This window comes from Hyaena hyaena, unplaced genomic scaffold, assembly GCF_003009895.1.
Source record: "Hyaena hyaena isolate Hyena2069 unplaced genomic scaffold, ASM300989v1 scaffold_213, whole genome shotgun sequence".
In the NCBI taxonomy this organism is placed as follows: Eukaryota; Metazoa; Chordata; class Mammalia; order Carnivora; family Hyaenidae; genus Hyaena; species Hyaena hyaena.
The window spans coordinates 1,682,918-1,755,006 of record NW_024080843.1 but is presented as its reverse complement, the minus strand read 5'-3'; the positions used below and the strand labels follow the sequence as shown (position 1 = coordinate 1,755,006).

At 38.4% G+C, this 72,089-nt stretch overlaps 2 protein-coding genes and 1 long non-coding RNA gene across 7 annotated transcripts in view; 2 read left to right on the top strand and 1 right to left on the bottom strand.

The window, feature by feature from the left end:
- MCCC1 (methylcrotonoyl-CoA carboxylase 1) overlaps positions 1-3,320 on the top strand; it is a 67,930-nt gene extending 64,610 nt beyond the window's left edge. For both annotated transcript variants that reach the window (XM_039242338.1, XM_039242337.1), the window contains 2 exons: positions 2,138-2,209; positions 2,988-3,320. In XM_039242338.1, the coding sequence (XP_039098269.1) occupies positions 2,138-2,209; positions 2,988-3,116 (201 nt within the window). In that variant the 3' untranslated portion in view covers positions 3,117-3,320. The remainder of the gene's footprint in view (positions 1-2,137; positions 2,210-2,987) is intronic.
- A 22,577-nt stretch (positions 3,321-25,897) lies between these two features.
- DCUN1D1 (defective in cullin neddylation 1 domain containing 1) lies at positions 25,898-60,558 on the top strand. 4 transcript variants are annotated; one of them, XM_039242321.1, is made up of 7 exons: positions 25,898-25,992; positions 42,057-42,273; positions 44,127-44,295; positions 46,486-46,616; positions 55,113-55,195; positions 55,654-55,750; positions 57,749-60,558. In XM_039242321.1, exons 1-7 carry the CDS (start codon positions 25,981-25,983, stop codon positions 57,826-57,828), a joined length of 789 nt encoding a protein of 262 aa, XP_039098252.1. In that variant the 5' UTR covers positions 25,898-25,980; the 3' UTR covers positions 57,829-60,558. The 4 variants fall into 4 exon arrangements, with proteins under 4 accessions (XP_039098252.1, XP_039098255.1, XP_039098256.1 ...); XM_039242324.1 differs by having other exon boundaries at positions 25,908-26,009; XM_039242325.1 differs by lacking the exon at positions 25,898-25,992 and adding an exon at positions 29,727-29,796.
- LOC120238542 lies at positions 28,865-29,740 on the bottom strand. The gene is made up of 2 exons (XR_005530248.1): positions 29,635-29,740; positions 28,865-29,535 (listed from the first exon to the last, which is right to left on the bottom strand). It is a non-coding gene; the product is annotated as an uncharacterized LOC120238542 (long non-coding RNA).
- Positions 60,559-72,089: the final 11,531 nt, after the last annotated feature.

Sequence of the window (72,089 nt, the reverse complement as noted above, 5' to 3'; positions counted from 1 at the left end):
CACCTGGCTGCCTTAGTCAGTAAAGCATGTGACTCTTGATCTTGGGGTTGTAAGTTCAAGCCCCATGTTGGAATCTTTAGGGGCATCTGGGTGGCTCAGTCTGTTAAGCCTTTGACTCTTGATTTCAGCTCAGGTCATGATCTCATGGTTCATGGGATCGAGCCTGGCATTGGGCTCTGCGCTGACAGCATCCAGCCTGCTTGGGATTCCCTCTCTCTCTCTCTCTCTCTCTCTCTCTCTCTCTGCTCCTTCTCTGTGTACACACTCTCTAAATAAGTAAATAAACTTTTTTTTAATAAAATAAAATCTTGCGGTGTCTGGATGGCTCAGTTGGTTAAGAATCTGACTCTATTTCACCTCAGATCATGATCTCACAATTGTGAGATTGAGCCCCACATCAGATCAGGCTCCATGCTGAGTGTGACCCTCTTCCTCTGCCCCTCCCCCGCTCGCTCACTCTATAAATAAAGGAAGGAAAGAAGGAAGCAAGGAAAAGAAAGAAAGGACGTCTTAAAAAAATAAGAGACTTTATGATAGATTGAAGTTCTGTGTTCAGTCTTCAGTGAAAATACCCATTTACCTACTTTACAATACTGTTGTTTTTGAAAGTGGAAATTTCCATCAAAGTACAAATAATTTGTACTAAATTTGTCTTTTTATGATTAAAATGGAGCATTCACCAAACATTACCCAAAGGCTTTTTTTAAATGTCAAATTTAACACAATTTATCATTAAATAACATTGTTTTCCAATATACATAACTACGTGTATGTTAAAAGAAAATTTGAAAGGCTGGCACCAGTGAAGAACAACGAAGCTTCTAAGGTGTTGAATGCTATATATATTCAGAATTAAGTTAATTCATGCTGAAATAACTTCAGATGGTGGTTTTCATACACTTGAATATAGTAGAGTTCCTGTAAATGCATCTAAGTCATAAAACTTCAACTCTGTATTGTTGGTACCCAAAAAGAAGAAGAAGAAGGAAATAACTATTTAAGAAGTGAACATGATTACACCCCCTGTTCCCCTCTGTACACGTTGGCCTCAGAGGGAGTATGATTTCAGAGACTTGGATCTGCCTTTAGCTCACTCAGTCTCAGTCCATAGTTCCCATGGACATTCCAAAATGTAGACGTCCCTGTGCATCTATAGGTGAAAAAAGCACATTTTCCCTGTAGCTGCCCCCTAGACCATTGATTTCATCAAGCACTGCTATAGCATCACCCAGCATTAGGTGATTTGGGGGCTTTCAGAAGTGTTTCTCATTTTTCACAATTTTTGCTCTACACACTGACTGTGGAACCTGACTCCACTTTGTGATGTTTCCAAAAACTCTTTGATAACCATGTTAACTAAGACAGTGAGACCATATGGGATATATGAGTTCACTTATACATGTAAAAAGGAAAATAGAGGGTTTTTTCCAAGGGTTGCCAATAATTTTAATTCTTTCACATGAAGATAGTCTATACATTTACCACACAGGGCACTCAAAACTTGGAGCACTATCCTAGACTACCTATAAAATCTAGAAAATCAGGCATGACCCACTACCCCGCCCAGGACATTAAGTGTATTGCTTCTTCCCTGTTGGTGGTATGTCTTGTCTGTACATTCATGAAAACACAAAAGGACCTCGAAATATATAAAGCATATTCGTCTGATTCAAGGAGAACTAGATGGTTTGGGGGTGGAGGAGAGGAGCTAAGTGGTGCTCCCCACTGACAGGAGGGCCAGCAATCCAAGATTGATCTGTAGTTCTCTGATTTGCGCCTGTACACCTGTGTTTGACAGATAAGACAACCAGATAGACCCATACTTCTACTGTGTACATTTAAACCCCAACTCTGGGGACTATGAGGGACCTTTGTTTTTAAATTTTCTTTTTAATGTTTATTTATTTTTGAGAGACAGAGACAGAGCACAAGCAAAGGCGGGACAGAGAGAGGTAGACACAGAATCCGAAGCAGGCTCCAGGCTCCAAGCTGTCACCACAGAGCCCAATGAGGGGTTCGAACTCAAAAACCACAAGATCATGACCTGAGCCCAAGTCGGATGCTTAACTGACTGAGCCACCAGGCGCCCCGGGACCTGTGTGTTTTTAAATATTAACCTGTCACTCTTAATCTCTAGGTATTTGTAAAAGTTGGAGACAAAGTAAAAGCTGGAGATACTCTAATGGTTATGATTGCCATGAAAATGGAGGTAATGAAGTCACAAGTTCACTTGCCAATTAAACTTTGGGAACTATCAGACCTAATTGTCCTTTTGCCTTATTTTGTTAATACCATTTTAAATATTAAGAGCCATGGATTTATGAAGCATTAGCTGCAGGAAACAAAACAAAAACCATCCTTCTCTTAAATATATTTTCATTTTCATTTTGTGAAACTGCACCTGTCAGTTCGGGTGCTGAAACCAAAGAAATTGTCACTAGCTTAAATTCAGGTGGTCAGCCAGTTGACTGTTAACTATTGGTATTTTCTAAGGCCAAACTTAGGATGCCAAGCATCAGTGTCAAAGTGAAAACCTCAATCAAACTAGTTAGCTATTTAGGTTTTTAGAAATTGTAGGCCAGTAGTTCTCAGCCTGACCACATGTTACAATCCCCCAAAGGGGAGAGCTTTGAAAAACTAATCCCCCAGACTGGTTGAACTGGGATCTCTTAGAGTGGGGCCCAAGGATCTGTAGTTTTTAACAGCTTCCCAAGTGAGACTCTATTGTGAAGCATGTTGAGCATTATCAGTTAGACTAGAGCTTCCCAGTTAGCAACCTTGAATGTGTTACAGGCATGTCAAAGTAGTGACTCCTCACAGCCGCAAAGCACACCATAAAAATGTTATTTTCTCTGAGTGCCATGCTATAAAAGAGCTTGAGAGACCTCAAAACAGTTGGCTTTATTTTTCACTTTTCATCTCGTGCCTTACTATGTGCTCAGCCTTCATTAGCATTATAGCCATGGTCGTGTCTTGTGTCTCTGCAGCTTACCATAAAGGCCCCAAAGGATGGCATGATCAAGAAAGTGTTCTACAAAGAAGGTTCTCAGGCCAACAGACACGCTCCTTTAATCGAATTTGAGGAAGAGGAATCTGACGAAAGAGATGCAGAATAAACATCAAAGAAATAACCAACTAAGCAGTATCTTAAATATAGTATCTCTGCACCAAAAAAAGAAAGTGCCTTCCTGCTTTCCTTGGAGTCTAACAAAGAGCAGTTTTACTAAGTGATTGTACAATTAGGCTAATATTTGAGAATCATGTACTTGGGTCACAAACACAATAAATTATCTCAAAATATTTCATACTAATAAATTGAATTATACTTTTTTATTGGAAGCTAATATAGTTTGTTTCTGCCTCAATTTTATACACTGTAATGTCTTTTAGGAAGGCAGTGGCAACTTGATCAAAAGAATGATTGGAAGAGAAAAGGTTGTTTAATTATTTCCCATTTACATTCATGATGAAAATGGACATATTTCAGAGACAGATGCCAGTTTGAAAATATTTGAAAGTAATATTTCTGGGGTACCTGGCTGGCTGGCTCAGTTGAAGGAGCATGCAACTCTTGATCTCAAGGTTGTGAGTTCAAGCCCCATGCTGGTCGTAGAGATTACTTAAATAAATAAAACCTAAGGGGCACCTGGGTGGCATAGTCAGTTAAGCATCTGACTTTTTAATAAATTTTTTTTCAATGTTTACTTATTTTTGAGAGAGAGAGACAGTGTGAGCAGGAGAGGGGCAGAGAGAAAGGGAGATAGAATCTGAAGCAGGTTCCAGGCTCTGAGCTCTCAGCACAGAGCCTGATGCAGGGCTTGAACTCATGAACCGAGAGATCATGACCTGAGCTGAAGTCAGACGCTTAACCAACTGAGCCACCCAGGTTCCCCAATTAAACGTCTGACTCTTGATATCGGCTCAGGTCATAATCTCATGGTTTGTGGGTTCGAGCCCCATGTTGGGCTCTGCATTGGTGGCGTGGAGTCTGCTTGGGATTGTGTCTCTCTTCTCTGCCCTTACCTGGCTTGTGTGCGCTTGCTTTCTCTCTCAAAATAAATAAACTTAAAAAATTTTTAAATAAATAAAGTCTAAAAAAAGTTATGTGGGAAAACATCAAATCCAAAATTAATCTGTCTCCTGGCTGCCAAGAAAACAATTCCATTGTCAAGGGAGTGGTGAGGAAGTCCCAAATCCTAAAATTGGAAATGCTGAGTTCTCAAATCTGATTAGTTTTTCCAACAAGGCAGCATGAAACAAGGCACCCATTTTAACAAGGCAGCATGAAACTCAATATCCTAAGATGTGTGCAGGGTTGAAGACCAATGTCAAGTGACTAGTGCAGAAAATAGGTATTTTAGGGGCTGGGATGAGAGAGCTCTGTGGGTAGGTGTAATTGGGCAGACTTCATAGAGGAAGGAAAAACCAGAGCAGTTGTGTGGAGGGGAACTGGTAGACTAGAAATGAAGAAGCAAGGCCTCACTATTGAACGTGAGCAAGGTACATTACACATCCAAAAACAGATCTGCCCAACTGGAATGGGATATCCTTGGGGGGCCATATGACAAAATGTGTGACATTAAGGTTGGGGCCAGACTAACTGGCATGGCAGAGTAGGTGTGGATTTTCTCTTGCAAGGAGCAGTTTTATGAGTTATTTTGAGTTATATGAGTTATTTTTTAACAGGGAAAATTTGATTTGGAGAAAATTTGGCTAGTAGAGCCCCTTTGAGAAACTTTGACATTATTTCACAAGGTTGAACATCTGCATACCCTATGACCTAACTCTAGAAGTGCACAAATGCACTTGTGCACCAAGAATGTTCACAGCCACATTACCCATAACACTGGAAACAATCCCGGCTGGTTGGCAGGAAAAGGGGTAAGCAACTCTGGTATGACACACAGTGGAATACTATGTAACAAAATAAACAGGGTAAGAATATCAACAGGGATGAATCTTGGAATCATGAAGTTAAACATAGAGTATTTAAAGTATTAGGTATTGGTCCAGGGGTTGAGACAGGTGAGGCATATAGAGGTAAATGCCAGCAACTGCTAGTGTTCTCGTGAGGCTGATGGTTATATTTATCATACAGTTATGTTTCATATGTAACATGTATAAACTTTTTATAATTCAAATATTTTTTAACTTTTTTTTACATTTATTTTTGAGAGACAGAGACAGAGCACTAGTGGGGGAGGGGCAGAAAGAGAAGGAGACACAGAATCCGAAGCAGGCCCCAGGCTCCGAGCGGTCAGCACAGAGCTGGATGCGGGGCTTGAACTCACACACTGTGAGATCATGACCTGAGCCAAAGTCGGATGCTTAACCAACTGAGCCACCCAGGCTCCTCTCAAATAGTATTTGTTTTAATTTCATCTGGCAGCAATATGCGAGTGGATGGAGGAGGAGAAGATTAGTCTGGAAAACCAGTTGGGAAGAAGTTCCTGCAGGTATTTAGGCATGGGGAATAAAGGAGAAGGCCATCTCAACCAGACCCCCCCTTTTTAAAAATTTTTTTTAATGTTTACTTATTTTTGAGACAGAGAGAGACAGAGCATGCACAGGAGAGGGGCAGAGAGAGAGGAAGACACAGAATCCAAAGCAGGCGCTAGGCTCTGAGCTGTCAGCACAGAGCCCGACGTGGGGCTCGAACCCACGAATCATGAGATGACCTGAGCTGAAGTTGGAGGCTTATCCAACTGAAGCATCCAGGTGCCCATCAACCGGCGCTTTTTGAAAACTATATTTTTTTGCAGCAGAGGCTTTGCCTCTATCCAAACAAAATTCTAAAAGGAAAAGCAAAGGTGCTCTGGTGGAAATTTTGGGTTGCTATTTGCCCCCTTTCATCCCTTTCAGTGGAACAAGATCGAGCTCTCAATTTCCCCATTACTTCACTGTGTTGTCAGAAGTAAGAATGTTCACGGAAGGGATTCAAAGCCAGTTTAACCTACATACTGGTGGAATTCTTGGAGATCATTGCCAACTGCGGTGCTGTGTAGACAGAGTTCCTCTGCACATGACTGCCTCTGTTCCTCCTAAAGACAGAGCATGTGCCATATATGCCAGGGCCTCTGGAAACTAAGATGGTAAGAAATGTTTTTTGTTTTTTTTTTTACCCCTGCCCTAGTTAGTGGGAAACAGGATCCAGCTGTGTAGAAGAATGTACTATAATTGATAATAGGATATACCTGTGTGCTAGGTGCCATGGGGGCCAGGTGAGTGGCGTCATAAATTCTACTTGAAGTTGGGAAGCTGAGGGAGAGGCAGTGACATCTGAACGGGGCTTTGGACTACGGCCATTTGCCAGCGGAGAAAGAAGGTAAGATAAGGCCATTGCAGGGAGAGGGACTAGCAAGGGCTAAGAATAACAGTAAGGCGTGCAAGTGTACACAGTGTTCAGGACACAGAGCGATCCGGCTTGGGCTGGAGCACAGGGGCACGGCAGCCAGGGGCCGGGGAAGTGGCTGCCCGGCAGGGAATGGGCTTGCTTTATTCTGGAGGCAGCTGGGAGCCCTGGAGATCTTCAAAGCCATTTCTGTCTACAGTCTGAAGCACAGATTGGAGAGAGGAGAGAGACTAGAGACAGGGAGTCCACATGAGGCACCAGATACAGATGCCTGAGCTGAACAGACCAGGTGGGGAAGACAGAGCTCGGTGCACATCTCCAGGACTTAAGAGTAGCTTTTCTTTTGGATAACTTCCATTTGTAAGCCTGGGTCAAAACCGGAGTTGAATGATTGGACGAGAGCAGTTTGCTACCTTATCTCCGACAATAGCATTCTGGATGCATTGTGTTCAGGTCTAGGATAACACAAGAATCAACAAAAGTTAAGAGCCCTCATGGCTGCTTTTGAATCACTGGGGAAGCCACAGAGCATTGTAGTCCAAACAGCCTTGGAAGTTAAAATTCTTGCACTCAGACCCTCCTCTCGCCGCTCGCTGTAGTGTCTCTGGCAAAGTAATGTACACTCTCTGAGCTTCATCTGTCAATGCGGGTGGCAGCGCTACCGCACCATGTTGTTTTGGGGATTAAATGAGAAAATGTAGAGGTTATCTTCAGCACTGTGCCTAGAACATCATCTACATGCAGCTGATAGTATTCATGTTTAACTGTTGTTACTGCTCCAGAGCAATTAAGGAACTGCTCTAAATCCAGCTCAGCTGCTTATCCTTGGGAGCAAAATTCCCAGGTCCTGGGATGGTGAAAACCCCTACCCGGACATGCATCACTCTAAGCCTTCCCTTCACTCCCTCCCCCGGCTCTAGCCCGCTCTAGTGTCACCCAGGTATGTGTCAACTGCAGGCAGACTGTGGTGCCACTGGGGAAACCTCTGTGGTCCCCTCCCTCTGTGGCAGTGGGCGGCCAGGCTGGCATGTCCTAGAGACCACGTGCTAATAAGACAGCAGCACACCCAGAAGCAGCCGGTTCTGTGCACGAAGGACAGACTGGACTAGCTCCATCTTTTACATCCGTTGTCACACGTGTGTGTAGATGACGCTGGAGGAGAGACCTTCATTGTCTGGTTTCAGCCTCCTTGTAAGTGGGTGTCACCACTTCCGTGGAGCGGTCGAGTAAGGAGGTCTCTTCCTTGGCTGAACTCACTGTTTTTCCTCTCCAACTGGCTTCTCTTCTCACCCTTGCATGCTTGCTGTTCTTAACCTTCAAATAGTTCTCTTGGGAATATTAGAAGTTGAAATGTGCATCTAGGTTCTGTATACATGTGACACTTGTGGTTAAACAGTGTTGATAGTAATACCTTGCATTTCTGTTGCACCTCTAATCGGAATCTCCAAAAGCACTCCTAGATAGTCACAACAAGCTTCAAGACACCCAGGAAGAGGAAAATGGGATTTTAAACTGGTGAGAGGGGAGGAGATGGATGTTCCCAAATGCTTTGCTCCAAGCCCAGAGCAGGGAGCCTTGGGTCATTAGTGCCTTCCTGCTAATGACACACTGCTCCCTGAGGGCTGGCCCCAGGGAGCTGCAGCTTAGGGTAGCGGTTCTACTCCACCAGACTCTAAGTATAGGGCATCCCAGGAGGCTCAGCCTACGCTCCATGGCTCTCAAAGTCGCAGGCTGGGTGGGAGCAGTCTTGCCTATCTATCTGCCCCCAACCCCTGTGAATAACCCTAGGTTCCTTCTAGATCAGGGGGTGCCTGGATCGTTAGCAGCTCATAGCTGATACCAATGATTACCCTGCCGCCCTCACATTTGTCCCCCACATGCTGGATCATGGGAATCAGAATGCCCTGTGCCTCTAACTGGCTCAGACTCCTGCAGTGAGCTGCAAGTGCAGTGTGAGCACTCACTCCTTAAGCCTCCAAGTCACAGCCCTGATGTTAACTCCCTCCCTCCTAAGATGGCTAAAATCATTCTTTGTACATACCACCCCTCATTAGCTTTGTGCTAAACCCTTTGTTTCGATTAGAAATAATTCTCCCTCCAAATCCACCACCCCCTCCCCAAAAACAAAGCAAAAGAAAAATCACTAAGAACAGCAACAAAAGATAACTTGGGGACTTCTCTCTCTTCTGAGTCACCGTTCCTCCTTTACCATTGCTACCTATGTCATTAAGGCATTATGGTTTATCTCCCATTACTGAAAGCAGGTGTCATGTTAATCACAGTGCAGACTGGCAACCCACCGACATTTGTTCTGTTGACCATTTGGACCCACTTAGAGCTTCCATTTTTGATGTGCCATTCTAAGTAGTCTGCCCCATCCACAATGTAACACTTGCCCTCAACCTCCCTTACTCCTCTGTAGGCCAGACCCATCACACACCTTAACCCTGGAGCCATTCCGCATTTACACAGTACATCAAACAATTACTGAAGATCTATATGCAAGACAGGTCGTAGGTCTTTAGTTCTTTGGCCATGTAAGTGCCATTAGTCTCTTCTCAGAGAAGTAGTAATGTTTGAATAGGTAATACATGCCCATGGTTCAAAATCTAAAAAATGTATTTTAAAAGGTATGTGGTGAAATCTTTCTATCCACAGCCCCCTCAACCCTGGCAAAATTTAGCTGCTATTATTTGTTGTGGATTCGTCCAGTGTTTCTTCATGTGCTTGAAACCAAATACAATTCTATTGTCTACTTTCCTACCTTCTACAGTAAAGATCAAGCTCTGCACTTTGCATTTGTTATTTAACCATATGTCTTAGAGATGCTTCCATAACAATATATAGGGAGTTTCCTTATTCTGTTTCAGAGCTTCATGGTTTTCCATTTGTTCCATTTGTCCCACTAAATGGACATAACTTATTATGTCTGGTTGAATTTCAACATCGGTGAGGAATTTGATAATTTCCCAGATGAAACTGTGGGGCTGGGGGGTAGATAGATGGGGGGCAGGCAATGTGGTCCAACATTCAGAGATTTGTACTTTTGTACTTTACAAAATGACTTTGGACATCTCTGATATTTGGGAAAACTTACTTAGCAGGCAGATTCAATGATAGTTTACGTCTTTTAATACAGAAGGGTAAAATTTTGCCCTTTTTGTGGACTATTGTGGAGACAGATTAAGAGAAGAGATATGATTCACCAAGGCCAATATTTCACCACAAAAACTGAATTTGTTAATTAATTTTTTCATGTTTATTTATTTTTGAGAGACCAAGAGTGTGAGCAGAGGAGGGGCAAACAGAGAGGATGACACAGAATCCGAAGCAGGCTCCAGGCTCTGTGCTGGCAGTTCGAACCCACAAACAGAGATATCATGACCTGAGCTGATGCTGACAGCTTTTAAACTTACTGAGCCACCTAGGCACCCCAGGAATTAGTTAATTTAAAGACACTTTCCAGGGACACCTGGGTGGCTCAGTCAGTTAAGCGTTTGACTCTTGATTTCGACTCCGGTCATGATAGAATGGTTTGTTTTTAGGCACTGCATTGGGCTCTGTGCTAACAGCATAGACCCTGCTTGGGATTCTCTCTCTCTCTCCCCCTCTCTCTCCCCCCTCTCTCTCCCCCCTCTCTCTCCCCCCTCTCTCTCCCCCCTCTCTCTCCCCCCTCTCTCTCCCCCCTCTCTCTCCCCCCCCTCTCTCTCCCCCCTCTCTCCCCGCTCTCTCTCCCCGCTCTCTCTCCCCCCTCTCTCCCCCCTCTCTCTCCCCCCTCTCTCTCCCCCCTCTCTCTCTCCCCCCTCTCTCCCCGCTCTCTCTCCCCGCTCTCTCTCCCCCCTCTCTCCTTCCCTCCCTCTCCCTCTCCCGCTTGTGTGTGCACACTCACACACATACACACACACACATTGTATAATGACAGATGGTAGCTATACTTGTGGTGAGCAGAGCATAACATATGAAGTTGTCCAATCACTATGCCATACACCTGAAGCTAATGCGTGTCAACTATACTTAAAATTTTTTTAAAAAGGCAATTTTCTCATTAACTCTGCCTTAGATATTTTATTATATTTTTTGCATACTTTTATTTGCTAATGTAATTCTTTCAAAAAATCTGACTTACTTGAATGTACAAAAAAAGTTAAACACTACACGGTAGAATCTACATAAGAAACCTTTATGGGCAAAAGAATTTGCCCCTTCGTCAATCACAATAACCTACACACATGCCCAGAAATTTGATTTTGTTTAAGTGGTTTGATCTCTTAGAGATCAAATAGATCTAAGAAAGCATACAGAAAAATATATCAACACCTTAATGATGAGTTCTTGATTCACAGTGAAAGATTACCTGGGAGTCAAATCAGAACACTCTGATTTGACTGGTGTGTTTCTCCTGGTGTGAAAAGCACAAGGAAGCCACATTATAATGACAAGGTTCTCAGTAGGCAGGGACCCAGATAAACGGAGTTTGGTGCATTGTATAGGATCTAACAATTTGATGCATCTGTCCCCACAAAAGGAATGCATACCAGTGGCTAAGGAGCCCCAATGGGTAAAATCATGCTTCCAGTTTTCTCTCCTGGGATTTCCTACTTTTGTGCATTTCACTTGCTCACCCCCATTTTATTAACATGTTCTTTCTTTAGATTTATTAACATCACCACTCACCTATTCATCCTAAGCTTTTCTAAGGATAGGAATCACCTGGAGTACTTGACAAAAATAGATTTCTGAATAAGAATTTCTAAAAGAAAGACCAGGCATTCTGTGTATTTAACAAACACCCAGATGATTTTTCCCAGGAGGGTTTGCGACCAGTTAGTTAGTTCAGTATGTCTCAAAATGTAATACTCTGGGATGCCTGGGTGGCTCAGTGGGTTGAGTGTCTGACTTCAGCTCAGGCTCAGGTCATGACCTCACGATCAGTGAGTTAGAGCCCTGCGTCAGGCTTGCTGCTCTCCGTACATAGCCCGCTTGGGATTTTGGTTCCCCTGTCTCTCTGACCCTCCCTCTCATGTTCTCTCTCTCAAAAATAAGTAAAACATTAAAAAAAAAGTACTGTTTAGGGGCACCTGGGTGGCTCAGTTGGCTATGTGTCCGACTTCAGCTCAGGTCATGATCTCACGGTTCATGGGTTTGAGCCCCATATTGGGCTCTGTGCTGACAGCCAGCTCAGAGCCTGGAGCTTGTTTTGGATTCTGTATCTCCCTCTCTCTCTGACCCTCCCCTGTTCACGTTGTCTCTCTTTCTCTCTCTCTCTCAGAAATAAATTAAAAAAAAAAAACATTTAAAAAATGTAATGTTCCAAACCACCTGCTCCTGATTCCATTGGTCTGGAAAGGGTCTGAGATTCTCCATTCCTAACAAGCTCCCAGGCCTCTAGCCAGGGGACCGACAGCATTTTGAGTAACAGGTGGTAATGGTTCTCAAAAAGCGTTCCTGCACCAGCAGCCTGGGCAATACCCCAAAACCTCTTAGAAATGCAAATTCCCAGCCCCGTTCTACCTACACCTAATGAATCAGAAATGCTGGGATGGGTCCCAGAAATCTGTTTTAACAGGTCTCCAGGTGAGATTTTGATGCATCCTGAAATTCAAGAACCACAGATCTATAGTTATGCTTAGCTGCCTCTTACTGCTTCTGATTCAGAAGTTATTTCATTTAAGATGAACTTTTGCACATTTCTGATTTTATTCATGTTGTATACCATTAGATAGTTTAACTGCATTTGGGGTGATACCTTACGAGCACCTTTGTAAAGTATTCAGGAAATACTGGTACAAGAAACTTATCTTGGAGTATGTTGGGGGAACTTATTCCTTTTTACCTTTAAATTTAATTTGTATTAATACAAGGTAATAGGCTAGAGCATGGTTCACAAATGCCTACAGGGAACAAACACTCAGAATATGTTAAGTGAGGGGTGCCTGGGTGGCTCAGTCAGTTGGGCGACTGACTTCAGCTCAGGTCATGATCTCACCGTTCGTGGGTTCGAGCCCGGTGTCGGGCTCTGTGCTGACAGCCAGCTTGGAGCCTGGAACCTGTTTCAGATTCTGTGTCTCCCTCTCTCTCTGACTCTCCCTTGCTCATGCTGTCTCTCTCTCAGAAATAAATTAAAAACCAATTAAAACAAAAAAAGAAGAGGAAGCCAGCTCTGGACAAAGCCAGCTCTGGAGGTCCGCTGCTGTGAAACTCAAACTGGTTACCGTGCTCCCATGATCCTTCTAGTGTCTCCTCAAAAACTTGTGGAACATTTTTAATTGGAAAATGGACCATGTCACATTGTGTGACCCGTCTGGAAGCAAAGAATGTCTAAGAGTCAGGATTACTCTGCCTAGAGGAGATCTAGATTTTATGAGTCCTCAGGCTTCTACAGTTTGGAGGGAGCCTATTGAAAAACGAGTCAAATTATGAATACAAAATTATTTGTGAAAGTACAAAGAAATCTCAACCAAATGTAGGAAATATTTACTTACGCAAATTTTTAAGTTTATTTTTTTATTTTGAGAGGAAGAGAGACCGCGCAAGTTGGGGGAAGGGCAGAGAAAGAGGGAGAATCCCAAGCAGGCTCCACACCATCAACACAGAGCCCAACACGGGGCTTGACGCACAGGCCGGAACTCATGGGACCTGAGTCGAAACCAAGAGTCAGACACTAACTGAGCGAACCACCCAGGCACCCCTACTTTTGCAAGTTTAAAAAGAGTAAATGCCCACTGCCTTGAAGGGCCTATACAAACAGGGGTCTTGGAGCATCCTGAGTGTCCTTAGACATCTGCCTCTGTCCTGGTGACCACTTAGGATGAGGCTGGCGGGGTCTGCGTTCTGGGTGCTGATGATGTCCTATTTCTTGACCTCAGTGGGAAGGTGGATACCGGGAGGTTTATTTTACAATGTGTTAAGCTGTTCGCTTACATTTCTTATAGTCTTATGTATATTTCATAATTTGAAAAATCATTTGGCCTTTTTCTAAGCCAGCAAAAATACTCATTTCATTGGGTAAAGTAGTTCTTCAATAAACACTTATTGAATGAATGAAAACCTTGAATGATTTTAAATCTATACAGCTAATATATATCAAGGGCTTAAATGTATAAGGATCCCTTCCAGGTACTGTGTTATTAAATACATTATAGCATTTACTATTTAAGTAACAGGAGAAGTACAATCTAATGGAAGAAATAAAATAGGGGTGCCTGGCTGGCTCAGGACGGACCACATGATTCTTGATTTCAGGGATGGAGAATTCAAGCCCCACATTGGGGTAGATCTTATTTTTAAAAAAGAAAGAAAATTATTTGTATCACATTTTTAAAGTATATTTATTTATTTTCAGTAATCTCAATACCCAATGTGGGACTCAAACTCATGACCTTGAGATCAAGAGTTGCATGCTCTTCTGATGGAGCCAGCCAGGCACACCTATTTCATCATTTTTAAAAGCTAATCTTATTCTTTTACTATGTAAAAGTTTCCTATATAAAACTAAAAATATATTGATTTTTATATATAAGCTGAATACAGACTTTAAAAAGAAAACATCTAAATTTAATGCTGTTAACCAAAGTTTTATTATTTTCAGCTTAAAAAAAATCTTAATTTATAATCATACAATTTTTTTAAAGTGTAATTATTTTGAGAGAGAGAGAGACAGCTTGAGTGGGGGAGGGGCAGAAACTACACCTATTTTTTTTTAAAAATTTTTAACGTTTATTTATTTTTGAGAGACCGAGAGAGACAGAGCATGAGCAGGGAAGGAGCAGAGAGAGAGGGAGACACAGAATCCAAAGCAGGCTCCAGGCTCTGAGCTGTCAGCATAGAGCCCAATGCTGGGCTTGAACCCACGGACTGTGAGATCATGAACTGAGCTGAAGTCAGATGCTTGACTGACTGAGCCACCCAGGCATCCCATCATACAATTTTTTAAAATGTTAGGTAGAGGGACCAGAAAAACAACATAAATTGGTATTTATTCAACATATTCTAAAGGCCAGATGAATAATATTTTTAAAAACATGTATGGGGTGCCTGGGTGGTTCAGTTGGTTACATGTCTGATTCTCAATTTCAGCTCAGGTCATGATTTCCTGGTTGGTGAGAGGGAGCCCTGTGTTGGGCTCCATGCTGCCTTTGCGGAGCCAGCTTGGGATTCTGTCTGCCTCTCTCTCTGTCCCTCCCCCACTAGTGCTCTCTCTGTCTCTGTCTCTCTCTCTCAAACAAACAAAAAAATCAGGGGCGCCTGGGTGGCTTAGTGGGTTAAGCGTCAGACTTCAGCTCAGGTCACGATCTCAGGGTTCCTGGGTTTGAGCCCCCCACATCAGGTTCTGTGCTGACAGCTCAGAGTCTGGAGGCTGCTTCGAATTCTGTGTCTTCCTCTTTCTCTGCCCCTTCCCTGCTCATCCTCTGTCTCTCAAAAATAAATAAACATTAAAAATTTTTTTTAAAAAGATGTGTTAAGTAAAAACAGGGTTGAAATTTTATGGACACTATGATTTTAATAAGTGTACCTATAAATACAAGATGGAAGGAAACAAAATAATAGTGGTTATGTTAGTGTGGTGGAATTGTACATGATTTTTTTCTTAATGTTTATTTATTTTTGAAACAGAGACAGAGCATGAGTGGGGAAGGGGCAGAGAAAGAGAGAGGGAGACACAGAATTCAGAGTAGGCTCCAGGTTCTGAGCTGTCAGCACAGAGCCAGAAGCAGGGCTCAAACCCACAAACCCTGAGATCAACCTGAGCTGATATCAGAAACTTAACCAGCTGAGCGACCCAAGTCCCCCTACCTAACATATCTTAAGCATCTTCTATGTTGCTACCTGGTCTTTGTAATTCTAATTTTTAAAACTGCATAATTATTCCTTACTTATTCCCTGTAAATGGATGGAATATAATTTATATAACCATGCTTCTAATCTTAGACATGCAGATTATTTTTAGTTTTTGCTATTATAAAATAATGCAGCTCTTTGCATTTTGATGTACATAGCTGCTTTTTTCATATTAGGGTCATATGCCTATGGATACATATCCCTCCATTTTTTTCCCCCTATAAACTCATCTATTTCATTTGTGCAGTTTAAGAGGAACCAGAGGATAGTGAGAGAGGGAAATAGGTGGGGAGATGGTACAAGGCGGAACATCCCTGTGCAGAGATATGCAACATTATTTACCTTGATTGCATATAAGACAGAACTTCAATTTTTTGCCTAAAAATTCATACAACACATTTTTCTCCTATCAGAGGTGTTCTATTTCTTTGGTCACTGTGGATATTGTGCCAAAACCAACAGAGTGGGTCACTCTCTGGAACATCTATCTCTCTGGCTGTCAGAAATTATGACAGCTATGAAGAGAGAGCTTTAATAGCCAAATGTTGCAGATTTGCAATTGCCCAATTATGCTACATATGACATTTCATTCCAATTTAACTGAAGAAATTGAGCATCTATATTGCTGTTTTCTGTACCAAAAATCTGGACAGGTAGCGTGGCGATTTTTTTTTTTTCTGATTTGTGAATGTAATTACATGAAGAGTCATAAAAATCTCTTTTATTACACATGTACTTAATTACATTTTGTGTGAAATCTGCGCATAAGTCTGGGCAAAGCACTCAAAGGCAAGCATAAACAAAACATAGCCCCCCTACTCAAACAGTTTATAATTTATTAGGAAATCAAGAATATAAACCCGAGTCAATTTACCTTCTAAGTAAAGCTTATGTTCTTAAAAATATGTATAAGACGCCCCAGGGAAATATAAGCACAAACTGGATACTTGAAGATATTAAGGAATATTGTTAGTTTTTCAGATGAGCTAATGGTATTGTATTTTGTTTTTTCTAAAGTCCTCTTTTTTAAAAATATGGAAATACATGTGAATAAAATATTATAATATCAGAGATTTGCATCAAAATTCTATAGGCCATGGGAATGGATGGATTATAAATGAGACAAGGCTGACCTTGAATTGATAATTGTAGAAGTTGGGTGATGGATACATTTGGGTAATTTGGTCTACTTTTGCATATATTTGAAAACTTTTATAATAAATTATTACACTTTACTTAGTTTTCCTTTGATTGTAAAATCAAAATACTAAGTATGACTGGAGCTTCAGTGATCCACCACACACCATAATGTACTTTCTCCACCTTTCTAACTAGCCAGCCAGCCTGGCCTTACCTCCCAGGCCTCCATCCGACTAAAATGGTCAACTCTCAGTATCTGCCCTGCATTGCTTAGAGGCCCCTACCTGAAAAAGAGATGTTGGTAAAAAAGCTCGTTTAGTGAGAAATGTGCTTACTTGACCCCTGCTTGAACTTGAAAATCTATGTTTATTTGGGAATAAAACAGAAGTGATTCATCTTATGAATTTCCTCAGGGCCAGTGGAATCCTGAATTTTCTTGGATGAGTTTGTTCATTCTAAGCTCTAATTGAAACCACAATATGGAAACCGGTTGGCTCTTCTCTTATATATTCTATCTGTTAGAAGCAGCAACATCTGCCAGCATTTCAATTCCTGCTTCCTTGGCATCGGGTTGAATTAATCAATAGACTATATAACCAACACCAAAAAAGGCAAATAAAAAATCTTTCAGTAAAGCAAATGGAAAATTACAAAATAAAAGCTTAATTTTCTGTGGTTTTTCAGGTGAGGTAAAAGTGGCTCATTTTTCTTTTGATTTGTTTTGAATGAAAATTGAAATTAATAGCATAAACCTGGGGTATGCTCAGGAGCCATTTCCTTTGTTGTATTCCCTCTTTGTTGAAGTTGTTCCCCCTTAATTCATTGAATTGTATATATCACTGTAATTATCTCAGTCACTGTTATTAAATAAAAAATCTGATGCCACCATTTTCATAGTATGCAGGATGTTCCCATCAACAAGAAGGGAGTAAATGTTTAATATTTTGAAAGCTCAGTTTCTAATAACTATTCTAATGTAAAGATCCAGTTTTATGGTTCTCAACCTCTTTACCCTTTCAGATTCTCCTTATTTTTATCAACAGGGATTTTTGGTTTTAAAACAATTTTTTCCCTAACAAACTATGTGTATTTATTAACAAATCATCAAGTAATTTCTCCATCTTTTAAAGTAATCAAAGAATGCATATAATTCATAATGAGCTTGGAATAATACATATTACCACCTTGAACTAAAATAGTCCCAGCTAAAAGGAAAGAATTTAAATTTGTTAGCAGTAGAAAGCTTTTATTTTTTCTTTAGCCAAGCCATTTCTGTTAGACTTTTTTACATACCGAAAATGGTCTGTGATCTATATTCCTACCTTTGCAAACTATAGTTGGGATAATAGCTCTACTCATTAAATTATATCATTCAGAGCTCCTATAAAAGAGCCTTGGTAGCAAAATAATAATAATAATGGGTTTTCTTTTTTTTTTTTAATGTTTTATTTATTTCTAGGAGAGAGAGACAGCGTGAGCAGGGGAGGGTCAGAGAGAGATGGAGTCACAGACTGAAACAGGCTCCAGGCTCCGAGCTGGCAGTCAGCACAGAGCCCGACGCGGGGCTCGAACCCACAAACCGCGAGATCATGACCTAAGCGAAAGTCGGAAAGTCAGACGCTTAACCGACTAAGCCACCCAGGCGCCCCAATAATGGGTTTTCTTAAAGATGATTTCCCGCCTACTCATTGATAGGTATTATTACACATAAAATTGCATGAACTAGTAAATAATCTTTTGGGTATATGCTTTCTTCCATTCTTTCTGTGTTTTCTTGCTGTAAAACCAATGTCCCTGGCTGTTTGCTGGAGAGAAGAGACATCCCAAGGCTGCCATGTGGACATGAGCTCCCCAGGTAGGCAGGTGGTAAAACAAGTGGTTTATTTTGAAGCTCTTCATCTCCCTCCCAACCATCTCTTCTCCCCCTGGAGTTTTCAGTCCAGTTTCAGTTCTTTGCTAGCCCGGTAGAAAATACTTTAGGAGACCTAAAAACGTGTGACACATGGTTCCTGCCCTTGAAGGATGTACAGTCTAGTCATTAGTAGAGGGAAATTGACATGGGCAGAAATACCTAAGATGAAAGGCAAAATGAGCCACACGCTCTAGGGATTCCAAACCGTCTGCTTGGGCTGCACAGCTGCGTGTGTGTGTGTGTGTGTGTGTGTGTGTGTGTGTAGGGAGGTGTCCCTTCTAGCCATAAGGGGCTGGGAATTAATGGAAGAACTGGGTATTGAAAGAAGAGGAGGCCCGTGGAGGGTAAAACTAGGGAGATGGGGACAAGGGTGTCCCTGACAGAGAAACAGAACCATTAGGAGATGTGTCTTGTCTGTCTGTCTATGGTTCTGGGGAATCTTCTACAAATGTGTGAGATGGTTAAGCAGTGTCTATGAGCTGTTGTCTCCATGTCCAATGTTGGAGCTTGAAGCCATGGTGCAGGCAGTTGGGAAGGGATAATGGATACAAAGTAGGGGAGATTGAGAGAAGGCTGGAAACCACAAGCATGAGATGGAATTCTATAACGATAAACTGAAGTTTGTGTCTGTTCTTGTGACCTCTGACCTTGGTGTCAAGGTTACTCTACAGAAGGTAGGACCCTGTGTCCTAGAGCTGAACACAAACACCTGGCTCTGGAGTTGGAGAAGCTGAAGGGAGGATCCAGGATAATGAAGAAAAACTGCAGGCTTAGTTGCTGCTTGGTGCCAATGCGGTGAATCGGCACACGGGCCAAACTGTGTGAGAGTCACAAAATGGCTGCTTCCCTTCCGCCCTCCAAAGCTCCGAGAATCTTCCTTATGGCCAACCCCAATAGGAAACAGACAAGAAGGAAAATACAGGTCAGATACTTTCCAGGCCATCACAGGTTGTATCCAGAGTGTGGAGTTTCTGAAAATTAAGCTAAAGAATTTGGATGACATCGACAAGAAGTGGCTTTTGAGCCAGAGAAACAAGAGTAAAGCTGACCTTAAGGACAATAAAGTGGGGAGCAGGACAGATTGGAGGACCTAACTTAGGAGCTCAGAACTCTTGTGAGCGGTAGCAAGGGGTTTAAGAAAGCTGAAGTGGCAAAGCCATGTCTAGAAATTTCGCTGCTCTGACCAGTGCATGAAGCTTGCTTTTCTGTGTTTGGGGAAGATAGCAGATCTACATACAAAGCATTACCTGCCCTGGACTTTGGTGTATTTCTTACTCTTATCCATTTCCTTCAGCCTTAAAAAATTGCAGTGTCCTGGGTAAAAGTCCCAAGTTTGTGACCCTAGAAGTTTGCGGTCCTGAAAAGAGAATATCAGTGGATAATTGTCATGTTTTATGACACCCAACAGTAGCAATTGAAAATCCTTTCTGTGTTTGGGGAATTTTCCACATTAAGGATCCTGCTAGAAGTGAGTAAATCACTTTGTTAGCTTGCTTTTAACTTAGGGAGACTCCAGTTTATAAGAGAACAGGAAGAAGCAGGGGCCAATCACCTTTTTATTACTAAAAAGTATTCTGTTATATGGATATAACACATCTTTATCCATTCACCAACTGATAAACATTTGAATAGTTTCCAGTTTTTGTCTATTATGTACAATGCTGCTATAAGCATTATTGTACATGTCTTCTGGATAACATCTAGTAGTACAGTTGCTGGGTTATATGGTAACTTTCAGTTTTAAGAAACTGCCAAACTATTTACTGACAGTTTCTATTCTACATTTCCATGAGCAGTGCATGAGGGATCAGGTTTCTCTATGTGTTCACCGAAACTTGGGAAGGTCCATCTTTTTAATTATAGCCATTTTTATGAATGTGTAGGGTTATCTTGTGGTTTTAATCTGTATTTCCTCAGTGACCAATGATGTTGAATTTCCATATAAATTTTAGGATTAGCTTATCAATTTCTACAAAGCCTACTGGGATTTTGATAGGGATTGCACTGGATCTATACAACAATTTGGGGGAGATTTGCCATCCTAACAATATTGAGTCTTTCAATCCATGAACATGGGGTATTTTTCTACTCAATAAGATCTTCTTTCATTTCTCTCAGCGATGTTTCATAATTTTCATTATACAAATCTTCCACTTCTTTTGTTAAATTTATTCCCAAATATTTTATTATTTTTTCATCCTACTGTGTTTTAGATTGTTGCCAGTATATAGAAACACAGTTGATTTTTCAGGGTGCCTAGGTAGCTCAGTCAGTTAAGCATCCGAGTTTGGCTCAGGTCATGATCTCACAGTTCGTGTGTTTGAGCCCCACGTCGGGCTCTATGCTGACAGCTAGCTCAGAGCCTGGAGCCTGTTTCAGATTCTGTATCTCCCTCTCTCTCTGACCCTCTCCTGCTCATGCTCTCTCTCTCTCTCTCTCAGAAATAAATAAACATTAATTTTTAAAAAAGAAACACAGTTGATTTTAAAGTATTGATCTTGTATCCAGTGGCCTTGCTGAACTCATTTTTTACTTCTAGCAGCTTTGGGCAGAGGGCAGGGAACTTCTTAGAGTTTTCTTTTTTCTTTCTTTCTTTTTTTAAAATTTTTAAATGTTTTATTTATTTCTGAGAGAGACAGAGAGACAGCATGAGCAGGGGAAGGTCAGAGAGAGAGGGAGACACAGAATTTGAAACAGGCTCCAGGCTCTGAGCTGGCTGTCAGCACAGAGCCTGACATGGGGCTTGAACCCACGAACCGTGAGATCATGACCTGAGCAGAAGTCGGACACTTAACCAACTGAGCCACCCAGTCATCCCTCCTTAGAGTTTTTTATGTATAAGACAATATCATCTGAGAATAAAGAAATGTTTACCTTTTTCTAATCTGGATACCTTAAATTTTTTTTTTCCTTATTGAACTGGCTAGAACCTCAGTTTAGGGTTAATTAGAGGTGGCAAGAGCCGATATCCTGTCTTAGGGAGAAGCATTCAGTCTTTTGCCATTAAGTATGATATTAGCACTAGGTTTATTTTGTTTTGCTTTTTTTTTGTTGTTGTTGATGCTCTTTATCAGGTAAGAAACTTCCTTTATATTCCTAGTTTCTTGAGAATTTTTACCATGAATGGATGCTAGGTTTTGTTAAATGCTTTTTCTGAATCTACTGAGATGATTGTGCTGATGATTATTTCTTCATCCTATTAATATGATGTGTGTTACATAACTTGGTTTTCAACTACTAAACCAATCTTACGTTCCTGGGTACATGGTGATGGTAAATCATTTTTCATACATTATTGAATTTGGTTTGCTAATATATTTCAAGAGGCTTTACATTTATGTATTTGTAGTTTTATGTTCTTTGATAATAATCTGTCTTTAGTTTTGCATCAAGAAAATACTGGCCTCGTGGAATTGACATATCTGCCTTGCTTCTACAGACACATAACTAGAATATGCTTTATTGTAATTTTTGCATTTATTTGTTTCTTTTTCCTTTGGAGAAACAAGTTGCATACAACAGAAACTAGATCTTACCTACTGGTAAGATTACCAAAATTTAATCAATGTTTCATCTGAGAAGCTGTGCAGGGCCCTCTATTCAGACTGTGTTTATTGCAGACATGGGCAGAAACAGATGGCATGCCAGGACCCAAGTACCTCAAAGTCAAATTTCCCAACTGATCACAGACAGAAGAGGAAGTGGCCACCTTCTTTTTCTCCTCTGTAGTGTAGAGGGATAGAAAAATGTCTCCTGAATATTCACTGACCATTGTTGTAACTTCTTATCATAGCCCCTTTATATTTGGGGAAGAAATGTAATAATTATATATATAACCAATCAAGCTGGATCTACTGGTCAACGTGTTTCTAGATGCCAGAGTCACATCAAGTGTCAGAAGAATCTGTGTGTTGATTCAGTGATTCGGAGGAACCATCTAGCCAGTATTTCCCTCATCATGTAACCTTAATATTTGTTATGATCATGGCTGATTTGGGTTATTTTTCAGTGTTTGAAACATAAAGAACAAGCACAATGACCTCCTTGAGGGTGCCTTTTGATTAAAGAGGCATCCAAATGTCATAGGAAAGAACTGCTTTTTACCAGACATCACTTTAAACAACTCTCTCCTTGAAACAAACCAGGTCACCTCAGCTTGAGACTCACTGCTATTCATTCTGTAGAAGTCCATTGATACATTACCTCTTCTAGGTTGAGCAAGTGCCTACCACAGCATTACATATGCCGTCTCATTTACTCTCCACACACTACTCTGAGGTAAGTATTTTATAGACCAAGAAACTGGGGCTCATATTAAGAAATATGGCAACATCACCTTTACAATAAATGGTAGAGTCTGGTTGCAGCACAGATCTAGGTAACTTGAAGCCCATCCTCTCCTGCTACACACTACCTCCCCTCTGCCCATAGTCCTGCTGGGCTTCTCAGATGTAGCACTTGCACAGCCATTTCAGAGACTCTTTTCTCAACTCCCATAGTTTCCATATCACCTGATCCTGGGTTCCTGGGTGGGTATGCAGGGATGCCGGGACTGTTTAGTTTTTTCTTTGTATTCCTAGTGCCTCTTACTGTGGCTGATACATCGGTGTTCAATGAATGTTGAAATACATGACTGAATGAGAACAATTATACTTCCTAGACTTTTGAGGGAAGCTCAGATTTGAGACTAGAAGGAAATTAAGGATTTATCTAATCTAAACTCTCCAGTCAGAGAAGTTGAGGCTCCAAAAAGACAGGTGTGACTTGCCCAGTCATAGGGAGATAGCCAATTTAGAATGCAGTTGTCTTAGGCCCTGACTCTTTCATACAACTCCTAGTCCTATTTCTGAAGTTTCAAAGCTGATACCACTCCTCAGTTTGTAAGTTATACAACAGTAATACAAATGTAAGAAATAATAACAAGGGAAGGGAGCCTGGACAGCTCAGTGGGTTAGGTGTCTGACTTCAGCTCAGGTCATGATCTCACAGTTAGCAGGTTTTGAGCCCCATGTCAGGCTCTGTGCTGATGGCTCAGAGCCTAGAGCCTGCTTTGGATTCTGGGTCTCCCTCTCTCTCTATCCCATGCCTGCTCACGCTCTATCTCTCTCTCAAAAATAAACATTAAAAAAAAAAGCAAGGGATCTGAATTTTAAATAATGTAAAGATAACATTGCAGGAAAAAAATTCTGACTGCACAGTGACTTCATAAAGGACTTAACAATATTCATTACTTCTTTTGAGAAATCATCCATCTGAAGGATTAGAAACAAATCTTAGATTCCTCTCAGACAAACAATCCAATGAAATACCTGGCTCTGGGCTGGTGGACTAAGAACCTGGGCTCTGAGCCATATACTTCACCCGAGGGCTGTCACATGTGCCCAGCCTGGGGGAGGTGTTCTCTTACACATTTCACAGCTATGTTGTTACTCCTTAGGGCTGTGTCTATTGATCAGGAATGAAAATAATCCCTTCTACTCTCCTAACCCCTCTCACTGGTTGTCCTTTCCAGCCAGACCTGATCTGCCAATTGTGCTGTCACCCACCAGGCCTGACCCTAAGCCTTTATGCTTCTTGCCTCCCCACTCAACCCCCATCTCCGCCCTCCCCGCACCCCTCTATCAGGGGTCAACAAAAATCGAGGGACCTCTTCAAATTCTCTAAAATTCATCATTTTGTTTCAAAGTGCTGATATGCAACCACAATGTTTTCCTTTCTGTCAGTTGAGAGTGGCCATGTCACAGTTTCTCTCTAAAGAACTTTGCCTAATCATCTCCTTTCCCGAGTGTCCTCAAGCTGGTCCTCCCTGGTCTCTCACAGCACATGGACTCATTTGGGCTTCACTTGTAGACTCCTTCATTGACTTTCTCTTTCTGTATATTTTCAAAATGATAATCTCACAATTTAGCTTTTTGTTATTTGTATTTTTTTTCTTTCGTAGTGCTGTAGGATACTCTGACCCTGATAGTAATTTTTAAAAAATTTTATAGTATTTGCACACAAATCTTCCCTTTCACCAACTCTTCTCTCTCAATCCATCCCAAATAATTTCTTTGAAAAGGGTGACCTATCTTAATGGAAATGGAGAAAATGGCATTAACTTACTGGATACTATATTACTGGACAGCCCTGAAAACTCTAAAGCAGCTGTGAAATGTGTTTTTGTGTTTCAGATGTCTTATTTTGATTGAAAAAACCTTGTACACAAATCACATTTAACAGGATGACATGGTCAGGGTCAGGCAAATTATTGGTGTGTGGTAGACATTTATAAAATTGTACAGGTGACCTCATTTGCCATATATACTAAAAATGTTCACATATAAAAATATATATTATTAGTAATTCACTTCTTATTTCTTTATTATTTTATATAATAAAGACTTCATATTGCCCTTTTGCCATTTTTTTCCCCGATTGAACTACGTTAGCTTCTCCAGTACCAAATATTTTTGTACTACTATTGGATACATATAGATATTTCAGGTTTACCTTGGCTTTCATTTATTTCTTGGAAGTAAGAGTCCTTATTTCTCCCACTTGTTAAGCATCTATTTCCAGCCCAGACACTGTGTGGACCTGTGCTGGCCAATATGGTAGCCATTACCATATGTGGCATCTTGACCACTTGAAATGTGACTAGTCCAAAGTCAGATGCACCTTAAGTACAAAATACATATCAGATTTCAAAGACTTGCTATGAAAAAAAGAATGTAAGGTATCTCAATATTTTATATTGAGTACATGTTGAAATGCTGGGATTTTGGATATCTTAGGTTAGATATTACACACAAAACAGGTGAAGCCTGTTTCCTTTCAGGCTTTTAACTGTTACTACTGGAAAATTTTGTTTTTTATCTTTTTAAATTAAAGTTTATTTATTTTGAGAGAGACAGAAACAATGTGAGCAGAGGAGGGGCAGAGAGAGCGAGAGCGAGAATCCCAAGCAGACTCCATGCTGTCAGTGCAGAGCCTGATGCGGGGCTCAAACTCACAAACTGTGAGATCATGATCTGAGCCAAAACCAAGAGTTGAATGCTTACCCAACTGAGCCACCCAGGTGTCCCACAACTAGAAAATTTTAAATTTCATATGTGCCTCATATTTGCAGCATGCATCATACCTGCCATACAGTGTTAGTTGTAGGTATTTCATACACTTAAAAATGAATGAGTGAGTAAATGAATAAGACAGGCTAAACTTCCCTGATCTTTGAGGACAGCTCATAATAGTTGACCAGGAAGGAATGAGACAAGCATAGGGTTTGATTGAAACTTATTACAATTTAACCCAATCTTCTCATTTTGCAATTGAGAATACCGAGTCCCAGAGAAACTTGTATGCCTTTTGCACTATCCACTGAATAAAGACAGGAAAGCAAGATGTTGGTTCAATACCAGCTTTTCCACTAAGGCACGGGCCTGGATTCTAGAGAGGACTCTGGATTCTAGAGGACCATTTACTGTAGAACTGTTTCAGTCTTTTATGATTTCAATGAATTCGCCCTCTGTAACTGACCAGAGCTTCCAAGACAGACACCCAGGCTGAACTATGGTCTCATGTAGGAGGGACCAAGCTGGACTGGGTCCCAAGATGGACACCTCAGGACAGTGAGACATTGTGACATCACCAATGATGGTCTCAGGTAGTTGCTCATCACTGGCCCTCCAGTCTCAGCTGTTACTGCAAGTCCATTCCTCTACCATGAGTGTGGAGCAGCTCAAATCAACAGATCCACATGTACCTTGAGGTGACAGACTGGCTCTGGTGAATACCCCCTTTTGTAAATTTAGAGGTGACCCTTCCGTTGGCTCTTTTGTGTGAAGAGGCCAATGGTGCTCATTTTTCTAAGGACAGTCTTTAAGGTTCATCCTTTTGTTCTGATTAAGGATTCATTTCTAAATAGTTCAGAATGTGGGGGAAAGAGTCCCAGGCAGTCAGTCATCTCTTTGGCTGCACAGATAATGCTTATAAGGGAGGGAGAGCCAAAAGGCTTCCATTTCTTCCCCCACTCTGGTGAGTTAGGCGTTAATTTGGTACTATGGCTCTTGTGTTAGACTTCTTGAAACTACCCTAGGGCCCATTCCTGTCCCTGAGGCCTCATCTGTCTGCTTCACCCTTTAAGATATTATAATTCTGGATCAATAAGACCTAAGGGCCACATTTTACTCAAATAATTTGCATTGGTCAGTCTCATTTACTCTTACATATTTATAAATAGGTGAGCTTCAATTCAATAAGCACATTTATGTAAATGCTGGGCAAAATTGAGTCCACCCAAGTTAAGAGTGGGAGGGTGGTGGCTGTGCATCCTAGACTAGTGCCTTTGAACTGTAACTATGTATACATAGTTACCCTGCAGGCTTAATTTTAGCTGGATGAACTACCAGAAATGTTAGCAATCTGTCTTTTCAGATTACTTTTGCTCTTTCTCTTTGCTAAAAGATAGATTTTTAAAGTATGGAATCCTGGTTTCACATGTTTCTTTAAACAGAACTGTAACAATTTTGATCAGTGAATATATATATCTTAACGTGAATTTTTAAGCATCTGAGGCAACATTCATTTTCAAATACTTGCATGTTTTACCTTGAAAAATTATACTGTCTACAGATACTCTATATTAGTCTATGTAGCTATAGATGTACAGTGAATATATGTGCATGTACTTTGTGTTATATATATAGATGTGTGTATACACAAACACACACACACACACAGGGAAGGAGAATAGTGGATTTCGGCTAGATGGTTCTATCTTTTTTGTATTGAGATTGTTACTTCGAAAGTAATCTTTACAAATTCTGTTCTTAAAAATATTCTCAAAATCTTAACAATTTGAAGCCTCATGACAAAATAGTAATGTGAACATGTTAATGGATATGATCAAATATTGTAATTTATGCTTTATCTTCATGACTTTTCCGTTTTAAAAATAATCAGGACAATTTTAACAAATATATTTCTCTCAATAATGATGACTGAGTAATAATTCTCCATTTCACATTCAGTACTGTAGCTTGTAAGTGCAGTAATGAGTACAGTTGCTACTACATTTACCATCTGACCATATGCTAGAACATACATCTGCCAAGGAGGACAGACATTCCATTACAATAACAAACAACATAGGCATAGTCTTAAGGCAAATCAATAGACATTAGATATCTTCTTTATCTATTATCATGTTAGTACATACATATATGTGTCAGGCACTTGTTTTGACACTGAAAACTCAGATGTACGCAACTGAGTCTCAGTGGTGGTCATGCAAATAGATGATTATCATATGATGTCAAGATGTCCTAATAGAAATATATACAAGGTGTCACAGAAGTGCAGAAGGAAAAACAATGCCTAACTGCTGGAATCCAGGAATGAAGATAGTCGTAGAGAAGATGGTCTTTGGATTTGAGGTCTTGGTAGGAAATACAGAGTGGTGGTTAAGAGAATAATCTGTGGCTAGACTATATGGGTTTAAATTCCAGCTCTACTGCTTACCAGCCAAGGAAACTTAGGCATGTTATTTAACCTCTCTGTGCTTCAGTGTCTCCCTCTGTAGAATGGGCATAATCACTGGGCATAGCTCATAGGGCTGAAGTGAGGATTATGTGAGTTAGTGTGTGCCATGGGCTTAGAACAGTGCAAGGCACATGGAAAGCCCTTAATCAGTGTTCGCCCCATTGCCAGGGAGAGCAGAATGAGAGAAAGCAAGGAGACACAACGGATTATGGCAGGCTTGGCTTATTTAAAACCGAAATATGAAGTGTATTTGTATAGAAGAAAGAGGGAAATGACAATGTAGGTGGATAGATTAAGGGGAGAGAGCCTCATATGCCACATCAATGAGGCTCATATTCATGGAGCCAGTAGAGAATTTTAAGGACCAAATTTGGGCTTGTATTATAAAAAGATAACTCTGGAGCAATGGGGAATGTGTAGAGGCCAAATTAGCTAAGCGATTATTGATGAGAAAAGACAGGATAAAGGTTCTGCTGAGGGATGGAGAATAGAGTGGAAATTCAAAGTTATATTTGTGAGGTGAAATTGATGAGGGTTGGTGATCGATTAGATTAAGAGAGATGAGGTGGAAGGAATTGTGGATGACTCTTGGACTTCTAATTTGAGTGATTTGGTAAAAAGACTGGAGGAAGAGTAGGCTCGGGGATAAGGTTTTGGATTTGTCAAGATTGATGGGCCCATGACATGACCAAAATTTAGTGTTTAGGCCTGCCACTCAGGAGCTAGAAGTCAAGATTCAGTACTCCTCAAGGTCTAGGTAGCAGCTGACATTGTGGGAATGTGAGTGAGTGCATGACACAGGTTGTATACAGGAAGAGATTCAGGGATGGTTCTGGAACACTGTCGAGCCTGAGAAAGCTGAGCCAGCAAGGAGAGTGGTCATAGACGAAGGAAATGTAGAAGAAAGTGGAAATCATGGAAAATGATGGAGAGGAAATTCAAAGAGGAAGTGTTTAAGTGTAGGAGAGAAGTCAAATAGAATGAGAACTGAGAATTGTACTTTGGACTTGGCAAATAGGAAAAAGAGCTTAAGAAAACCTGGGAGCTATTACCATAGTGAAGTATAACAGCGTGGAGAAAGATACAGTGACTCCCCGTCATTAAGACCCTAGATGTTAATATTTCAGGTCAAATCTAGGTAAATTCCTGGAAAGCATCCATGGATGTGCTCCGGCTTCAGGCTTGATACATGAAGCAGATCTTGGCCTGTCCTCACCAACCTGTTTACCCAGAACCTAGCAAGGGGCTGTGGTGGCCAAAGATCTGTTTTGGTAGAGTTCTGGGAGCTCCTGATACATGAAGCTCCAGGAAGTGTTAAGTGGCCCTGGGGAGTTGCCAAAGAACTTCTGTTGCTTTGATAAGGACTTCAAAGCTGTGAAGTTGTAGGGTTGCTCCGGTAGCTTATGCCTGTGTTGGGGGGAAAAGGGTGTTGGTGAGGATGGTGATAACAGGTTGATTCAAGTTGGCTCTTTTCTGAAACACATCCAAACACATCCAAACTCTTGGCTCAGTCTTAGATGTGATTTTCTGATTAGGTTTCATCACCTGCTTTCTTATTTCCTTCCTTTATGGGTGAAAGTGTCTCATCTCTCCAATTGGATAGTCAATTTCTTAATGGCAGGGACCACACTCCAAAGAGTGTTTTAAACTCCCTTCCAGCATATTCCTGTATTTGACTCCCAACGCAGAATCCTGGTATTCTCAGCCTCACCCGACTTAGTACCAAGAATAGGTCAAGACTGGACCATCCGCCTGGAGTGACGCCATCCCTCTGCAAAAAAAAAAAAAAAAAAGGTTACACAGTTACTTCCCAAAACTTAGCCTAGGAAGGTAAACTCAAGGGATATTTAGAGCAAGCAGTAGTTCATACTGAAACTTCTGCCACTAGTTGCATGCGTGGGGCCTTCTCAGTCCTCCAGGCGAGAACTCCAAGGCCACCCCACTGGTTTCCCAGCGGACACTTTGGTCTGGGAAGAACCTGTGCCGTAAAGGACATTACGGCTCCCATGAGGGTAGACTAAGGTCTCCTCTGGTACGTCCACATGGGGGACCTGATGCAGTCCAGGTACTGCAGCTGGGGGGGCAAACGAGAAAATACGAGGTGGAGGCGTTTTCACTTCTTCCCTTTTGAGGGGGTGTTCTTGATGGGAAGGGGTGGTTTGGGATGGATCTAGCGCCTCAGTCCTATCCCTTCCAGTCTCCCCCGTCTGTTCAAGTTAGTGGCCACCGCTCATCCTCTCCTCGAGTCGGTGTACCGGCGCCGTCCGACGGCGGAAGGAGCGCGTAGGAAGCGGAGGTGGGTGTCCCCGGCCCCCCACCCCGCCGGAGACCGCCAGGCGCGGCGGGAGGATGTCGGCGCGCGGAAGGCGTGCGTCGCCCCCCTGCCCCGCCCGCGCCCCCCGCCCCGGGGGACCCCGCGCCCCGGGGAAGCCCCGCGCGGGGTGCCGGACGCCCGCCCCAGTCCCTCCGCCTCCCGGAGGCCCGGGGCTGCCTCCTCGGGCCGCGCCGGGGCCGCCCCGCACTGCGCATGAGCGGGAGCCCGGCAAGCCCGTGAGAGGAGCCGCCGCCGCCGCCGCCGTCCATTCGCTGCGGAGCCGGAGGAGGAGGGGAGAGGCCTGGAGGACACCAACATGGTGAGGCACTGCGGCCGCCCGCCCGCCCGCCCGCCCCGCCGGCTGGGGGCCGGCGCAGCTGCGCACCCCCGCCCCGCCGCCCTCCGCCCCGTGGCGACCCCGCCGCCCCGAGCCTTGGGCCCGCGGCCTCCGTCCGCTCTCCGGCGGGGCTCTCTCTCCTCCTCTCCCTTCCTCCTTCGCCCCTTCCCGCCCGGGCGCCGCCGCTACGCGAGAGCCGAGGAGGCGGAGCGGAGCTGGGCCTAGTCGGGAGCCCTGGGGAGTTTGGGGCGCGGGGAGAGGCCCCCAGTGCCCCTTGCCGGCCCGGCGCGGGTGGAGGAGGCGTTGGGGCGGGGGGAGGGGATGGGGCAACGGCCTTGCCCTTGCCGGGCCCCCTCGCCGGCTCCATTGTGTCTGACCGGGGACCGGGGTCCGGGGTTCCGGGTGAGGAGCCTCCCCCCCGCCCCGAAGTCGGGGCTTCCCCCTCCGCCCCGCCGGCGAGAAGGAAAGACTTTCGCGGCGCTCCTCTCCCTCCGCTCCCAGCTCCAACACCCCTCAAGTCTCCAGGCAGTTTCGCTTGGGGCGGGGTATTAGCCCTTTTCCTTTCTCCATCACCTCTTGATGCGTCCCATGCATTTGGAAAAGGAGAGTTTAACTGGCCAGTTGGTGGAGGTTATAGGCGCCTCTTCGCAGAGAACATGGGAAACCGCTGAGCTTGGGGGACGTGAGGGGGGGGGGCGGGGAGTACGGAAGTGCAACCTGTTCTTGTTTCATGAAATTAGGAGAAACAGACTTGCTACCTTTTGAGCACGTTTTATTTGCTTGGGGTGGGAGGAGTAATTGTTTTATTATGCCAGTTAAAGACATTTGTAATTTTTAAGAAACAGTTTGTCACGTTATTCCCCTCTTCTTTTTTTTTGTTTGGAAAAAACAAGGTCTTACAGCTTGAAATAGTAGTCAAGTTATCTTGTTTACCTTTTGGTAATCATGTGCCTAATTGTTAGGTTCTCTGTTATTTTAGAATTGAGGTTTGGCATTACTTGAGCATGAGTTGAATTCCATGCAGGTTACTGTATGAATTGACAGTAAAAATGATATTGTTGTCCTTTTGCCCATGGGGAACATAAAGGCCTCTTTGAGGAGGGCGTATGTTTGTGTCTGTGTTAAGGGAATGCCCCAGTATCTTTGCTTTTAGTTGGTCTTATTTCTGCTGAATGACACTTCTCTAGCCCCGTCCTCCAACTTGGCAGAATTTTGGTATCATGTACGGATATGTGGTTTAGTTTGTCATATATTCAGTGTTAAGTTCCATGAAAATTTGCCATTTGTATTTGTAAGAAAACTTTGGCATCAAGTAAAGGTTAATGTTTAGATTGATACTGCAGTGTTGAAAGACCTACCGGGGCTTCTGAGCAGTTTCTAAAATTTTTAAAGTATTTTGAGGGTCACAGATGTTACTCCTGAACTTTCCAGATTCTTGGCATGTAGATGAGGAGTGAGTTTGAAGTAATGAAACACTGGTAAACACTCTATCAGAGCACTGACATGTGCTTTGTTCATAATAGCCTGTAAATCAGCATCATCCTCTGGAAACCTCTCTTGATAATGCTCATCACCTGTTCAGGAATTCAGTATTCATGTGGTTCATGCAAGAGTTCAGCTTGGATTGGAGCTTGTAAGCTTCTCTCCTTCTGTTAATATTAAATTAGCTAGTTTTGGAACTTAGCCATAATTCATCTAATTATACCACTAGCCGCAACGTATCACTAATTTAAGACACTTTCTGTGGCTGATCTCAGATCCTGTCACTAGAATTGTCTTGGTATACTCTTGTTAGTTAGAAACAAAATCACCATGTTCTCTAATAGAAGTTAGGCCATAAGAATTTTGTAGTTAAGAAATTTTTCATCATAAATTTATCTTATTAATTGTGTCTTGATACAGATTTTGGGTTAATGGTATTTTTTCAGTGCATGTAGCTAGGCTTATTTCTAGAAGACCTATCGTCAGTTCTAGGGCAAGCTTAAATGATAGGATATCTGAAATATTTTGTATAAAAAATTGTTCAGTCAACTTACCTGACACATACATAGACCAAAAATAACTCCAAAACTAGACAATATTCTGTTACTCCTGAAAATATTTTAAAAAGTATTAAATAGTATTTAAGTATTAAAAATATTTTTAAAATATTTTAAAAGTATTAAAAAGTATTCAAAATATCTAGGTTATTTTCTTATTTGTAAGATGACAGGACTGAATTTGATGATTTCTAAAGTTCTATTTAGCTAAAAGTTTTCATTCTAATTTTTATTAGATGTGTAAAAAGTATGTACTGTGTAGCCTACTAAATTTTTATAGATTCATGGCATCATAGTAGGAGTCTGAACTGGTTCCACAGAGCATCTATTTTACTCCTTTTCTCTTCTACAGAAGAAGAAATTGAGGACCAAGGAGGTTTTGATTTTTTTGTTTGTTGCAGAACTGAAACTTTTCTCCTGGTTTACTGTTTCCACCAGTATTTGTGGTATATGTGATCTTTTAACTGACATGAAATCTAGAGAAATTGTGAAAATTGGATTTGAAATTAAATTACATTATTCATTTAAGCAGAAGAAAACCCATGTGTTATTAATGAATATATTAAATAACAAAATTCAAATGGATGACTAATGATGTTAATTACAGTGCTTTTAATGGCTTTTTAAAATATGTGTGGACTTTGAAATTTAAGATTATACTTTCAACAAATACAGAGTTTATGAGTCCAAATGAATATAGCCCTGTTTAAGGTGTCTGTTTAGAACTTATTTCACATTCTTTTGCATAGGCACAAATAAAGTAAAGGAGGACCTTAATTAATTTCAGTATTTATTAAAACACTATGTGCCAAGCACTCTTCTGGTAACTGTGTGTGTGTGTGTGTGTGTGTTCCTTCACTGAAAAAATGAAAATCCCTCCCCATGTGAGGGCTACATTTTAGTAGGGAGACACAAATAATAAACATAGTATATGTTTTTCTTCTGTGTTAGAAGGTGTTAAATGCTGTGGGAGAAAAGCAGTGTTAAGAAGGAGAATTGGAGGCAAAGGGATAGTGGTGTCTGCACCACTGATAAGGTGAGTTTTGAGCAGACGAGGAGATGAAGGATTAAGCCACGCAGAAATGTGGTAGAATTTGAGGAACAGTGGGACCAGTGTAGCTGGAGCGTTGTGTATGGGGAGAAAAGGGCGCTTTGGGCATTGGAGCCCGTGATGTCTGAGTGGGAAGGAGTCGAGATGGGCATGGTTGGGAATTGTAAGGATATTGGATTTTTACTCCAAGAGAAATGGGAAGCCACTGAGAAATTCTGAGTGGTATGGTAGACTTTATTTCTGTTCTCCCATAGTGTCCGATTACAATATTATAGTTACTTTTTAAAGCAACCCTTATTTTTTTAAAACAACCCTTAAAAAAAAACAACCCCTTATTATAATTTTCTGTACCACGCAGCTTCTATGTAGAGGGTTTTGAATTGTTTAACATGATTGTTTCATAGTCAGTAAAAACTAGTTGACCATTGAGTTTACCTAAATATGCTAGTTAATAAAAACAACAAAACCTCTTCCATAAATTGCTTTCGAATGTGTTCTAGTACTTTGTACAGAGTTTAATAGCTACATGCAGAAAATTGGGCCTTTGGGGAGAAAGAAGGACATTAGCATTTATCGAGAACGTAGTTAGTATCTGCTAATCAGACAATTTACAGCTATTATTAATCTCCAGCCTGAGGTGGGTATTGCTACCTCCTTTTAATGTATCTGGAAATGGAGGTTTACTGGTTCTAAGTGATTTGACCAAGGTAAAGATCTAGTATGTGGCAGAGCATGGTTTAGAAGCCTGGTCTCTGATTTACATACTTATTTAACCCTTTTTTTTAAAACCCAGCAGGCTCTCTTTCAGTATAGGTGTGGAATTTTTGATTAGTTTCGTTCTTGTTTCTTCCTTACCATATTTTGTAGTGACCTAGTTGTTTCTAATTCAAATGAAATGATATGATGTAAACATTTAACTAATTGAAAAATTAATGCTCTTTGGTACATATAGTAAAAAAGTTGAAAGTAAAATGAACTCTCGTGGTGGTGGTTTTTAGGTTTTAAAAAAGCTGAGCTTATTTCAGTCAAGTGGCTGTTTCCATTATGGCCTCATAAGTTGGGTCAAGCATAATGAAAATCTGTGAGAAAGCTCTCTTTTAAATTTCAGTGTGTGGTATTCAAGTTGTGATAGTATTAGCCATGACATTTGATGAAGAGAAATAGTTCCAAATAGGATTCAGTTGCTTTGTGGACACAAATAAGCTCTTGAATAACCTGCTGACTATCTAGTTTACCTAGTCATTTTAGGTGTACACACCCCACCTAAGAAAAAGCAAAAACAGAGACGGAAAATGCCACTAAAGCATTTTTCATCACTTTATTGAATCCATTTTTATATAGGTGGTACCTAATCACTAACCGTGCTTAGATACCTTGTTTGTATTGTAAAACTTTAAGAGAGATTTACTTTTAAAGAGTTCTTTTTTGAAGAATTCTGTTGCATTATACTTTTGAATCCCTCAACACTGAACATGGTGTTCAGCAGCAGAGATAAATTGCTGAAGTTCATGGCCCATATCTTTGTTATATTAGGGTATTTTCAGTAAACATTTAGAGTGCTCATTTATTATTCATAGGATTCTAATATTTTTGGATTTAGGATTTGAATAGATACCAGATCTAGGTTTTTCTAATCTAGAATTAGGAGATTTCATTTTTCAAGGATCATTTATTCTTTTTATGAAACAAATATCACATGACTTTTTAACGCTAGTCATTATTTTAAGTTATTTATGGAACTTTAAAAATCTTATTTAATTCTCTTTTTTTTTTCTTTGTGCTTGAGTAATCTTTTTGTTAATTTGAGATATTTTTAGAGAAGTTTATGGAGAGGAGAACTAAGTTTAAATTAGCTACCTTGACTGCTTGTTAGAAATTCAAGTAATAAGATTGGGAGAATTAATTGAAATATGATGGCTAACAAGTATTTTAAGGACGTTATTTCAGTCCTGTTATAGATAATCAGGATTTGACAAAAATAACTTTTTAACACTCAAAACAGTCTTGCTAAAATCAAAACATTCCATTTACTGTGGAAGTCATCTTTTGAATGATCTAATAATTACTAGGGAGGGGAGGAGAAAATCCTTTAAATTTATATCAACAGAATGCTTTTTTATATATTAAAAAATTTTTTTAAAATTTTAAGTAGGCTCTTTACTCACTGTGGGGCTTGAACTCAAAACCCTGAGATCAAGAGTTGCATGCTTTACCGACTGAGCTAACTAGGAAGCCCCCAGAATACTTTTTAAAAACTCTGAGGAAAATCATAGGAACCAAACAAAATTTGGCAACATACAACACCAGTTTGAATCTTACAAATGTACTTTCTGAAATGTTTTTTTGCAGTGAATTGCTATTATATTAAAGAAACATCATTGACTATAGTAATTACTTAGTGTAGTATATTAGTTATTCCACATTCAATTTAGTATTGGTATAACACCTCTTAAAGAAGAGTTTAATTGTCATTGAAAGTACAGGAAGGTTTATGGATGATGAATGGTAAAAGGCATAGGCCTAACCATAAAAAGTTATTCTAAACTGCAGATTATAATTTAAAATAATACTGTTTTTTGTTTTGCTGTTTTGTTTTGAAATTGTACACATTTGCTTATATTTTGGGAGCATAACTTTTATATGTATTTGTATTTTCTCTGGGTTTCAAGCATTGTCATTGGAAAAGGAAATCCTGACCTTCATTGCCCCCCCCCCCCCCCAGTTTTCCATCTTTGGACATTGAAAGCTGTAGATTATGGTTATCTTTAAAAATAGACTATGACATGACAATAAACACTTTTTTCTTCCTGTTGAATTACTTTTTTAAAAAAATTACTTTTCTTAAAAAATAACACCCTCCCTCTTCTCTTCTCTCTCTCCTTAAAAACTCTAAAAGGGAAGTTCCATCCCTGAATTAGCCTTTTAGTTAGGTTGTAAGGGAATGCTTAATGGGCAGGTTTTTAGACAGAATGCAAACTGTTTACATTAGAATGGGGAAAGGTCAATTGATTACTTACTTAACTTTTCCATAAAAATAGGTGAAGAAATGTAGCTCAGAATTCTCTTCCTGCTTGTAGTTCACACATAATTAGTCAGTAGTTGCGCTTTTGCCATTTTGTTTTCTCTTTCACTTGATGATAATATAAAATAAATGGAAAGACTGCAAGCCTTGAAGCTAGTAGGCACCATGGCTCTGCTCCTTTTTGTAGAAATCTGTCCTTAGATAAATTGAACTCCAAGGCTTAGTTTTCTCTTTGGTAAAATGGAATCAGTGAGAACCACCTTGAGGGATTGTTAATAATTTAAATACCTAGCACAGTGTTGGCACACAGTAGGAGCTCAAATGTTAGTTGCTAGTTTTCTGATTATGGTTATTCATATTTTACTATTTGCATAAAATTATTTTTTTCTCTGGAGTATTCTTTCCTTCATGGACTTGGAAGGAGTCCTTACTGGCTGCCAGGTACAGTTCTAAGAGTTTAGCCTGAATTTATGTAAGCACACAGAGATTAAGTAATTTTCCCAAAGTCACACAGCAATTAAGAGGCATAGGTGGGATTAAAATCCTGCCAATCTGGTTTGAGAGTCTGCACTACTCTACACTAATCATATATTGCCTCTCTGTGCAGGTAGAGGGGAAGAGAATTTCTAGCTTCTCCTACCTAGATTCTTAGTCTGGCTTTCCTGCAGAACTTTGCCCGTAGGTGAAAGTCTTCTCCAGGAGTGGGTAGTCTCATAAATTGATTTTTTCCTTGCGCTTTTGACTTCAGACCTATAATTTTATGGGAAAACTTTCTATAGATGAGTGGTTTGGGATATTGGTAATGTTTGGTTATATCTCCTGAGTATTATTTATCATATATGGAAGTTATGGTTTTTCTGGACCTAAACTAGCTCTTCTAAGTTTCAGGTGAAGTTAAACTGTTAATCACATGGTAAAGCCATGAGAATCTATACAGAGCTGTTAGTGAGAACTATGGGTGATCATTACAGTGTTTTGATTTTGATTTTTTTATTAAAAAATTTTTTAATGTTTTATTTCAGAGAGAGAGAGAGAGAGCGTGAGCAGGGGAGGGTCAGAGAGAGAGGGTGACACAGAATCCGAAGCAGCCTCCAGGCTCTGAGCTAGCTGTCAGCACAGAGCCCGATGCGGGGCTCGAACCCACAAATCGTGAGATCATGACCTGTGCTGAAATCGTACGCTTAACCGATGGAGCCACCCAGGCGACCCAGTGTTTTGATTTTTAAAATATGGCCTTTTGTGAACTGGATTCATCAAATCCTGAGAGAACTAGAATTGAGTTAGAAAATTAATTCCTTTAAAATATAAAGACCTCTTGGTATCTTTCTTTTCGGAGTTCAGACTGAATTTGAAACTTGAGGGTGAGAAGATGAAAGTTCAGAATAGTAGAAGTAAGTATATCTTAATTTTTTTGCTTAAAAATATTGCTTATTAAAAGTTATTTTCATTTTGGGGTGCCTGGGTGGCTCAGTAGGTTAAGCGTCCGACTTCAGCTCAGGTCATGATCTCATGGTTGTGGGTTCGAGCCCCGCGTCGGGCTCTGTGCTGACAGCCAGCTCAGAGTCTGGAGCCTGTTTCGGATTCTGTATCTCCCTCTCGCTGACCCTCCCCTGCTCACGCTGTCTCTCTCTCTCAGAAATAAATAAACCATTAAAAAATATATAAAAATAAATAAATAAAAGTATTTCCATCTTGGAATTGTTAGGACTTAATTGATTGGAAAATACTTTTACATATTCATTATTTTTATTCATGGAAATACTTAAGAGGAATTTCTTAACATTATGATCATTGTTATTTTTATTGTAGAGCATTTTTTAAATATTTATTTTTGAGAGAGAGAGACAGAGCATGAGTGGGAGAGGAGCAGAGAGAGAGGGAGATACAGAATCTGAAGCAGGCCCCAGGCTCTGAGCTGTCAGCACAGAGCCTGACATGGGGCTCCAACTCAAAACCACAAGATCATGACCTGAGCTGAAGTTGGAGCTCAATTAATTGACTGAGGCACCCAGGCGCCCCTATTGTAGAGCCTTTTTAAGTCTCCTTCTATCGCAATAGACTTTATAGAATCAGTGGCAAAATGTACTTGACTACATAATACTTGGCCACATTCATAGTATTTGGATTTATTTTTTTCCAGATAAACTTATTTTAAATGTGATTCATAAGTTCCTTAAAACATTTTTTCATAAATTGAAAAAAATTGCAGACATGTGCTAGATTTAAGTATAAACAATATGTGTTCATTACCAGATTTTTTAATTTTGGAAAGATGAGGAAATAAGTGCTTTTTACTGTCCAGATTATAGTAGCATTTCTAACTTTGGTAACCATATGCAATTGTAATTAGCTTTCTGTTAACAAAAGACAACACTTCTTTTTTTTTCCCTTCCCCTTTCTCCCCCCCCCTTGGCTAGAAATAAAAATAATCAGACTATATCCTATATTTCATTTTACAAATTTCAATCCTGAATTTCCTTGAAAATCTGACAATATTTAGATAGTTTTCACAGTTACTGAAGTGTTGTATTGTCTAATCTTATTTAATTATCTAGTATGTTCCTTTTAAATAAATCTTAAAGTGAATGACATATACTTATTTGAGTGCTGAATCATTGTAGTTGTCACATGTTTTTGCTCTTAGGAAGATCCTCACTGTATTTGTAGTAGAAATAGAGAAAATCCCATCTGTCTTTTTCTTCTACTTCAGTTTTCTGTCCACCCTCTTATCCCCTATAAAATAATTTTTTTTGTTGGCTAAATACCCATTTTCTCTTCCTTAAGTTGATAGAAATTTAAACCTTTGATGCCATACTCTTGTCATTCAGAAGACTTCGCCTGGTACCCCCATGTAGCCTGGGAAAAGAAGTAGGAGTGTTAAAGGTCTCCTAGAGACTTGGGGAAGGAGTGTCTCTATGTAGTACACCCCAGCTTTATTCTAGGACAGCCTTTGAGACTACAGAGTTGAGTGGATCTTCCCTAGTAGGGAAACACATGGTTAAGTTTGATTCTGGGCACAGAGAACTGAGAGAAAAATGCTAAGAGTGCGTTATAAGTACAAGACTTTGCAGCGATGGAATTGCTTAGTACTTCTTGGCCTATCACGAACCCATCCTTTTGGTTCTGCACCAGGTATCATTCATTAGCCTTTATGGTGTTGGAAGTAGCTGCAGCCCTTTTTCTTAAAATGTATTGATATTGCCACATGTACTAGAAATTTTAAGCCAGTTAAAGTAGTTTAATTTACATATATAGGCATAATTTATTACATATACCTTTTTCAAATAAGATATGGAGTTAAAGAATTCATTTGTATAATATTGTTACTAGTTTGTGTGGGTAAGATGATTTTTTATCTTTGTTCTTCCAGTTTTCTAATATCTGGCACTGTGGCAGGAGGTCATTATAGGCTGAACAGTTTTTTTTGGCTTGCAGAAGTGACTTAAGCTATAGTTCTCCTTGCTCTCTTCAACAAAAATGATTCAAGTTTCAGAGAGCAGAACACTGGATTTAATACTGTATGATGAAACCCAAGTAATCCTGATTATTTTTCTGCCTCCAGTTTTTAGGAGAATGGGAAAAAGTTAATACAGAGAAGTTAATTCAGGCTTAATTAAAAAGTAATTTCCCGGATGTGGCTTGTGTACTTCAAGGTTAATTTCCCAACACTTTGTACAACATTAAACAGTGGTCACTGATGGGCAATCATAGTGACTGTCAGATGCTTCCCTTTTCTTCAAAGGAGGATTAAAACATATGTCAGTTTACTATATCTCTCAAGGAAAAAAGGTATAATAATTTAAAAAACAGTTTTTAATAACAAAGGTTGAAATCAAAATGGTTTCCTATAAGACTAGTATCTTGACATTTGATTTCATTGTGGGTTTGTTGCAATTGAATAATAAATCACGAAGAGATATTTTTCAAAAGTGAAGAACCCTAGACACCTGAGAAATGTGTTGTGTAATGTGGTACGAATTATCTGGTCTCCAAAGGCGGCAGAATTATTAGTAAAGTAACAGGAAGTTAGTGAATTTGTAGTTTCTCAACTTTAATGGAGAACAAAGGTTGAAATTTTATCCTAAACAATAATGTAGTTACAGAGAGAGAAGAGTGTGGCTGACAAATTAGACTCCAGGGCATAAACAGTTTTAATACTGTACGACATAGGGTTGTTTTTCATATTTGATTTTTACATATTCTTATTTTTACTCTAATAGGTGGAAATATTTATTTTTTTTGGTAGTCTTTTTCTTGAAAATCTCAAAGCATGCAGTGTGGTTTATGGAAAGATTACCAAGGCTCCAATTCATGAGATCTTTCTTTTCATGCCCCATTTCTACTAATAAGAACCTGGGTGATTTTTGAACAAATTCCTTAACTTTCTGGGTTTTTTTCTCTCATCTGTACAATCAGGGGATTGAGGTTTGTGATCTATCAGTTTTGGCTAGATCAAAGATGCTGGGGTTCTCAGATGTGATGCTTCATCCACAAAACAGTTTCTGTCTATTAATGTGTGTCCTACTCATGTGCTTTTTTTCCCCTTACAGTAGTACCTTGGCAGGAACCCAAGTATTTTGCTGAGAGATGGTGTTAAGGAGTCGGTGGGGGGAGAATTTTATAGTGGGGAGGCTAAAATTGCACAGTAGACTAAATTGGGTGGGAAGGGAGGGCGAACATGGTTCTTGATACTGGGAGAGTAGAGGGTCTAATCGCCCTGTTTTATTTTGCTTAGGGTTCAGGTCAGATGAGAAATGAATCTGTGTCACCATAAGGCAAGTGAGAAGAGGCTATTACAGCAGAGAGGCTATTTGGAGAGTGCCTCTGCTAGGCTCAGGCGGAAGGAAAGTGGTGATTCTTTCAGGGGAGAAAAGGAAGAATTCTATTAAAAATTACTTTGGAAGGATCCAGGGTACTTGTTCATATTTCACTGCTTCCTGTTTCAATGCAAATATGAGGAAATTCTCTTGATAATTATCTTGGTTCCTGAACACCACTGGGAGAAATGTAGGGTACTCATATTTCATTGCTTTTTCACATTTGGTAAAAATAGCAAGAAAACAGGGGGGTGGGGTTGGGAGAATTGTACCCTCTATCCTTTATAATGGGTTTTAGGACTGCAGCTAACACCTGTTAATCTCGTTGTTCCCCAGGGTCATTGACTGTTCTGGCTGGCTAGATAATGTCACTTTCTTCCTCAACCCTCCTTATGTATCCCTTTAGAGCTTTGTGCTTGGTCAAGGTTGTGAGAGTAGTTGTACTTCCTTCTAGAACCTTTATATATATATATATACCTTTAGGAGAAATGCAAGGTGATTGAATTTCCTTTACCTTTTAATTTTTTTCTGTAAAATAATTCCAAATTTTGTGTTTCACATTAAAAAATTGTATTTTTGATCAAAAATAAGTCTCAAAATATTTTAATATTTTATGAGGGAATGTATTGCCAAGAATGATTGGTCAGCCATATAGAAATATTTAGTCATCCATGATTTTATGTAGTTTCAATTTATTTTCTGGTTTTGATAGAACAAGTTGAAATCATCGCAGAAGGATAAAGTTCGTCAGTTTATGATCTTCACACAATCTAGTGAAAAAACAGCAGTAAGTTGTCTGTCTCAAAATGACTGGAAGTTAGATGTTGCAACAGACAATTTTTTCCAAAATCCTGAACTTTATATACGAGAGAGTGTAAAAGGATCATTGGACAGGAAGAAGTTAGAACAACTATACAATAGATACAAAGGTGAGTGGTTATGACTAAACATTTTGAACCAGGTTTTCCACAGTTGAGTGCTTCTGGCGAGAAATCAGACATACGTAGAACATAAATTGGGTGGATGTGTCCTACAGAGCTCTGTAGATCTGGAATTACTTCAAGAGATCTGAGAGAAATTATTTTCTTTTCACTAAAATTTCTTTTTAGCCTCTTTATTTCATCTTCCCTCATCCTCCCTTTTTTTCACCCCCATGATTCGTTTTGAAAATAGTGACTGGGGGCCTGGATTTTTCCCCACATTTTCATAAAACTCAGCTGAACCGATTTTAAGAAAACACGCATAATAATTTTAACATCCTTTGAAGAATTATATTCACTTTTAAAAAATTAAACAACATATAATAATAGATGAATAAAGAAAAAGTTAATAGTTTCTCCCTCTTTATTTTCCTCAGGGAACCAATATTTAATAGCCTGGTATAGGTCCTTCTTTATCTTTTATCTTTATGCAGAAATATATGTACAGTTTATTTCAAACATTTTCCAAAAGTGAGATTACGTTTTATCCTTAACTCATCCCCAAATGTCAAAAGCTATGTGTTTTTATTCCTAGAGATGTTAGCAAATCACATACAACCACGCACTGTATGAGTGCCTCTTTCTTCTTTTATTACATTTAAAAGTTTTGCTGTCTGATGAGTAAATACTGATAATTGGGTTTTTTCTTCAGTTTGAACAACAGATGTTTATATTGTTGAGATTGGAAGTGAATTGCAGAATTCATAGTTTTTCTGATTTTCTCTTAAATGATTGTCATAGTAAAATGAACTTTGCTTTAAGAAAACAAAATTCTGTACGTAACTGGTTTTTTTTTTTAATGTTTATGTATTTTTGAGAGAGAGAGATACCAAGTGAGCAGGAGAGGGGCAGTGGGAGAGGGAGACACAGAATCCGAAGCAGGCCCCGTTCTGTCAGCACAGAGCCTGATGCAGGGCTCGAACCCATGAACCATGAAATTATGACTTGAGCTGAGACCAAGAGTCAGATGCTTAACTGACTGAGCCACCCAGGCACCCCCATAACAGTATTAATTTAGAATGCCTACTTAAACAAAATATAGATAAATTCAGAAAAAAAAAATCCTTTTTTCCTGTATTGGAGCATCTGATTTTCTGAATGTGTGTGAGTATGGGACATTTTTTCACATGAATAAATGGAACTTTTATTTATTTATTATTTTTTTTCAAATAGTTTATTGTCAAATTAGTTTCCACATAACACCCAGTGCTCATCCCCACAAGTGCCCTCCTCCATGCCCATCCCTCCTCCCCCCTACATCCATCAGTCCTCAGTTTTTGTCAGCATTCAAGAGTCTCTCATGGTTTGCCTCTCTCCCTTTCCCCCACCATTTCCCCCCTTCTTCTCCCAGTTGGTCCTATGTTAAGTTCCTCCTAGTCCTCCTATACGTGCACACATATGATATTTGTCCTTCTCTGCCTGACTTATTTCACTCAACATAACACCCTCAAGGTCCATCCATGTTGCTACACATGGNCCCCCCCCACATCCATCAGTCCTCAGTTTTTGTCAGCATTCAAGAGTCTCTCATGGTTTGCCTTAAATGGAACTTTTAAATATCAAGTGCTCATCTCTGTGTGTGTGTGTGTGTGTGTGTGTGTGTGTGTGTCCTTCTGTTCATCTTAGGACTGCTATTTAAGGAACAAACTGGCTTTAAATATTATAGGGGGGAATATCTGTTAGAATATTACCATTTCATATTGCTGATCTATGGTGATCATTTTTTTAATGGAGTAAAAAGCATTATTTTTTTCTAGTTTTAGGTATAACACTAATTTACTATTGCACTGCTATTTTTAAAGATCCTCAAGATGAAAATAAAATTGGAATAGATGGTATACAGCAGTTCTGTGATGACCTGGCACTCGATCCAGCCAGCATTAGTGTGTTGATCATTGCGTGGAAGTTCAGGGCAGCAACACAGTGTGAGTTTTCCAAACAGGAGTTCATGGATGGCATGACAGAGTTAGGGTGAGTATATAATTACCACAGGAAATTAGGTATATTACTGTGAGAATTACTATGTAGAACTGAATTGTGTTATGAATTTTAAAGGTCAGTTTTAAAATTTGCCAGCCTACAAACATTGGCATAAATATGCTAGTTCCTTCCGATGTTTTACAGTTTTCTGGGTTTGTCAAGTTATCTGTGTAGTTCAGCCTGTTCCATTTGCATTATACTTTTATCATTTGTTTCTGAGGGGGAGTTTCATTAGTATTAAATTGCTATGCTTTAATATTTAACATGGATAAGTGAAATGAGCAAGCTATAATTTATTTCTTAATGTGAGGTTCTGTGAACTCTGAATTTATAAACAAACTCCTAGAATCTTGGAAGTTACTAATCATTTTTTGTTTTACTTATACCTTGACAGCTGATTAGCTAAGTGTTGGGATAAATAAATTAAAAAGTCGTGGGTAGAGATCTTACTTATGGCATCTAGTTGTCTATATTTAATGAGAATATGAAAAAGTATTCAGTCTATGGATAAATAACAGGCTGCCTTTTCTGTTTTTAGTGGATGATGAGTAATAATGGCTAACATTTGTTGGACATTCATTTTTATTTTAGGAACTGTGCTAAGTATTTCACTTAACCTCTTCACAACAACTTTGTGAGATAAGTATTTACATACCTATTTTAGAGATGAGGAAAGTGAGGTACAGAGAAATTATAGAATTAGGTAGGATTAGAGTCAGGATTTGAACCCAGGCATTCTGATTCATGAGCCTGAAGGACATTGTAATCAGTCAGGGTCCGGACAGCACAAAAACCATGCCAGTAATTTGAACAGGAGACAATTTTTTAAATCACTGCATTTTGTAAAAGGGGTAAAAAACAAATTCAAAGGTGTAACAGCGGTGGCAGTTGAGGAAGCTGCCATCATCCTTGTGGCTGAGGGAAGTGAACAAGGAAGGAACCTAGAAATCCCTGCACAGCTGAGATTCAGACTTCAAGAGGAGAGGGTGTGGCTGCTGCAGGAACATGGTGCCTGTGATGCTTGCTTGGCCTGCCACCGTGGTAGAGAAGAAACTGGCTAGAGGCCACTTCAGAGCCTTGTGAGTCGCCACCATTGGTGAACACTGCTGGGAGCTCCTAGCACACTCAAACCCTTGCTCTTCAGAAAACAAACTAGGATAGGAAAACTTCCTTCTTCTTCTTCTTCTTCCATCCTTTCATCGCCCTCTATCGGTAGAACCTAACAGTGAGCCAGCTTCAAGAGAAACTGTCTCATGATTAGTACATTAGACTATCTGCATCATGAAATAGGGCAAAGAAGGGTAGGCTTAAGGCTGAGGAGCAATAAATTAATAACTGGTCTAGAATGTGTTCTACATCCCAAGCCAGTACTACCCTGAACTTGCTGGAATTTTCTCTGCTAAGATAGGTTTCATTAGAACTCACTTCTTTTCCATTTGAAACTGAATTCATATAAAATGTAACGAACTTGCAATCGGAATTGTCATCTACAATCTAATGAGCTGGAAGGTGTTCTGAAAAACATAGAAGGGAAATACAAGAAGAAATGATTAGAAGAGGGATGGAATGATGGGTTGGTGGAATCTATACAAATTGAATTTTGCTTTCAAGCGATTTTGTGGAAAATAAGACGGGTACATAGACCCTTTCAATTCCTTGGAAGTTGACTGCAAGTGTAGAGAAAGCTTAATACTGATTTGAGATAACCAATTGGAAATGGTGGGGGCTCAGCTGATATTTACTGTTATACTTTGTATAACAACACATTTCCAAAGGGAAGTGCTTCCTCACCTAAGCAAGAGACAGTGCTTTCAGTTAGTTCTAGAGCTAGACTCTTGTTACCATGTAAGGAATATCCACTGCAGTTTAATCTAGTGATTGTTACGGCGATTACCATACATTCTCATTTGTTCAATGCAGCTGACTTCTGTAGTTTGGATAGTCCAGTGAATTACATAATCAATTTCTTTTAAAAATAGTAATTCTGACATTTAATCACTCCAGACCTATTTTTCCTCTAGCTAATAACCCCATTCTTGTTTATGTAATGTAAAAGGATGAAATTTCAACTAACTGATATTTTTAAAAGTTCTACGAAATATAAGCTGTCATAGGAATAAATTTAATCCTTAATTTATAGTGAAAAAGCTTATCTTTTATACACTTGATTTTACAACATAGGTGTGACAGCATAGAAAAACTAAAGGCCCAGATACCCAAGATGGAACAAGAATTGAAAGAACCAGGACGATTTAAGGATTTTTACCAGTTTACCTTCAATTTTGCAAAGAATCCAGGACAAAAAGGATTAGGTAAGAATTTTTTTAAATTATATTTGGTACCTCAAATATGTTGTTGGTGTCACTTTTGTTTTGTGATAGAAAGTTTTGTGTTTTGAGCACAAAGTCATCATGAAAATACCAATTATTGGAAAACAGTGAGAAATAATGAACTTCTAGTTAATGAGAAAATACCATGCACATTCAATAATAAGGTTACCCTGGATACTATATCTGAACTACTGATTTTGTTTTTTTAAGAAATACAATATAGAAAACAGTTGTTAAAATTCTGACATACGTGTATACATTTATTTATATAATGTATTATCTAGAAGATCTTATAGGATCATAAGTTATTTCACTGTTGATCTGTAGAAATAGCACTGTAAGATTTCTGAGTCATAGAATGCCAGAGAAATCTATTCTTTTTGGTTATGATTTATTTAGAAGCTATAAGAAAGAATAAAAGTGATGATTATCATTTATAAACTTATCCAGAAATCTTATCTGTAATCTTCCACTATTAACAGTTTAGGTCAATCAATTTATGCTGTATGTAATATCCATACACTTGCTTTGGGGATGGCTAGGGGGTATGGAAGTAAAAGCTACGGTGTAATTTGCAGTTTACCTAGAAAGATTTGATGATAGCAAGTAATACACAATAATAAATGTGTGTGAGAGCATTTTAGATAAAAGGAGAAATGAGTAAAAGGAAGAATGGTTGGGAAGTGCTTCCTGGGCAAGATGGGATGTAAACTAAAGGATATGGTATTTGGCTAGGCAAGGGAAGATAAAGAGGGACAGTTAAGAATGAATGTCTCAAACTTGAGAAATAAGCTTGGCTTCTTTGTAGAAGAAATACTGATGTGATGTTAGTGGGAATGCTCATTTGGAGATTAAGTTGGTGAGATGTAGTAAGGTTCGATAACCACAGGCTTCTTTTATAAAGAGGACAGAAATGTTTAAATTGGAATTTGTGGGCAATGAGAATGCACTGAAGATTTTGATGATGATGACAGTATCTTCTATTTAATGTGTAGTTGCAGTGTGCCTGGCAGTGTGCTACGTACACAGGCTGCTTCATTTCATGTTTAATGGTTTTATGAGTTATTTGTTCTTTCATTCAGTAATTCATCACCTGCCATGTGCCTGCCAGATACATACTAATAGAGTGTGAGCCTTTTTTATCCTTATTTTACAGATGAGGAAACAGGCACAGGAAGGTTAAACAACTTAACCAGTGATGGAAGTGAGTTTGGTTTTGATTTTGAAGATACAGTAGTTAGGCTAATAGGGGCCTCTTGTACTAATTCATTTTTATATTTTAAATTAGAGGGGAAAAAGCATTGAGAAAAGGGATTATACTGAGGAAGTGGTTGAAAGGTAGCAAAGAAAGGATAAATGTGCAACATTAGTATTGGAGAATTAGCCTCAAGAGTGACTGAACATGATTAAATTGATTGAAAATTTACAAAATATCTGTAAAGCAAAATTACAAATAATGAAGCCTCCTTTCCAACTGATTGATCAATTAAGGTTGGATTTTCTTCTTGGAGGAAAATCCCTCATTTTAGAGGCAAAATAAGCTGGGATGGATGATCCGTAGGGTTAGTTTCTTTACTATCGGTGACTGTTAATTAACTGGGCTATTTTTTCCCAGTTTCCTCCTTCTTTCCCACAAATAAAAACTGATTAAAGTTTTTGAATTTACATGTATGCACTAAAATATTATTTTTGTGTTTAGAAAGGTAGCATAGTATTTTTTTAAGTTTAAACAAAATGTTACAAATATAAAATGTTGATTTAAATGGGCTGAATCTGTTTCTTTAGTTATATCCCCTGTCCCTTATTGGAGCACAAAATTAACGAGATTTTGGAGTGACTGTGGTTTTGGTATTGAATCTTAGGTTTCATTATATGTGGTAAAAAGCAAACAATTTTTATTTGATATTGGATATATTAATATGGTAAATTGGAATTTTGGATTATAGGGAAAATTGCAAAAAAGACTATACAGAATTAGATTTAAAAATTTATTTTATTATCCAATAAGTATTGAGCTTAAGAAAATTATAATATTGTTTAATGGATATGGAGTTTCCATTCTGCAGAAAAGAGTCCCAGAAATTGGTTGCACAACAGTGTGAATGCACTCCTGAAACATATACTTAGAAATGGTTGAGATGGCAAATTTTATGTGTATTTAACCACACAGAATTAGAAAAAAAAAAAAAAATATATATATATATATATATATATATATAAAACACAGAGTGAGTCCATGTAAAATGTAGACTTTGGATAATACTTGTATATCCACATTGGCTCATCAGTTGTAAGAAATATACCACACTAAAGCAAGATGTTAAAAATAGTGGAAATGGCGGGGGGGCGGGGGGATGTGTTTGTGGAGGTATATGGGAACTGTCTGTACTTTCTGCTCAATTTTTCTGTAAGCCTAAAACTAAAAAATTCTTAATGTGAAAGAAAAAAAATGTAATAGGAAGACAAATCCTAATTTCTCTTTTTGTTTTGCATTGGTGTTGGGTGTCAGGAAATGTAATGACTTACTTAGTTGAAGAACTTAATTAAAAAGAAGACAGTTTTCTTGACAGCCTTTCTAAGGGCTCACAGGGCTCTTAAATTACAGTATTTGGCAGAGAAGAATTAGAGGATCATAGGAGAGGAGGTGCGGCCCAAAACAAATTGGCAGAGTGACAGTGACAGCACTGTGGTTTATTTATAAATAGCTGTGCTAGTTATAATGAGAGCTGGTGTTTTCCATATTTTCTCATTTTCCTTGACACCTGATTTCCTTTGACGCCAGGATAGGGTGCTTCCTCTGTCACCATCACCTGCCATTTCTTTTAGTCTTCTGAATCTTAGATTTGAAAGGGATTTCATAAATTTTCTACCCTATCCAAAGTAGCATCCATAGCTCATGCTCATTTAGTTTCTACTTTTGAACACACAGGGATAGGACACACATTGTTTTAGGAAGTAGTCCTTTCTTGTCCTAGAATACTCCTACTACTTATCACACAGTTCCTCCTTAGAAGTGAACATCTTTACCACTGCGTCAATTTGTCCTCCCCCGCAGCACGAGGAAATCTAATCATTTAAAGATTGGTGTCACTTAACACTTTCTCCTTTTTCTTCTGGGTCAGCATTCCAATTATTTTAACTATTCTTCATTTGAGAAGACCTTTGTTATTCCTGTTACTGTCCCCTTTCAGGTGTATTTCTAGTTTCTCAGCTTCTCTCAAAATAGACTCTTAAAGCTGAACAGAATACTCCATAAGGAGATTGTTTGTAATGGAGAACACTAGGAGTCTGTTCTTTTTTGTGAGACTGTCCATTCTGTTTAGTCAGAAATTGCACATTTGTTCTTTAGCAACCATGTCATGTTTAGGACCATCCTGAACTTTTATTAGACTAAAGTTTACAGGTTATTTTCTTTTGTACAGCTAGAATATTATGCCTGTATAATTGATTTAAAACATTTTAAGATTGTTAGACTTTTATTATTTACAAATAATTTTATAGAGTGGTTTTAAAGTGTATTTTCATCTATATAATCCCATTTAGTTCTTGTAACAGCCCTTTGAGCTAACTAAAAAACTTACTCTCTTCATTGTAAAGATGGAGAAATTCATGGTCAGAGAGGCTGACTTATTAAGGTCACTTAACTTTAGAGTGGAACTCAGTCTCTGATCATCTGACTCCACATTCTATATTCTTTCATATTATGTTGTGGTAACAGGAATATTTCTAAATAAATGAAGACATTGTGAATAGGATTGTTAATCACCATTCCATCCTCTTATGAGTTGACAACATTTTGTTTCCTTTATGAGTAGTGTTTGGATCTAGTCTCAGTTCATTTCCATGTTCATTCAGACTCAGTTCATCACCTTTTATGAAATGTCACATTGCCCTTGTTGATTTTGCTTGACAGTGGGATTGCCTCTGTTTGCATTTTTACTTTATAAGGGCTTAACAGTTCATTCTGCAAGTATCTCAATTTTAGGCAATGCTGTTATTTGCTTGTCTCTTTTTCTCTGTCTTTGCCTTTTATTCTAACTATTGTTGCTGCTTATTACCTAATTATTCACTTTGCTCTCTTTTCCTTTTAAAAATTACTAAAAATAAATAATAGTGATAGCAAGAACTCCTATATTATTTCCCAGGCACTGTTTTAAGTGTTTTATGTGTATTAACTTGTTTAATCCTTACAGCAATCCTGTGAGAGTAGGTTCTGTTTCCTTTATTTTAAACTGAATTATAGAGAGGTGAACTCAGTTACCCAAGTTGCCTTAGCTAGTGATGGAGTTGGGATTTAAGAGGCTAAACTATAAATTACTGTTTTAAACCACTTCTCTCTAGCTAGGCTGTTCTCTCTGTCATTCAGGCAGTTCTGTCTAAAGGGCAGTTTTTCCTATACTTGTGACAACTGACATTTTATCCCTGTACAATCTTTTTTTTTTTTTTTTTTTTAAGAGATAGAGAGTAAGTGGGGTAGGAGCAGACAGAGAATCCCATGCAGGCTCCACACTGACAATGCAGAGCCTGATGGGGGGGCTTGAACTCACGAACCGTGAGATCACCACTTGAGCTGAAATCAAGAGTCAAATGCATAACTGACCGAGCCACCCAGGCACCCCAGACTTACAGTCTTTTTGGATATTCCCTTTTCATTTGAAAATATTTTTACTGGCTACTTAATCTGTGAGCATAGAGTCTGGAGCATCTTAAGTCTGTCTGGGTGAGTTTTCAAAAAGTCTTCACAAAGATGATTAATATTTGAGCCTTGAAGAATGAGTATGTTTTCAAGGCCAAAAGAAAAAGAAGCTACCTCTGATGTGGAGAGATGAGCAAGTTCATTTGTTCAGAGGTGAGAGACATAGCACTTTTGATGACTTGCAAGTCAGTTCATTTAACTAGAAGTTAGAGATTTTATCTGAAGGAAATAGAAAAATCATTGCAGAGTTTTAAAAAAAATTTAATAGACTATTTTTTGAGTTATTTTATTAGGTTTATAGCAAAATTGAGTAGAAGATAGAGATTTTCCATACACCCTCTGCTCCCTCACATACAAAACTTCTCCCATTATCAATATCCCTCACCAGAGTGGCACATTTGTTACAGTTGTACCTATTTTGACACACCATTATCACCCAAAGTTCAAGTTTACATCAGGGTTCATTCTTGATGTACAGTCTGTGGGTTTGGCCAAACTTACGATGACACGTATGCATGATTATAGCATCATACAGAGATGTTTCACTGCCCTGAAAGACCTGTGCTTTGCCTTTTCATCCTTCCCTTCCTCCTAACCCCTGCCAACCACTGATCTTTTTACTGTCTCCATAGTTTTCCTTTTTCAGGATGTCCTACCGTTGGAATCATGCAGTAGAGAACCTTTTCAGACTAGCTTTCTACTTAGTGATGATAATATGCATTTGGTTTCCCCCATGTCTTTTCATGGCTTCATAGCTTATTTTGTTTTAGCATTGAATAATATTCCTTTGCCTGCGTGTACCACAGTTTATATCATCTGTCTACTAAAGGACATCTTGGTTGCTTCCAAGTTTTGGCAGTTATGAATAAAGCTGCTGTAAGCGTCCATGTGCAGGTTTTTGTGTGGACGTGTTTTGAGTTCATTTGGGTAAACACCAAGGAGTGGCTGTTGCTGAATCATATGGTAAGAGTATGTTCAGTTGTGTAAGAAACTGCCAAACTGTCTTCCAAAGTTGCTGTACTATTTTGCATTCCCACCAGCAAGGAATGAGAGTTCCTGTTGCTTCATGTCCTCATGAGCATTTGGTGGTGTCAATGTTTTGTATTTTGGCCATGTCAAAAGGTGTGTAGTGGTATCTTGATGTTTTAAACATTGAAGAATTTTAACATGGAAGTGACACCACAAATTTATATGCCTGAAAGGTCCATATGAAAGCATTGTGATTCTTCATTTTATTTTAAAAAGTTTTTTTAAATGTTTTAATTTATTTCTGAGAGAGAGAGAGACAACATGAGCAGGGGAGGGTCAGAGAGAGAGGGAGACACAGAATCTGAAACAGGCTCCAGGCTCTGAGCTAGCTGTCAGCACAGAGCTTCACATGGGGCTCGAACCCACGAACTGTGAGATCGTGACCTGAGCTGAAGTCGGACGCTTAACCGACTGAGCCACCCAGGCATCCCCATTGTGGTTCTTTAAAAGGAGTGGAGGCAGAACTAGAGGAAGAGTAATTGGTTATGAAGCTGTGCAGTGCTATTAGCTAGACATGTCAAGAGGACCCTCGCGTTGGCCCTGTCAGTAAGGATGGTGAAGAGAGAGAGAGATTTAAAAGGTACTTAGAAGCCAGAATGAAAGAACTGTGACTAGAAGTGTCTAATGAGGAAGAAAGGAGTTTCTCTATCAGTTCCAAACACCTTTGGGGACATTTGGAAATGTGTGGGGGTGTTTTTTTGTTGTTACAATGACTGAGGGTTTCTTCTGGCATTGAATGGGTGCTAAATGTTCTTCAGTGGATAGGGCAGTTCTTCCCAATGCAAAATTGTGTTTTGGTGAGAAATACTGTAGGGTGATGACATTGAGAGAAGGAATAAGCAGATCTGTAGAGGAAGATAATGAGTTCAGTTTGAGCTCTTTATTGGGTACCCAGCTGAAGTTGACCTTAGGCAATTAGATATATGAATATAGAATAGATTATCTGTTGTTTCTTATCCTTGTTTTGTGAAAATTCGTTGAAAAGGAATGTTAGTACTAGAAATAAGCTTAGTTCTCATAAATTTAGTGCATTTGAAGTGAAGAAGGAAATCATTAAGCATGCTAATAGCCATTTTACTGTATTTGAAGCAAATAGTTACATGTTTAGTTGGTAAGGAAAAGAATAAAATTAAAGAACCTGGAAAGAAAATTGTCTATAGAGCTTTAAAGACTGTAGAGATTAAAAAGGTATTATGATTAGGAATTGATGTCATGTTTCTAGTTTTCTTAAAACCTGGGGATCTGAATTTGACTTTCTAACATGCATTCAGGAACACATTAGGTATAAAAGTAGAAGACCCCCATGTACTGTTCCAAGATTTTCTGTGAAGGGAAGGAGAAAGAGGGTAGCTAGTTAAGGGGATAAGAGATCCAAGAAAGTTTTTTTTAAAGGGAAGAGCTATAACCTGAGATGTTTCTTTGTGAAGCAGGAAAAGGCAGAAGACAAGGCAAAATTGAAGAAGTAGGGAGAAAGGAAAACTAATCATTAGACAAGATTCCTTGAAGAGGTAGGATGTATTGAGAACAGTGGTGTTAGAGTCTTATTCTTGGATAGGAGAAAAAAAGTGGCACCTTTTCCACTGAGTTTGAAGGAAGACATAATGATGGATTCAAAGGTAAGTAGTACATTTGCACATGTAACTGTAGGAAGTTTATTCTTTCAGCAGTTTCTGAATGCCTACTGTGTGTTTCATTCTACTAGTTTGGGGATATTTTGTCCCTATCCTTGAAGAGGTGAAGGTCCAGCGAAAGGGATTTTTTGCCTTATGGCCTTTATATTGTCCTTTGAGGTATGGTGGGAACCTCTTTGGAGTCTTTCCTAGTCTCAGGATTCTTCAGATTATCAGTAGTGGTTTAGAAATCATTGTCTAAAAGGACTTTTAAGTTACTTGGGATCATTTTTTCTGACCCAGACATGTAAATTTACTCATAGAAGCTTGATACTTTCTTAACTGGTGTAAGTCCTTGAAAGTGATCATGGGTCTTTCTCTCTGTCATGACAGGTATTGTCCTTTGTCATGTGGCAGTATGGCCTCACTGTGCTCCACACGCGGTTAAATGGTCATTTATGTCATCTTCATCAAACTTTTAAAAGAGCAAATCTTAGATGATTAATTTTTAAATCAATACTCTTCATGGACTCTGAGGTCAAGGATCAGTCATTGTAGATAGCAGTCCTTTGCATTACAGCCTGAAGGTGTACATCGGTGGCTCTTAACGGGGAGCAGTTTTGCCCCCCAGGGTAGCTTTGGCAGTCAGTGTCTGGAGACAGTTTTGGTTGTCACCAATGGGGGTAGGATGGAGTTATGGGTAGAGGCTAGGGCTGCTGCTAATGTCATAATATATAGGACAGTCCCTCAGAACAAAAAATCATTTGGTGCCAAATGTCAAAAGTGCTGAAGTCAAGGAACACTGATATAAGTTAACATTTTAATACTTATAATCTAGTCAAGTATGCTTCTCTACCATTATCTAATTTAAACTGCAGAACTGCCCTATGAGGTAAGTGGTATTCTTTTTGCCCTGAAGGGACTGTTCATTGGTGAGGGAGACAGGATACAAACCTTAATCTTATCTCTGAATGAAAATTTGAAGACCTAAGTATTTAGGGAAAAAGCTATGTATGTGTGTGTGTGTGTATGTATGTATGTATGTATGTATTTAAAGGGCTATCTATGGTCTTACCTGTTTTTTTTTTGCAGGGATAAATATTCATGGAATTTGAAATACATAATTTATTTTTAATATTACAGATCTAGAAATGGCCATTGCCTACTGGAATTTAGTGCTTAATGGAAGATTTAAATTCTTAGACTTATGGAATAAATTTTTGTTGGTAAGTTCATGTTTTCTGCAGCTCCATCTTTTCCCTACATTTTTACTTGGAAGATAGATTAACATTATTTATTTCTTTATAATATTTATTTTTGAGAGAGAGAGAGAGTGTAAGCGGGGGCAGGGCAGAGAGAGAGAGGAGACACAGAATCTGAAGCAGATTCCAGGCTCTGAGCTGTCAGCACAGAGCCTGACATGGGGCTCAAATTCATGGACCAGACCGTGAGATCATGACCTGGGCCAAAGTTGGATGCTTAACTGACCGAGCCACCTAGGCGCCCCTAAATTAACATTTTTAAAAAGCATGACTCAGAGTGTGTAGTGGACATAGAATGAGAAGTTTGAGTACCACAATTTGATTATACCTGTTGTTCTGCATTCTTGAATTAGCATTGTTTGGACTGGTATTTTGAAACTTTTTGTTGATTTGTATGTTTTTGCTTATTTTTTAAAAAATAGGAACATCATAAACGATCAATACCAAAAGATACTTGGAATCTTCTTTTAGACTTCAGTACAATGATTGCAGATGACATGTCTAATTATGATGAAGAAGGTAATGAAAGTTTTTGCCCTACCTTTTTTTTTCTTTAATCACACACTCTTGAACTTCTTGTCTACATCTGTTTTTTCTTTTCGTTTTTAAATGTTTTATTGTAAAGTTGGTTTCCATATAGCACCCAGTGCTCATCCCAACAGGTGCCCTCCCCCATGCCCATCACCACCCTTCCCCTCCCCCCTCCCCCCATCAGCCCTCAGTTTGTTCTCAGCATTCAAGAGTCTCTCATGGTCTGCCTCCCTTCCTCTCCTCAGCTATTTTTCCCCTTCTCTTCCCCTATGGTCCTCCGTTAAGTTCCTCCTAATCCACCTGTACGTGCAAACATACGGTATCTGTCCTCCTCTGCCTTACTTATTTTGCTCAGCATAACACCCTCAAGTTCCATCCATGTTGCTACACATGGCCAGATTTCATTCTTTCTCATTGCCATGTAGTATTCCATGGTATAGATAAACCACATCTTCTTGATCCATTCGTCCGTTGATGGACACTTAGGCCCTTTCCATGATTTGGCTATTGTTGAGAGTGCTGCTGTGAACATTGGGGTACATGTGCCCCTATGCATCAGCAGTCCTGTGTCCCTTGGGTAAATTCCTAGCAGTGCTATTGCTGGGTCATAGGGGAGTCCTACTGTTAATTTTTTGAGGAACCTCCACACTGTTTTCCAGAGGGGCTGCACCAGTTTACATTCCCACCAACAGTGTAGGAGGGTGCCCGTTTCTCCACATCCTCACCAGCATCTATAGTCTCCTGATTTCTTCATTTTAGCCACTCTGACTGGCGTCTACATCTGTTTTTCTTGTCATTGGGATTTCTGTCTTCTCACTTTTTGTGTTGTTAATGTATAAAATGCCTTTGTCCTCTTTACCAAACTCTGTTTTGTTTCTTTAAATACCAGTTCAGTAATCCTGTCTTCCAGAAAGGCATCACTAATTTTCATCCATGTTTTAGATTTTCAGTTTACTCATTACTCCTCTTACTGTACTTTGTATTTTTGTGTTTTTGTTATCTGTCTTGTCTGTGAATTTGTAAACTCAAGTTTAGTGACTGTCTCCTTTGAAATGTACTTCAGCTGCACAATTGACATTTAGTAAATAATAACCAATTGATTGCTCTTATATTTTGTCACGTGCATAAAAAGATGGTATTACCATCTACTACTAGGACATGTGCTTTTGTCATTTGAGAGGTGGCAGTGGTTTACATTGCTTTCTTCACACATACTTACTCACCTAGCCTCCCTTGAGAATTAGCAGGATGTGTTTTTGAGATTGTTGAATAGAGGTAGTCTTTGAGAAATCCCCAATGACCTTGGCCTCCTTAAAAGTGTCCTGGAACTACTTAATCTAACCAGAGATAGTTATTTTTTCCTCTTTGTTTTCATTATGATGTCTAGTCTTCACTAATAAGTGAGAAATGTCTAATCCGGTGATAATTGTGCTTTCTATTAGGCCTTACACAAAACAGGAGACCTTCCTGATTTTGGAGGTTGGCATGTGGATGTGTAGAGGCATGCATATCTGCAGTTTAAAATCTCTTAGCAATTTATTGTCATGAAGTAGGATAGAGTTCGATATTTGCTGTTAATTTCCCTTCTAAGTTTGCCACAAAATGCCTAGAAACATTTTTCCTCCTACCTAACTATGCTCTCAGTGCTGGCAACATGCCATTATAGCATGGCCATTTCTTAGGCTGCCAGTTTAGGGGCCTTCAGAAAACATAATATTATTGATTGATTACTAGAAGAGGTAGTTATTATCATTCAGGGACTGATCAAGTGTTGGAATAATAGAACAGAGAGAATACAAGGAGTATTTTAGGTAGGAACTCTAAAAAGCTAGAATTTTGGGAGTCTTCTCAGTGAGAATATTTGTAATGATATACTTTAACTGTTATGGGAAGGTATTTTAAAAAGTAAAGGATTCTCTTAAAATGTTAGCCCTATTTCTGCTTTTCTTTCTTTCCCTTTTCCCATACTTTTTTTCTTTTTTCCAGGAGCATGGCCTGTTCTTATTGATGACTTTGTGGAATTTGCACGCCCTCAAATTGCTGGGACAAAAAGTACAACAGTGTAGCACTAAAGGAACCTTCTAGAATGTACATAGTCTGTACAATAAATACAACGGAAAATTGCACAGTCAATTTCTGCTGGCTGGACTGAACTGAAGATCAATCCTCACAATTCAGACTGAGGGTTGTGTCAAAACTTTAAGGATACATCTTGGACCATATCGTATTTCATTCTTCTAATGGTGGTTTGGGCTTGTCTTCTAGTCTGGGCCGCTCTAAACATTTATAATTCCAACATTGTGGATTTCATCTTATATCTGTGGACCATCCTAGTTTATTCTCCCATAAGTCTTAGGAGCTTTATGGTGATTATTTTGAAGTTTCCATTCTTGCATAAAGCACAATGCTGTCTTCATCAGAAAACAGTTTGGCATAAGAATTAAACATATGAACATCACAAACAATTTATAAAAACTTCTTAAATATATGCTTTGGGCTAGTTGCAAAGACTATGCTGATAGCACTTCCAATGAGAGTGATATATTTAAGTGTACCGGATCTGGAATGGTGTTTTGGTTTGGGGGGATTTTTTTTTTCCCGGGCAAATCACATGTATTGTTGATGTGAGTAGAGTAACTGATGTCAAAATAACCAACGTGAAAAATTTTTAGGATAACTTGGTGTGCCTACCTGAAAAATTTACTGTGTTTCAGACCCTCGATTTCAAAAGGTTCCACAGAACTAGTCTGCACTTACCTTACCCATGTTTATATATAGTTGTCTTAACAGGGAGCTTTTATTTAGAAAATGTCTGCATAATGTTAGATTCTACTCCTGTCTACATTATGCACTACATAATTGGATTTCATTATGATTTTGAAATGCTTATATGCCTGTCGAATAAGTTAAACTATTTAATTTGTTTTGAATGTTTTAGAGTGCTACACAATACAATATTCTAAATTTAGGCATGAGGGTTTTATTTTTTTGTTTTTGGTTTTTTTGTCAGCGCACTATGGAACACAAATGAAATTCTCTTAATTTATAAGAAGATAGTAGGAATTAAATTTTGAAAATGGTCGTGATGAGCCATGAAGTTCAATCCTTATAGGTACTGCTTTCAGACAAATAGTCCATTTTTGATGACTTCTTATTTTGTTGAAATTGCTTTCACTGCTAATCACTGTGGTTGCCAAATACTTCAGGAGCAAAAATTTTCAAGCAAGCATGTACTTGATGCAAATATCAATCTGGCTTCTATTTTCATAAATTAGTTTCTTCACTTTTTTTGTTTTATTCAAATAAGCTCAGTTTTCACGTCAAAGCAGACTTCTCTCTTGTGTGTATTTTTTTCATTACAAGACCCATGAACTGCTTTCATGCTGAAGATACTCATGTCTCTGTTCACTTCCTGACATGTGAAGGGTTTATTGCTTTCTTAAACGTTTCTGTAAGGCAAGTAAAACAAAATGGAAAACTTCATGTATTGGATGACTTTGGTCTCTAGCAGGAATAGAATCTGCTTGGTATATCCAGGCAACTCTCTAAGGTCCAATGTTGAAATTATCAAAGGAATGTACTGCAGAATAGCAGTATGTTTTATGTAGATGTGGAAATGATTTTAAGAAACAATGGTATCTTACTACTACTTTTTATTTACACAGTTCTGAAATTGAGTAGAAAGCTTTCCCCATAGATACTATATTAATATTCCAATCATAACTTTAACTCAAGAATATAATTCTACCAAAAGAATATTTTGAAAATTTCTATTCAGTTTACTGGAATTGGTTATTTAAAAGAAAAAAAGAAGAATCCTGCTGCTTTCAGTATTTCCTGTCTTCATATTTGTAAATATAAAGAGGAACTTCAATTATGAAAAATTTTAAAAGATATATATATGTACTATTTTGTTTTTTGTCTTGAAGATTTTGAGTTATGGTATTGTTTTCAGATTGATTGATTGACTAATTAATTCGAGTATGCTGTGTTTTAAAATGAGATCCCGTTAGCTTTTTTTTTCCCCCAATAGAAAATTGTTTTCTTAAAAGTCTGATATTGGTTCATGGCTTAGTGCCTTGGGTTTACAGACTTTTCCTTTTAAATGCAAGACCTTTTTCAACAAAATAGTGTTTGTCATCATTTTGGTACTAAACATTTATAATTACTGTGTAATTATAAACAAAAAATACATAAAGCTTTGAATATAATTATGTAGCATAAAAGTTAAGGTTGTTCACTCTATGATGGCATCTTAGAATTAAACAGTACTATTACTAGGGCTGAAAAGAGAAGACTGGTTTAATGTGGTGTGATTATTTTGAGGATAAATGTCTGGTTACAGGGAATATTTTATACTAAAACAATGCTTACACATATGGCCATGTATGTGTGTGCGTGTGTGAGTTTGTGAGAGAGATTGATGGAGTGACAGGTTGAAAGAGACACACATGTTCACACACACATGCATACACACACACACAACTTGAAATGCTTTAATTCATTAGTGTTTTCAGTCTTCATTTTGGTAAACTCCCCAGGCGGATTCTTTTGTTTTAAATTGAACCACAGGTACAGTTTCCTTTTTGCCAAATGTCAAAACAGGTACACATTTTAAAATGTAATGCTTTTTAAATAGTAAAGTGTATAAAATTAGAAGTGCCCACATCTAAAAATACTTGAGATCAAGATTATATTTAGTGACTATCATCTGCATATCTCTGTAAGTTCAATTGTGCTTCTTACAATCCCTGTCATATTACCAACAGAGGCAATAAAAGCTTCAGTGAAATTGCCATGACTAAATCTTTTCACATATTATTTCAGTGTAATATTTTTAAAGACTAAAATATACCTTAAGATTTTTCCAGAAAGAATAATTATTCATAGAGCATTGTAATGTCAAGTTTTGGGAAGAAAAGACATGCCAAGTCTTGTTTACTACATTTTTGCTACATTTTAAAAATGTTTACAACTATACTGGGCTGCTTTATTTAACAGTACTGTAGTTGTGTAATATGGCATTATAAGTGTGTGTTCATTAGACTTTTAAAAAGTTTTAATGAGAGAAAGAACTTAATAAAATAACATGGGGTATCTTTTATATAATATCCTGCTGGGGAATTCTTATTTAAGCAAGGTTATACTATTTTTTTTTCCTCAGAAAGATTTAAGTGATGAAGTGTTCATCTATTTTCTATTTGATGATAATCAAGAAATTTGAGTAGTTGTAGCTAGTTTAATGTGCACTTTGCTTAGATTTTTTAAAAACATGTTACTATTAAGACTTCATATTGTAAACCTTCTGTAACTTTTACATATGAATGACAGAAGAAAATTAAACCTAATGAAAGAATTTTGCAATGAAAAAGGAAAGTGGTGCTGGGGAAATTTATTATAGTTCCCAAAGTATGCCTTTGTAACCCTGAATCAACTTTTAGCAAGAATTAATTTATGTAGTTCTAAATGTTCAGTTGTATATTTAATAGAAAATAATCATTTGGCACCTCAGCAGTTTTCTTTAAATGTTACTTTATAAAACTTTTAACAATATGATTTATATTGAATACATAGATGTTTTGATAAAACTTTATCAAATTTGATTATGTAATGACAAAATGTTTTTATAATGTGAACTATTTAACATATATCTTAATAACTGAGGACACAATACCTGAATTGTGATTTCTACTTAATGTGATAATTAGGGTTCAAATTATGGCTCATCATTTAATTGATTATAAACAAGTATATTTCTAAACTCTTTACTTGCCTCCATTTTTACAGTCATAATAGCAATCATTTCTATATTTTATAGAAATGTGGTGAAGTCACATATCATGATACCTTTTCCTTTGAAATCTGAGGGGAAGGGATTTATATTTTGTAGTTAATACAGACTTGGTAATTCTTAAAAGTACTAATCCTCTTTTCCAGGTTTATCTTTAGTATTTGTGACCATTTTGGTTGAATATTTGCATGGTTTGTATCTGATTTCTGGAGGCAGATAGTGCTGGATTTTTTTTTTTTAAGTTATAATACAGATACATAAATGGTTTTATCAGAGCATTCTTGCCATCTTATTTTCTTTACTGCCTGTTGGGTAATTGGCATTTCCTGCTGACCAGCTCATTTAATAACAGCTTTCCATGAGGCTCAATATTTTGTGTTAATGAGGCTTTAGATTTTTCTGTGGTTGATCTTTTTTTTAAATGTGTCATAAATAAGGAAATTATGATAGAAAAGGTACATAACCTTTGTAGTAGGTGGAATTCCTAAAAAGTAAGGGGCTTTAAAGACATTATTTGGAGACTCATTTTATAATTATTCTCTTAAAAAATTTAGATTCCAAAAAGTACATTTTTTATTTCCAAGTTTTTCTTATATGTATTGTTTAAATATTTTCAGTTTAATTTTTTTTTTGTATTTGTGCTATGCAGAAATGTGACTTGTAATGTAGAGCATTGGTTTTAAGCCATACCTCGAGACTGCTGTGTTGCATGAGGCTGGGTCACAGCAGTCAGGGTGCCTCTTTATCCGTAACTTTCTACTTTATCTCCCATAGGTTAATGGCATTTCATATGAAATTTGGTTTGGGGGAAAATGGTTAAGAGAAGATTTTTTAAATATGTTTGGCTTAGAAGGAACATTACCAGTGTGGCAGATTTTTTGGTGGAATGGAAAGAGATGGGATCAGACCAGAGTTAAAGCAGGTCTGATCATAGAAGACAGCACTGCTTTGAAAGAAGAACCCATCAAATTAAGTTTAAAGGAAGAATTTTGAACCAAAATAGTGAAAGCAAAGCCTGATTTGTTTGAAAAAGTTCATTGTTTGAAACAAAAGGCAGTGTAAGTGACTTACTGATGAAACAAAAGAAAACAAGGACAATGTATTTAGAATGTATACATTTAGAAGGTGTGTTCAATATAAATACTTAAAAATTTTTCAAGTTATGAAATAGTCTAAGAAAACTTTGTTATTAATAGGAAACTAGGGCGATACCAAACAAGATTTTTACAAAAGGGAATAGTGTAGGACATAAGTTTAGGGGGGGAAATTGTTAAGAGAAAATGGTAATGTAGGCTGTAGACAATAATTTTCTCTTATAGTTAAGATGACACACAGCTCCAAGATTAATACTTGATCAGTAAGATTTAGAGCTGATGTATGTATTTGGAATCCTTTAAAAATAGCATGTTTAGGCTTCAAGCAAATGCTAATAATATTCTTAACCCAGATAATATATCAGAACTCATTGTATTGAAATTATATGAAATGAATAGGCTGTCAGCCAGAGCTTTAAAATAGTCACTTCTAAGACTGTGCAATGGTATTTAAAAAAAAAAAAAAAAAACTTTATTGAGCTACAATTTACACATGATAAGATTCACCCATTGTAAATATACAATTCAGTGGTTTCAGTAAATTTATACAGTTGTGCGTGCAGCCATCCTCACAATAAAGTTTTAGAACATTTCCATTAGCTCATAAAAGTTCCCCTTATTGTCCTTTGCATTTGAGTCCCTCTCCTATCCCCAGCCCTAGGCAGCCGCTTGCATCTGTTTCACAAATTTTCCTCCTCTACAAATTACACATAAGTATAATATGACTTGGAAGTCCTTTGTATCAAGCTTGTTGGCCTAATGTTTTTGAGGTTCATTCATGTTGTAGCCTGCGCCTGTACTTAGTTCCTTTAATTGCTAAATAATATTCCATTGTATGGCTGTACTGCATTTTGTTTATTCACTCGATGGGCATTTGGATTCATATTTTTTGGTCATTATGCATAATGATGCTATGAACATTCACATATGTATCTTTATGTGGACGTATGTTTTTTTCTTTTAGGTAGATTCTTAGGAGTATAATTGTTGGTTGGGTTGGAAAATTTGTTTACCTTTCTAAAAACTTGCCAAACTCTTTCAGAGTGGCTGTACTATTTAAAAATATTCCTACCACAATGCATAAGGGTGCAGTTTCTTCACATCCTTGTGAATGCTTGTCTTTTTTTTTTATTATAGTCATTCTAGTGGGTATGTATTTTAAGTGTGTAAATTATAGCTAGCATCCTAACTTGTGTCCGTTGATTGGGTATGTAATTTGGGTGAGTGTAAGGTGGCTTAAGGGATCGCCGTAAAATTACTATACACATGTACTTGAAGATAGTTGAAGATAGTATTTTCTGTAGCCACAGAGGAAAGTTATTACAGGCTTATTATAGGTGGGAGTTCTGGTCCCTCAGAACTCTTCTGAGGAGATGAAATGCATTGGTGAGTAGGGCTGATGGCTGATGCTTGGTGCTGTTTTTTGTGTATGATGGGTTGATAAAGCTACCTAATCTGTGACTTGGTGGTAATTAAAACATTGTAGAAACATTCTACTGCACAGATGTGTTACAATCCCTTTAAGTTCCCCAGAGCTCTTTTGCTTTGAGATAACTAGGAATTTCTTAAATTTGTAAACATTTAGTCGGTATCATTTAGCTGCTGCCAGCTACTTGTGCTCTTCTACATAATGGACATTGGAGTAGTGCTTTTTTTTTTTAATAGAAAATTTCAGACATACACAAAAGTGGAATAATTAACTACTTCAACATGATCAGTTTATGGCCTATCTTTATCTAAATGCCACCCATCCTTTGCAACCCTGACATATTTTGAAGCAAGTCCCACATAGCAAATAATTGTATCTCAGTATTTATGTGTAAAAGATAAGGACACTTAAATATAAGCACAGTACCATTACCACACTTAAATGTTAACAAGTTCTTAGTAATTAGCCAGTCAGTGTTTAAATTCTCATAATTTTTTTTCCCAGTTCAAGTCAGAATTCAAATAAGGTCCATAGTTGCATTTATCTCTAAATCTTTTCACCTGTGGGTCCTCAAATACATCCCCATAGATAGCATTCCCCCTTGGCTTGGAATACATTTGTTTGAAAAAGCAGTGGTTGCTTTAAATTTTTCAATATCTATGCAATTTATATTTAAGGTGACATTTGATGTGCTTAAAGAATGTATTCTATCTTGAAAATATTTTGGAAGTTAATGAAGTGTGGAGTAAAAAGCTATAGTAACAGATGTTTTCTTAATTTAAAAAATATAAATGGACTTGTATTCGAAATATATAAAGAATTCTTAGAATTTAACAATAAACTGACAGCCCGTTTTACAAATGAGTGAAGAATTTGAATAGACATTTCTCCCAAAATGATATACAAATGGCCAATATGCATATGAAAAGATGCTCAACATCATTAGTCGTAAGGGAAATGCAAAGCAAAACCACAATGACCTATTTACAGCCACTCGGATTGTTTTAATCAAGAAGACAGACAGCAAGTGTTGAAGATGTGAACAAATTGGAACCCTTGTATGTTGGTGGGAATGTAAAACATTGTAACCAGTTTGGAACACAGTTTGGCTGTTACTCAACAAGTTAAACATAAGTTAGCATATGACCCAGCAGTTCCATTCCCTAAGAATATAAGAGAATTGAAAGTGTGTATTCACTCTCCAGCCCCTGGAAAACACTTTTACTTTGTGTTTGTGAATTTGACTATTTTAGATACTTCATATAAGGGGATCACACTAATTATCTTTTTGTCTTTGGCTTATCTCCCTTAACAGAATGTCCTCAAGTGTCATCCACATTGCAGCATGGGATAGAAATTCCTTCCTTTTTAAGAGCAATATTTCATCGTAGATATATACGTTTTTGTCCATGGACATTTGGATAGTGAATAGTGCTGCTATGAACCTAAGTGTGCACAATTCTCTTTGAGACCCTACTTTTAATTCTTTAGGATATATACACATGATTGCTGGGTCATATGGAATGTTTAATTTTTTGAGGACCCCCCATTCTGTTTTTCATAGCAATTGTATCATTTTACATTTCTACCGACAATGCATAAGAGTTACAATTTCTCCATATCCTCACCAACACTTTTTTTTTTTTAATAAACTTGCTATCCTAATGGTATGAGGTGATATCTGTGGCTGTTTGCATTTCTCTGATAATTAGTGATGTTGAGCATCTTTTCATATATACTTGTTGGCCATTTGTATATCTTTGGATTAATGTCTATTCAAGTTCTTTGCCCATTTTTGAACTAACTTATTGGATTTCTTGTTGAATTTTAGGAGTTCTTTTGATATTCAAGGCATTAACCATCTGGTCTAACATGTTAAGTCCAATGTTCCCTTATTGATATCCTGTCTGGATGATCTATCTTGATGAAAGTGGGGTATATTAAAGTTCCCTACTATTGTACTCCTGTGCATTTCTCGGAGTCTTTTGCTTTTTTTAAAATTGTTTTTGTGTGTGTGGAATCTTTAGGATTTTCTATGTAAAAGATTGTTCTTTGCAAACTGATCATTTTACTTCTTCCCTTTCAATTAGTTGCCTTTTTTCTCATTTTCTTGCCTAATTGCTCTGGCTAGGATTTCCAATGGCATGCTGAATAGAAGTAGCAAGAGTGGGCATTCTTGTTTTCTTCCTTTTCTTAGAGGAAAAGTTTTCCATCTTTCACCATTGAATATAATATTAGCTGGGAGATTTTCATATATGGCTTTTATTATGTCAAGATAATTTCCTTCTATTTTTAGTTTGTTTTAAATCAGGAAAGGGTGTTTCATCTTGTCAACCACTTTTCTGCATCAATCAGCTTGATCATGTGGCTTTGTCCTTCAGTTAATGTGGTGTATCAGAAGGGTTGAGTTTCATATGTTGAACTGTCCTTGCATTCCAGGAATAACTCTCACTTGGATGTGGTGTAGAATACCTTAATGTGCTGTTGAATTTGGTTTGCTAGTATTTTGTTGAGAACTTTTGTATCAATATTCTTCAGGGATATTGGTCTGTAGTTTTCTTGTAGTGTTTTCTTATCTGGTCTTAGTATAGGTATTGCTGGCCTCACAAAATAAGTTTGGAAGCATTCCCTTTTCTTCAATTTTGGGAAGAGTTTGGGGAGGATTAGTATTTAAATATTTCATAGAATTCTCCAGTGAAGTCATCTGGTCTTGGGCTTTTCTTTGTTAGGAAGTTTTTTGGTTTTTGTTTTTGTTTGTTTTTTTGTTCTTTGGTTTTTTTTACAGATTCAATTTTCTAACTAGTTATTGGTCTGCTCAGTTTTTCTATATCTTAGGATTCAATTTGAGTAGGTTGTGTGCCCATTTTTATATTGAGTTACTTGTTATATTTTTAACTTGTGTTATCTATATATATTCTACATAGTAAATCTTTACCAGCTACACTATAAATTTTCTCTATTCTGTGGATTGTCTTTTCACTTTCTTGATATAGTGCCTTGTGACACAAAAGTTTAATAAAGTCCAATTTATTTTTTCTTTGGTTGCTTATACTTTAGATATCAAATCTAAGAAACCATTGCTAATCTAATGTAAAAAAATTACACTTAATGTTTTCTTGTAAGAGTTTTATGGTTTGAGCTCTTTATGTCTGTGACCTATTTTGAGTTAATTTTTATACATTGCATGAAGTAGGGAGCAAATTAATTCTTTTGCCTGTGAATCCGGCTGTCCCCTTACCACTTGTTGAAAAGACTATTCTTTTCCCCACTGAATAGCCTTGGCACTCTTGTTGAAAACCAATTGCCCAGAGATGTATGGGTGTATTTCTGAATTCTTAATTCAGTCTATATGTCCTTTCTTATGCCAGAACCACATAGTCTTGATTGCTGTAACTTTGTTGGTAAGTTTTAAAATTAGGGATGTAACTCCTCTAACTTGTTTTTCAAAAAACTTTTGGCTATTTTGGGTCCCTTGCATTTCCATACAAATATTAGCATTGGCTTGTCAATTTCTACAAGAAAATGCAGCTGGGATTTTGACGGTTGTATAGATCAGTTTTGGAATATAAGTTTTGCATCAGTATTTCATGTATTCATATGGGTCCACTGCCTTTAAGTTTTCATCATGGATTGCCTAGGTGCTTGCTGTGGCTTCCTATATACCGTTAGTCTGTTTGTCTTCCAATCGTTTTCCCTTGCTGTTATCAGGATGATTTATCTAAAAGGCTTAATTAATATCCTTTGGGAACTCCTTAGAGCTTTCAGAATTCATTCAAATAAATGTCTTTAATCCCTTAATGTGTCAGGCATTATCCCAGGAATATAGCAGTGAACAAAAGAAAAATAAATGTTCTCATGGAGCTCAAGTGTGGGGAGATGTAATAAGTAAAATATATATTGTGATATGTAGTGAGAAGTACCATGGTGGGGGGAAAAGCAGGAAAGGGAACGGGAATGTACAATTTTAAAAAGGATAATCAAAGAGGGCTTCGTTGAGATAGCCGAATACCTAAAGAAGTAATAGGCTATTCATACATCTGATGAAAGCTTGCAGGCATAGCACATAGCAACTATAAAGGCTCTGAGATGGCAGCATGTTTGAGGAAAATCAAGGAGGCTGGAGATGAGGGAGTGAGGAGAGTAATACGAAATGAGACCAAGGATAACAGGTAGTGGGGTGCCTGGCTGGCTCAGCAGGAGAGCATGCAACTCTTGGTCTCAGGGCTGTAAGTTCGAGCCCCATGTTGGGTGTAGAGATTACTTAAAAGATAAAACCTTAAAAAAAACAACAGGTAGCAAATTGTGTGTGGCCTTGTGGGCCATTGCTACTGCTGTGGCTTTTATAGTGAGATGGGAAGTCATTGCAGAGTTTGAGCAGAGAAATATCAAGTCTGTACCTGAGATTTAATAAAAGAGCCTTACCTGCTACGTTGGGGAAAGACTGTATGTGTGTGTGGGAAGGATAAGGTGAACGCAGGAGACCAGTTGTGGTAGGCAGCCTCTAAAACATCCCCAATGATCCCTGCCTTGTGAGATTCACACCCATGTGTAATCCCTTCCACTTGACTGTGGGCTAGACCAAGTGACTTGCTTCTACTGAAATGAGTATGGCAAAGTGATGGGATATCATTTCTGAGATTGTTATAGTCTCCATTTTACATGTTCTATCTTGCTCTCTCCCTTGCTCACTCTTGGAAACCAGCTGCCATTTTTGTGACCTGCCTTTAAAAGAGGCCCATGTGGCAAAAAACTGAAGGTGACCTCGGCCATTAGCTAGTGAGGACCTGAGGCTCTTGGTCCAACAACCAAGAAAACGTGGAAAACTTTATCTTGCCGTTAACTCTCTTAATTAGCTTGGAAGTTGATCATCTGTGTTGAGCCTTCAGATGGGACTGTGGTTCTGACTAAAAGCTGGACTGCGGCCTTGTAAGGGACCTTAAATGTGAGGTACCCACATTGACTATGCACTCAGATTCTGGATCCCCCAAAACTGTGAGGGTAATGCTGGTTTTAAAATGCTGACGTTTTGGGATAGTTACACAGCAATAGATCATTTATAAGAGGTCAACCAAGAAGTTAATGCAGTTATCCTATTGAGATATGATGGTAACTTAGGCCAGGGCAAAAACCATGGAGCTGACAAAAAGTAGTTAAATTCTGGATCTATTTTAAAGGTGGATTTAACTGGGTTTTCTGAGGAATGAGGTATAAGTGAAAGGAGGAGTGATGTCATAGAGGAGGAGATGTTGTCATAGTGTAGCAAGAAAGAGCTCAAAGATTATTCCAAGGTTTTGCCTGAGAAATTGGAGGGATGGAATTGCTACTAATCAAGATTTAGAAGATATAAGAGAAACAGGTTTTGTAGGAAAAGATCAGGAGTTGAGTTCAGGATACGTGTTTATGATGCCTACATGAGCCAGTGAAATTCTGAGTAGGTAGATGAGATCCCCCAAAATGAATATGGACAGAAAAGAAGCTCAAAGCCCGAGTCCTGAGGCACTCTTAATGTTAAAAGGTCAGGTTAGTGGGGGAGGAAATAGCACAGAAAACAGATGAGCGACCAGTGAGGTAGGAGGAAAAACAGCTAAGTGTTCTAGGAGCCAAGTAGATTATTATTCTAAGGAGGAGAGAGTGATGAACTGTCAAAGGCTGCAGATAGCTCAAGAAAAATAGGAATTACAAATTGAATATTGGTTTTAGCAATATGAAAGTCATTCTTGACCTTGAAGAAAAGCTTCACTGGAGTAATGGAAAGAGAATGCTTGATTGGAGTGGGTTCAAGAGAGAATTGGAGAAGAGGAGTTGGGATAGTGAGGACAGGCAGCTCTCAAGTATTTTTGCAGCAAAGAGGAATGAAGAAACAGTGTAGTAACTGGAAGGGGAAGAGTAGATTTTGTAAAGATGGGAGGAATTACAAAATGGTTGTATGAGACAGATGCAGTAGGCAGAAAGATGGATGCTATAGGAGAGGGATTTGCTAGTGAGTTGTCCCTGAGTAAACAAGATAAAGTTCTTCCCATTTAACTTAACAACTAACACCCTCTGCGTCCTACTCTATCTGTGTCTCAGCTCATGTGCATGCTTTGTGTAGTTGAGTTTTTGCACCTTGAAAGCTTTTCATGTTCTTTCCTCAGTGTGCATTTTCCACTTTCTGTACCCTTTCCTTTAAATGATTCCTAGTGGTTTTATTTTATTTTTTTAAAGAATTATCCTTTTATTATTATTATTTTTAAATGTTTTTTATTTTATTTTTTGAGAGAGAGAGAGAGTGAGCTGGGTAGGGTCAGAGAGAGAGGGATGCACAGAATCCGAAGACAATCTCCAGACTCTGAGCTAGCTGTCAGCAAAGAGCCCAGTGCGGGGCTCGAACCCTGAACCATGAGATCATGACCTGAGCTGAAGTCAGACGATCAACTGACTGAGTCACCCAGGCGCCCCTAAATGATTCCTAGTAGTTTAAAAATAACAACAGAACAGCTTGAGTGTCATCAGCCTGGAAGGCTTTGCCTAATGCTTCATTCTGATTTAGATGGTTTTCCTCGGTGCTCCTGTACTCTTTCCTTTTATTCTTTTTATAGCACTTAACTACAGTACATGGACACTACTTGTGTATCTCCAATTCGACCGTAAGAGCAATGTTGAAAACATTGGTCCATGGCTTGATAACAAAGACCATGGCTTATTTGACTCTGAATCCTTGACCCATATCATAGTGTTTCACACATAGTGAATATACATTAAATCTTTGAAAAAAGAAATTCAAGAATCCTCTAAGTTTCTTCAGTTCTTGGGGTAGATAAAAGTTCTAACAATGCAAGATTGTTGACTTTAGATTTGAAAATATTGATTAAGGAGAACATATATAATTACTGTTTGTGGATTCTGTATTTGTGAATTTGCCTACTCACTAAACTCTATTTGTAATCCTCACATCAATGCTTTGCCATACCTAGGCAGTCATTTCATGGCCATGTACAGAGTGACAAAATTTGAGTTGCCTGTCATGCACATTCCTACTTGAGGTCAAACAAGGTGGTGCTCTGCTTTCATGTTTTAGCTCTCATACCTTATACAAGTGTCCTTTTCTTGATATATATGGTACCATGTTTTTCATATTTTATGCTTTTTTTGGGGTGGAGGAGGGGTAGTGATTTTGCTGTTTAAAATGGCCACATGTGTCGTGCTGAAGTGCTATCTAGTGTTCTAAGTGCAAGAGACCATGATGTGCCTTATGGAGACCATGCATTAGCTAAGCTTCATTCAGGCATGAGTTATAAATTCTGTTGTGAGTTCATTCAGGCATGAGTTATAAATTGTGACTTAATCAATGATATATATTAAAAATTGAGGAACCTGGCTGACTCAGTTGGTAGCGCATGCAACTCTTGATCTCCAGATCATGAGTTCAAGTGGGTGTAGAGCTTACATTAAAAAAAACCCCAACAACATATACACACACTATATATAAGTACTTTATATATCTATTTATATAGATATAGATGTACTTTATATATATTATATAATATATATATTATATATACATATATATGTGTGTTTTTAGAGAGAAAAACACACAAAGCAAGGTTATGTATTGATTGGTAGATGAAAATGTGATCAGAGACTTATAGGAACATAACCCTGAATGGTTCAGTATTTGCAGGACCTTTATAACTACTATGAATGAGAATTGACTGCAGTTTGGCCTCATTTTGAAGTTGCTGGTGAGATTCTTCCCACTGCTTTCTATAGATGGGAAGTAGGTGAATTTAGATAGTCATTTGTAAAGTAAACCTAATCAAAATGACTTTTTGTTCATAACTTTCCATTTTGAAAATCCGGTCTGAAGGAGAAAGGTAGTACAGTTATTCCAAGGAGATCTATCATCCTGGAGATAGGTTGGGTAGCCAAGAAGTTCTTTTACTATAGGCATGTCAGACATTAGTGCCTAAGATGTTCCCAAGACTGTAAAGTTGCCCATAGATTGTGGTTATCTTTGGCTTCCCAGACAGACTC

Bases quoted from the DNA above. Each gene is read 5' to 3' on its own strand.
- DCUN1D1 (XM_039242321.1), top strand. The intron at 44,296-46,485 runs GTGAGTATATAA...TTTACAACATAG, and splicing joins GATGGCATGACAGAGTTAGG to GTGTGACAGCATAGAAAAAC. The intron at 55,196-55,653 runs GTAAGTTCATGT...TTTAAAAAATAG, and splicing joins TATGGAATAAATTTTTGTTG to GAACATCATAAACGATCAAT.